This window comes from Panthera tigris, chromosome C1, assembly GCF_018350195.1.
Source record: "Panthera tigris isolate Pti1 chromosome C1, P.tigris_Pti1_mat1.1, whole genome shotgun sequence".
NCBI classification, from domain to species: domain Eukaryota; kingdom Metazoa; phylum Chordata; class Mammalia; order Carnivora; family Felidae; genus Panthera; species Panthera tigris.
In genome coordinates, this window is record NC_056667.1 from 84,337,558 (window position 1) to 84,403,881 (window position 66,324).

Genomic DNA, 66,324 nt, shown 5'->3' on the forward strand with positions numbered 1-66,324 from the left:
CATCTAGTAAAAGAACACGGGTAATAAACAAACAAAAAGAGTGCAATATACAGTATTATAGAAGATGAAAAGAGCTATGGCAACAAATAGAACAAGGTGAGAGGAATTGGTAGAACCAGAGAGAGGTTTTGGCAATTATCTGTAGCATGGTCAAGGGAAGCCTCACCACTGGGAAGGTGCTATCTTGGCAAAGGCCAGAAAAAGGTGAGGCAGTGAGCCATATAGCTATCTGAGGGAAGTGAGTTTCAGGTGGAGGTAACAGCCTTAGACAGAAAAGAAGTCTACCCTGGAGATACAAACAAATTCAGAGTTTGGGCATATCAAAGGCATTACCATGAGACTAAATGAGATTCCTGGGGAGTGAGTAGAGATGAATGGAGAAAAAAAGGCACCAACAACTGAGCCCTGGTGCACTCCAATTTCAAGAGGTTGTGTAAAAGAGAAGGAACGAGCAAAGAAAGCTAAGAAAGAGATGCCAGGGAGGTAAGAGTAAATCAAGAGAGTCAGGGGTCCCAGAGGCCAAGGGAAGAAGGAAAGGAGGAGGGAACAAGTCTGTCCAATGCCATGGATGGTTCGAGTAAGAAAAGCACCTGCACTGTAGACTGTCTTGAAGCCTATTGCATTTTCCCCACTTACCCTCTAAACCAGAAAGTTCAAATTACCTAACAAAGACATGAGTATATTGCCAACCCAATGATATAGAGTACTCTACGATGAAAATAAATTATTGTCAGGAATCTCTTGTGATTTATGTAGTTCCCCTATTCACATACCTGTTTGTTACTTGTGTATAGCAATTAAATCCCACCCTGGGGTCTACTAGAGAAGGAAAGGATGCAAAAAAGCCCATATTTCCCAGTGATGTGAGAGAGTAAGAGTCTAAAGGTAAGAAGAATTGAGATGGCCTGGTTCATATGTAATAAATCTGAGGGTCAGGATTTTTTAACGATTCTTCCAGAGATACATTGTGAAAAAGGAAATTCCCCGTCCTTAGGCTGACACCATTTCTGGCCTTCAGAAGTCTGAGAAGTCATAAAGAAAGAAGGACATAGAATGAGAGAGAAAAGAGTCAAAAGGAGAGGGAACATTCACTTTTTTTTAACAGGATCTGCATTCAAAAGAGCTCTAGAAAACTCTTCTCGCATATATATCCAAGAAATATTTACTTCCTGCCTTTGGTTTCCTTTGATTTTCTTCCTGCCACTATTTTATTTGAAAGTAATTCTCTATGGTTTTCAATGCAAAATCTCTAATCTAAGCTTGGAACCTACAAATTCTCATTCTTCTCTCCAAGTTAACACTCACTGAAATGTTTTTTGGCTTCCTCCTTTATAAACCATTCCTATTGCCATCACTTTGGGGTTACAAAATATTTAAATTAGCACCGTAAGTACTATTCCACTTACTTTGTCCTATTTCTTGACCTCTGGATTCAGACCTTCCAAAAGACAGGAAGAAGCCTAAAGACTTTCCCTCTTCAGAACACTGGCAAATGTTTAAACTTTTTTTTTTTTTTGTAGTTTATTTATTTGTTTTGAGAAACAGAGAGAAATAGAGAGACAGAGCAAGCCGGTAGGGCAGGGGCATAGAGAGAGGGAGAGAAAGAATCCCAAGCAGGCTCCATGTCGTCAACACAGAGCCCGAGGTAGGGCTTGATCCCACAAATCTCGAGATCATGACCTGAGCCAAAATGGAGAGCCAGACACTCAACCGAGTGAACCACCCAGGCGCCCATAAACTCTTTTCACAGGCACTCACATTTCATATCTCCTACCTTCCTACCTAATCTTTTCCTATTCCTGTCTGTTCTGAAGCCAACAGTATTATTCTTTTAAAATATGAATTTGATCTTTCATCTCCCACTCCCCTAGTCCATTTTCCCTAAACATCAAATTCGATGCATAGATGTATACTTCTATCAGTCTTTCTGCTTAATTTCTCCTCTCTGCCCCAGGTAGGACCATCCCCTTTCTGATCCTTTATAACATTATGTTTCCCTCCCTCTCACACTTAGAAATGACTTCTCGGCTTTCAAGTTCTGCTTTCTCTCTGCAGTGGCTTTTCTGCAGCTTACACTAATCTTTATCTTCTTCAACTCATTCCATACTTACTGCTTGTGCTACACAATACCATATTCCCTGTGCTATACCCTCCTGGTCCCAAATAGTGCAATCATTAGTACTTTGTTTTATCACAATACAATGACAGCTGTTTACTATTTTTGTCCCCTAATTGTTTCTAGCATATGTCTTACCTCTTCAACCAGATAGTGAATTCATTTTAAGAAAGGACACTGTCACAGAATCGCTTATATCCCTTAAGCTCAGGTAATTAATTTGTAACTCCTAACTCTTGCCATACTCATTTATATTGGTTGGCAAACAACAAAGTCTTCACTAAAATTGCTTTAACAAGATATCAGGAAGCAGATGAGTTCTATTGTATATCTATTTTATAAAGACTGACTTTGGTTATGAATATACGGTTAACATTTAATTAATGCTAGTTCACTAGATTATACTGCTTTGTGGACTACAATTCTAAATATTTTCTGATCCTGCTTACTTTCTGAGATATAATATATTTTATAAAGCCAGCTGAGGCTTCTTTCCTGAACGCCAAACTCATGTATCCAATTTCTCCTCAACATCTCCATGAGATAACTCATTGACCTGTCCAAAACTAAGCACTTGGTATCTACCCTCTCTGTAAAAACAGAACTATTCACCAACTTCCCTATCTCAACTGATGGTAAATTCCATTTGTTCAGTCCAAAAGTCATAGAGTTATCATGAATCTTCTTCTCTTTCTCTCACACTCCATATTCAATATTGAGAAATCCTGTCAGTTCTACAGTTCAACCAATTCCCAAAATGCTCATTGCTATCACCTTGGCTCAAGCAACCACCATTTCTCAACTGGATTACAGCAATAGCATCCTACCTAGTATCACTGCTTCCATCCTTACAAAATATGCTAGGTCACGTCACTTCTCAGTTCAAAATATCTCCTGGCTTCTCACCTCACACAGGATAAAAGCAGAGTCCTTACAGTGTTTTATGGGACCCTGTGTGGATTGAACCTGTTACATTTCCAACCACAAACCACAGTGGCCCTGGGGCCTCCTAAAAGGTATAGTTCTGCTAGGTATAGTTCACCTTAGGGCTTTTTCACAGACTTCCCTGGATATGTTCTTCCCACTGGCATCCTCATGGATGACTCCCACCCCTCCTTGGAGGTCTTGTTCAAATGCTCCCTACTCATTCTAAATTCCAAATTGCAACCTTCCACTCATTAGCAAACTTTATTCTTCTCCCTTGCTCTATTTTCTTTCCATTGCACTTATCACCATGGCTGTCATAAAAATGTACCTCCCAGACATCCAACTACAGGAGCATAACTGACAAAGGGTCCCAGCTGTTGCACCCTGAAATCCAGCCTTACGTTTGCGTCAAGACCATGCCTCTCAGGAGCTACTCCCAGCTAATGGCTGAGTACGGCAGGAATGCTAAAACAGTCTCGTTTCTGGGAGACACAGGCCCTCTCTGGTAGCTGACTTTGGCTCCAGGACTTTCTGATGGCCTTTCCAGTCTGACTTAGGCTGCACTGCAGATCAGGCTGTTTCCACTCAACTTTCTTTTTGTCTGTCCCTCACTGGAGTCAGACTTGCACCCCAGTCTAACCAGTCTCCCAGGCTTTGCCAGCTCCAGCCCTCTCTGCCTACCTCCCCCATCTTCTCTCATACAGCCATTCTCCTAATAAAATCAATCCATTACTTTTAACCCATCTTGCCAATTGTTTCTCAAGGAATCCAACTAACGTAATCACCTTCTCACCTATTCTATTTTGTTTGCTTATTATCTTTCATTGCCTACCAGAATAGAAGTTCCAGAGAGCTGAAATTTTGCTCATCCTTGTATCCCAAACACCTAGCACAGTGCCTGACACATCATAGGTGCTCAATAAATATGTGCAGAATTAATGAATAGCAAATGCTCTAAAAATATTAGCAATTATCAGCTAAATAAATGCATAAACACATCACGATAGAAATCAATTGTCACAACTCTGCTCCCTCCTAAATTCCTTGGTCTTATTTTATCAAATCCTCCCCTACACTAGAAAACCTTTGGGCTCTCCCAGAGCAGAAATGAGATTTGAGCAGTAAATTGTTTTTAGGAAAAGATCCAGACTAATAATTGGATGACCGCCCATCCGTTCTGGGCAGCAAACATGCAATTTTGACTGAGATATTTATCACTACTGTTCTCTTGGATTTAATTTCAGCAAGGACCGACATATAAACAAAAACAAAAGGTTTGAAGGTTTGACTTTTTTTAACTTGAATATCCATCAAATAGTAACCAAAGTTGGCCCATGCCTAATCAATTTTCCAATTCTCTAGCTTTCCAAAATGTCTCACTTGAGTATGTATAAACAAGGACAAACTATTCTCAAGTATGATTTCAGACTCTTGAAATTGGTGGGTTTCACCTAGGGCTCTGTGGCTGGGTAGCTCCAAATGACAATATGGAAAAGTATTTTCTCTCTAGGGCCACTAAGTTACTCCAGAGCTTCCCACGGAGATCTGCCGAAGGGGTCTGTATCCAGCTGTAAGTGCTCTGGGAGCCAGAGGGAGGAGGAGGATGGATGGAGCTCCAAGTCTTTCTCATAAAGACTGATATAACCTTCAGCCTGTGTCTCACTTTGCGCTGCTTCCTTGGGTAGGCTCTGGTGAACGGGTATTATAAAGTCAGCCAGCCCATTCTGGTTTTTCCATTCATAGCTATGACAAATTACATCTCTGAGCCTCAGTTTCCTCATTTTTAAAATGGAGATAATAGCACCTATCTTCCAGCACCTTGTAAGACATACAGTATGTGAAGCATTTGTCTATAGACAGTACTCAATAAATATTAGCTATTAATTATTACAATCAACAACACAAAGGACACTAAACCATATGTTCACTATTTGGCTAGTCTTTTTAACCTGTTCAGCTGAATGTTGATATGAAGGTACTTGATAGCATCCAAACACGTAACAATGAGGTAGATGATAATTAGGGTTTACTACATCAAAATTTAATCACAGGAATCACAGGGGAAAGAGAACAAAGTCAATTGTAAAGCTTCCAGCCTCTGCTAAGAGTTTCGCTGGACTTGACGTTCTTTTTCTAAAGGGCAAGGGAACACCCACACGATTTTTTCGGACTGCATGAGTTACAGAATGTCTGGTCACACTTTCAAGGGCTCCCTCCTTTCTCTTGCACAACTGGTGAGGTCAAAATGGGCACCTTCCTGAAAGCCGAGAGTGTCATTTCTGAATAAGGTCCAAGAAAGAACAGCATCCCATGGAAATCCATGACAAGAAATAACCAAGGGCGGTACTTGACGTTCAAATCTCACTGAACACTGCTGGTGGGCCAAGAGTCCCGTTAACACCTTTGATTTCTCCATGACCTAAAGATTCCAAAGTTTGCTAAAGCAGGAGAAGGAGGGAGAAGGAAGGATGATGTGATGTCAGTTTACCAGTATATTAAGTTCTAAAATGACTGCAGAATTTATTATTATTATCTGAAGCCGATCAGAGGAAGAAAGGCAAGCAAGTGGCCTAGGCAAGTAAGGTGAGGCTCTGTCTTTGTAAACTCTGGAGGAGGGTGCAGGTAAACTCTGTACAAACACACACAGACCCACACAGAGATGGCTGTGTGTTGCTAGAGCAGAGGCTGATTAAACACTCAGCTCATGGGCCTTCCTGTGCCACTCCTGGAAAATAACGAGTTGGGTAAGGAACAGTTAATAAGAAAATGTGACTTGCTAACTGTGCACATTACAACAAAGAGCTGGCAGCTCCTGAAGGAAAAGGGCTGGTGCGGCTGCCGTTCAAACTTGTCAGTCAGCTCTCGCCAGCAGCCTCAGGGTCTGCCTTCCCGGCACACTCTCATTACATGTGTCTGTCTGGCCTGATCTGTACATCTGCTCAGAGACGCTCCTGCCGAGCCGGGGATTTCTGCCTTCCTCCACTGGTGCAAAGAGCTTCTCCTCTGTCACCCCTCTCCTCTCCCCAAGGAGGCTCCTGCTTTATGGTAGCTTTGGACTTCCTGCGCCGTCTGCCTGCCCTTGACTTCTAGAATGGAAGAAGCTGAGCTGGTGAAGGAAAGACTTCAGGCCATCACAGTAAGTCTGCGTACAGTTATAACTCATGGAGGTGGTTGCTTAGGGGAACAGCAGACACATTGCTAGTGCCCCTGCCGCTGAGCCCCTGTAAGTGGAAAAACAGAACTGTCATCCTTCATGGACATGCCTCTGTCGCTCTCTTAACCCTTGTGACCCTCTATAATTCTTGGGCTTCGGAACCTGAGTGCAGGGCAATGTTCTTTATCGTCGCAAAAACTGTGCCTATGTGGTTAGCAGCAGTCAGAAGCTATGAAGGCAGCTCAGTTCACGGACATTCACCTTCTATGTGCCTTAAAAATACAGGTTTTCTCTCAGTTGGTGTTTGCCAGACATTAGATCAAAAAGCAGATCCCCAACTTAGAAACTTTTTTAAATGGTTAATACACCAAAAAAATTAAACTCTTTTGAAAGGGAAGAGAGAAAGAAATAAAACAAACAACTTAAAACTTTTTATTTGTAGTGTGGTAGTATGTTCCAGAAAAGTCTTACAGGATGAAAACGAATGTCGCTGTACTTAAACTAAGCATTAAACAAGAGAAAAGTAGGTAAAAGCACGTATCAGGTTAATTCTTTGATATCAGTTTTCAGCAGAGTCACAAACTGAACAAGCTCCTGAAGGAATGCAGTTGTATGCAAGGCAATGGATTTGGAAAATATCTTGTTAATACCGGGAAGGAAAATAGTGCATTTCTTATGTCTGTTCTGGGAAAGAATCAAAGCAAGAAATAAACTACTTTCCTTAAATGACCCAGCTTTTTTTTTTTTAATTTTATAAGATCCTGTATTTGGCAGTAACCTGTAAATCTGTGGCACAGTCATTTATGATTAGCTATAATTTGTGACAGAATTTTTTAACAACTTGGAAATCCACATTCCAATTTCTCAGCATTTTCTGCCACTGAAGTTAGCTGTCAGGAAGAAATGAGTACTTTTAAAAAATCGATGCAAAATCAAGGTAGGTAGGAGGATATTATTCTTTGCTCTTCCAATTCCCATAGCATAAATAATAATGTTACCCCAAATTTAGAATTTTTATTAAATGGATACAATGTCTCAGTTCCACCCAGAAAGGATTCAATACGTTGAAACATTTTCTCAGCCAATAGTAAGGAACCAGAAGTCCAGAAGTCCACCAATAAGGCTGGCACTCTTCCATAAGACGATGCTTTTGAAATGTCTAACTTCTAATTAGTACACTTTCCTTTCGTCGGAAAACTTTGGTTTGGATCTTTGTTTTGTTCTTTTTTTTTTTTTTTTTTTTTTTTTTTTTTTGTCGTTAAGCTCAGCCACTATTTCAGCTGTCAGGCTTTAAGGGACAGGAACTGGGCCCTGTTCTGTTGTTTTTGGCATGGGCTTTGTGCATTACAGCTGTTGTCTAAAGGTTACTTTATTACACTGTGTGAGTTGTGTGGGCACAGGCTCAGCCTTTGCTTCTACCTCCTAATTTACTAAACTATATCATGTAGCCAATGAAATACACAAGTAGCCCCTTGTGTATTTTCCTTTTTTGAATTGTAGCACACCCTTCTTTCAGCCCTTATTACCTCCAGTGCCCCTTATAATGCCCACTGAAGCAGTACATGTTCTAAAGATACGACTGCACACAATTATTCAGGAAGACTAGGAATTTTCACTGAGGGCTCCGAATGCAAATAGAGGCATAATGCCTTACAAGCAGACAAGAGAGTAAGTAGCTCCTGAATGTATTGGTGTTTCCTTTTTCTGATGATTAAAACACACACACACACACACACACACACACACACACACACTCCTACTTTTTAATTACTCCATTTGGCCTGAACATATCCCATTATAAGGAATTAAGCAAATCTCCAAAGTAAGATTACAAAGTAATTCTTTCTTCTTATTTCTTTATTTTGAGAGACAGAGACAGAGTACAAGAGCTGGGGAGGGGCAGAAAGAGGGGGATAGAGAGAATCCCCTGCACTATCAGTGCAGAGCACAATGCAGGGCTCAAACCTACAAACTGAGAGATCATGACCTCAGCCAAAAACAAGAGTCAGATGCTTAACTGACGGAGCCACCCAGGTGCCCCAAAATCACAAAGTAATTCTACCTTGGAAGTAATTTGTTTACATGAAGTTGTAGGGGGGAGAACCGGAAAAAACAGTTCACGGGAATAAATTCACACTAGCCTCCACCTTACCAGGCTAAACCCAGTCACATTTGTCACAACCTAGAGGGGAAAATGGAGCAGTGGTGTGTCCATGGAAACAACACATCCACTCATCTGCCTCCTAGAAGCCCTGGAAGATGCCAGCTTTATCCACCCTTGCCTTACCAGGAAGCCACCTCAGAGCTTCCCCATCCTCCAGGAAAACGAAAACATACAGCATCCAGAGAATTTGCTGGGGCTGTTTCACTTTTGGAAGTACTTAAAATCTTCCAAATCTCTGACCTAAACTGGAGCTCAAACACAGTCTTCTCATTTTAACTGTTTTCCTCCTATTTCCTTACACTGAAACAATGTTTGTATACTTCAGAAACAAAATCATAAGACTATTCCAGGGTATGCAAACACAGCAACTCACAGACTTTGTTAGAAAAGAAAAAAAACTTTTTATTACATTTTTTTAACGTTTGTTTATTTTTGAGAGAGAGAGAGAGAGAGAGAGAGCAGGGGAGGGGCAGAGAGGGAGGGAGACACAGAATCTGAAGCAGGTTCCAAGGTCCCAACTGTTAGCACAGAGCCTGAAGCAGGGCTTGAACCCATGAACCACGAGATCATGACCTGAGCCCATGTAGGATGTTTAACCAACAGAGCCACCCAGGCACCCCGCAAAAAACTTTTTTACACTCTCTGATCTATTTGATTTTTATATTAAAATTTGTTCCTCCATTTCCTGGCTGTGAAATGAGATGATCTTCACTGTTTTATTCATTCCACCTGGTTTGGGGTGTCTAAGAAGTCATTATTTCTACTATAGGGAGTTGAAAAAACAAATTTATATGCCTATAACTTGACAGAACCAAGGGCCAGTCTTCTAGTTTCTCTAAAAAAAAAAAAAAAAAAAAAACCAGATTAAACACAGTAGATAGATGGAATGTGGCATGTAGGCTCTCAGACTGAAAACTCATTTACTGTAATAGTGCCATTCATTTCTCACATCAGTATACTGAATTTAGATTGTCAGAAGTCTTCTCAAAGACTTAGAGAATAAAGAAAAAATGATGAAAGTACACAGAAACGATTGTTAAAGGACAGTATATCAGTTCAGGTATACCAAATATGGATTCTATTTTGCACACTGTCACATTTTTCCTTCATTACTTTCTCCATGTACCAACTCTTCCTTTACTGAATTAATGGTAGAAGTATCTCTTAGCCAAAGAGTTCAGTTTTCAGCTACAACTCAAAAATAGGACTACTTCAAATTGATTAGGTATTACTTTGATTGATAAGTCTCTTGAGGCTCTTTTCAAGTTAGTACATATTTTAACAACTAGCTGATTTTTATACATAGAGCTATTGAAATAGACTAGTAATTTGAAATTCACTTTTAATATTGCTGGGATGGGGGCACCTGGGTGGCTTAGTCGGTTGAGCATCTGACTCTTGATTTCCACTTAGGTCATGATCCCAGATCTGAGGGTCGTAGAATTGAACCCCACTCAGGCTCCTCTTGGGAGTCCTCTCTCTCTCTCTCTCTCTCTCTCTCTCTCTCTCTCTCTCTCTCTTTCTCTCCCTCAAAAATAAAAAAAGTAAAAATAAAAAAAAAATATGCTGGAATGGATGACACCAATATCTCCAGCATTCTCAGGAAGAGTGGGATGAAGGACTGACTGTTATCCCCCACACAGCTCCTCTCTGGAAGGAAACTTGGCCCACAGTGAAACCAGTGAAAAGACCCAGGTGAACTCCCCACAGAAACAGAAAGATCCCCTTACAATTAGTAATATGCTCTTGACATCCTCCTCTGCGAGGAACGCATTATCTTATCTCCATTCCTACTATGACCTTAGAAAATTCTGTTCCTAAATAACATGGGGACACTCAGACTGGAAAACTCCTAGATGTTAAACTGGCTAGAGATCATAAAAATAGCACTGTTTGGGGGCTGACCCCTGAAGAATTCGGAGAACTAGAATCAATCAATCTTTTGGAGAACAGACCTCAATGGGAGAAAGGGAATAAGAATAAAGCTCACATTTTTATCCTCATCAAGGCTTATCTTTAACTGCTAGGAATGTGGGCAATCAGCTCATTCTCTCATTCCTTGATTCAATTAATGGTTATTGAGCACCTACTGTGTGCCACGCCTTATGCATTTAAATGAAAGGAAGTGAAATAAGGGCACTAGGAGTGAGTTGCAGATCGCAGGGGCACTAGCACATGGGCCTCACGGAGAGGGTGACATTTAAGCACAGGTGTGAAGGAGGTGAGCTCTGTCAAAATTTAGACAACAGGAATAATCACAACAAGCACCTGCCTAGGATTGACTCCATTTGGAAGGGAGCCATGAAAAGTCCTGACACTGGAATTTGAGCAACAGTGCCAGATTTGCCGGCCAAAGCTGCTCGTGACGCAAAATAATAAGGAGCTCTCACATTTCCCCAGGTCCACTCCCTATTTCTTTCCACTCCCAAAGCATTTTTCTGGACTTGTAAACATAGGAATTCGGGAGGCAGAAAATTTTTTGCATAAAACAGAAATCTACCCAATACAAAGACCAATATTAAAACAATAACAAACACAGGTCCTGGCAGGTTCTAGTTGTTTCTCTAGTGTGTGTGGTCCGCCAGTGGACACTGCCCCCCATCTTGTTTCCTTTTTGTCAATATCTGGGACCTTCTAGCAGTTAATAAGACAGTTAATGGCCTCAAAGCGGGACCTGCTACATAATTTGTGGGGCCAGTACACAGTGAAAATCTGGGGACCCTTGTTCAAAAAGCATTCAAAATATCCAGATGGTGTCAGCACAGTGTTAAATGAAGTGCTGGGCCCTTCCCAGCATGGTGCCAAGTATGTCTGGACAGGTCACTTGCCCAAGAAACCAGCCTCCTGGGCCAGCCATACACATTTTTTTCCCTCTTCATTCTGTCAGGGAGAGTGAAAATGAGAGCAAGCAGCCTGGATCTTTGCTGAAGGTATACCTTCATGTGTACTGGGATCACTGAACTATTTAGAGTTCTAAGGACTTTCTAAAATAATAATGGCTAAAATACATTGTGCCAAAGTATCTCATGGTTAAAACAAAGTTACAGGAAGAACTTCTAATTTGTCATGAACATCTAAAGACATTCACCTAACAATGGTACGTGGAAATGGAAGAATCTCCTATATAAAGAAGTCCTGTGCTAGAATATTCAAACAACAACAACAACAACAACAACAACAACAACAACAACAAAACCCTGCACAATTTTCCACGGTGCCATACTGAAATTGCATGTTTCTTCCAGAGAGGGAAAGGTTTCTTCAAACAAAATGTGCTGTGCCATATTTCTTTGCCAAACATAATAGCCCACCCACAAAGGAGAGCATGTGATGAGGTATAATAACTTTGATAGTTATTAAGGAAACTGCTTTTTGATAACAGGGTGAGGTTTTTCCAGTGTGCTACAGAATGATAATGCTACCTTGCAAAGACCTCTACTGACAAGGATCCCCGAGAACTTTCTTAATATTACTGGATGGTAAAAAACAAAAGCTGCTTCTTTAGAAAACTGTGATCAATAAAAAACAGAGGCTAAGTAAGCACTGAAGTCTAACTAGACCGTAAACAAGTGCAGCATAGTTCTGGCTGAAAGTCAAACAGGGTTTCTACTTCCTCATCTCCAGTCTCAAACTACCTAGTTTCTCTTAAAATAAAGTCCAAATATTTTCACTTATTTCGATGACACTGGTGCCTTTTGGGAAGAGGGTCCCTGAAAAGTTACTGCCTCAATGAGTTCCCTCATCAGGAACCCTGTAGGATGTCTACTTTCCTAAGACACCATAGGAGCAGGTTAAGTAAGATCTGTACTTCACAGGTTGTTTGGGGTTTTTTTGGGTTTTTTGTTTGTTTGTTTTTGTCTTTGTTTGTTTGTTTGTTTGTTTTTTCATAAAACTCCAGTGACAGAGTGGACTCAGTCAAGCCATTAGAGACATAGAACCAGGTTATTCTCTGAAGCTCTGAATGGAAATCGAAACTGGTTCCTGTCCTAAGCACCAAGTTTTCAAAGTATAATTGCATCTATGATTGATAGAGGGGATGCAACATATGAAAATGAGCTACAACTGCTGCTCAGAATCAACCTATACTCACAGATCTACAACATAGAGGACATCTCATAAGTGAAAGAATTCCAAGATTAGTAACAATAATAACAGCACCTATTCTTACATGGTGCTTAGGCTTTACAAGAAATAAAAATAAAGCTTTCATATCTATATCTCATTTGTCCAAACATCCTAGGAGTATTTGCAAAAGCAGGTGTCATCATCCCCATTTTGTAGGCGGAAAACCTAAGACCATGAAAAGTTAAGGGATTAGTGAAATAGCACAACTTGAGTCCATTCTTCTGCTTGTCAGAGTCTTTGACCACAGCATCACAATTAATTCTAAGAAACATCAAAACCACAAACCTCACCCCATTTAGAACTTCCTCTGTGGTTCCCTCTCAATAGAGCTTGAAGGGGAGCAAAGAGAAGAGTCTATGGAGGTTCTGCTTCACTTAACCACATTTTTCACTTAACCACATTTCTAACCCTAAGCAGTCCTGCAGCCCTGACAGTCTCCTCTGCTTTCCTCAGTTCGCCGGGAGTACAAGCAGAAAAAATGTGATGCAGTTTCAGATGCATTTGTAATTGATCAACAGGGCTGGGACAGCATCATTTCCCAGAGCATCCTGTACTCTAAGCCTTTGTTACCTTCTCCCCATCCCACTTCCATTACGCCAGTCTCTTCCCTCCAGCCAGGAATTATTTTTTATTTGTTTTTAAATTTTTTTAACATTTATTTATTATTGAGAGACAGAGCATGAGCATGCGAGGGGCAGAGAGAGGGGGAGACACAGAATCCAAAGCAGGTTTCAGGCTCTGAGCTGTCAGCACAGAGCCCCACCTGGGGCTCGAACTCACAAACCACAAAATCATGACCTGAGCCAAAGTCAGATACTTAACCTAAGCCACCCAGGCGCCCCTTTTTAATTTTTTAACGTTTATTCATTTTTGAGAGACAGAGAGAGACAGAGCATGAGCAGGGGAGGGGCAGAGAGAGAGGGAGACACAGAATCAGGCTCCAGGCTCTGAGCTGTCAGCAAAGAGCCCAATGTGGGGCTCGAACCCCGAACTGTGAGATCATGACCTGAGCTGAAATCAAGAGTCAGCCGCTTAACCTACCGAGCCACCCAGGCCCCCCTCTAGCCAGGATTTCTTAAGGCAGAGACACCACTGCATCTCACACAGCTCCCCAGCACTGCGCTCAGCACTAACTGGAGCAAAACAAGCAACCATCGTGAATGAGTAAATGAATGAATGAACGCCATCAAGCTGAAAAAATGTTTTTTCACTGAAGACAACAACCAAGTTTACCATTGCCCTTTGATTATTGGGGGGGGGGGGAAGGGGAAGGGGGCTTGATTTGTGTTTTTTGTTTATCCTTGTTTTGTCACTATTCATTAGAACAAACAAGAAAGGACAAAGGAATAAATGAGTAGACCACACACTGAGTTCTATTTAGAGATCTGTCAGAATTTGTTGCCAGGCTAGGAAAGAAGACTAAAGTTACTAAATAAAATGAGGTTTAGAAAATGTGTGCTTTTAATTCACCCCATAAGGAGTAGTGATAACCACATCCAATTCCCATGGATAACTTAAAAGTTAGGGTATTTCAGAACTGGATGCAGAGAGAAGCATAGAACCAGGAGAAAACCTAGAGATTTCTCATTCTAACAGAAGAAAACTCAGAGAATGTCCACATTCTCATCCTCGCTATGACATGCTCCAAAGATGCTCACCCAGCTTCTCCTCAAACACCTCCAATATCAGGTGTATCAATACCTCCCCCAATACACTCTACCATTTGAGAAGAGCCCTCTGTGTTAAGAGTTGTGACATACTGTGCTAGAATCTAGTTTCCTTAAACTCTCATCCAATCCTCATGACTCCAGTCACTGAAGCCATATGGCTTCATTTTCTTGATTTCAATCATTGTTCATATCACGAGCTCATTCTAGACACTCTTTGAAATGTCAGTGTCACTCTTAAATTTGGTGTTCAGAGCTGAACAGAACACTCTGACCTGTGCAGAGTGCTTAGTGCTATGACATCACTTGTTTGGGGAATTGTATTTCTACTGACAAATTTTGGAAGTGATAAGGAGTGGTATAAAAAGCATCATTTTTGGAGTTCTAGAAAATTAGGTTCAATGCCAGTTCCAACACTAGACCAACCATGTGACTTGGGAAAATTAATAAACCCTCTAGTCCTCAGCTTCAGTGTCTGCAAAGTTAAGAATAAGTACTAACTTAAAAGTTCAGTAGTCAGATATACAATGAATATACAAAAATCAATAGCTTTCTAAAAAACAAGAATTACTCAGAAATGTAATACAAGAAATACCCCATTCCTAATAGCTACAAAAACAAAAAACTGTTAAAAGCTGAAAATAGAGGTGCCTGGGTGGCTCAGTCAGTTAAGCATCTGAATTTGGCTCAGGTCATGATCTCGTGGTTCATTGGCTCAAGCTCCACGTCGGGCTTCGAATTCTGTGTCTCCCTCTCTCTCTGCCCTTCCCCCACTCATACCCTCTGTCTCTCACAAATAAATGGACATTAGAAAAAAAAATTTTTTTAAGGAATTAGCTGAGTAAATATAGTACATAAATGTATATGTATGTATATACATATAAAAATAATATATATGTATATATTATATATAATGGAATAATATGCAACCATTATAAACAATTTAGAAGACTTTAATGATATGGCACATCATTATGTTCATGATATATTGAAAAATAAGTCAGATTACTAAATATGTACAAAAACTCCAGTTTTATATGAGCTATAATATATTTTGCAGATATAAATCATATATAACAATACTGATCTCTAATTATCTCTGGATAATGATAATTACTATTAGAAGCAACGTTTAAAGTTCTATCAGAGTATATGGTTTTTTATTTGTTTGGCTGGTTGGTTGGATGGGAAGTAAAGAGGGATAAGGAATTAGTTGGGTTTTCAATTTTGTTCCTGTTGGAAATTAACAAAACAACTCCAAAGTCCAACTGGAATAAAAAACTACTGCTACTAATTAAGACATCTTAGACAAGAGCAATAAAAAAACTTACCCAATAAAATGGTAATTTACCTCATCAGCACATTATCTAAACTACGTAATATTAATACCAAAACCAATAATTAAAGAAACTATGCAAATAACCTAGAATCACACTCTAATGTACATGAAAAAATTAGTAAATGATGAAAGTCAGTAAATGATAAAATTAATAAATTTTTAAAAAGCAAATCAATAGAAAAGAAATTCTTTGATAAAGCTTCAGGTTAGCCAAAAATTTGGAGAAAAAATTAGGTTCTTCCTAATTTATTTTAACCAAATCAATTCAGCTATTTTAAAGAGGCTTTTTAAAAAATCTTTAGGAAACTGGAAGAAAATATGGACAAATAATTACTGCACCTCAGATGATAAAGTTATCAAATACATCAAGGCAATAGAGAACAAAAACTTTTAGTACTTCTAAAAACACCATAAATAAAATTTAAAGACAAACAAGAAAATTATTTACAACTAACATGACAAACAAAAGTTGCTATCCCTAAGTCAAAGAGCTTTTACACATTGGTAAGTAAATAAATAATAGGTTTCACAGAAAAATGGGTAGACATCATAAACAGGCAATTTAAAAAGTAATTAATACAAATGGCCAAGAAAATTATGAATAATATTTGACCACACTAATCTTGGAAATCTCATTAAGACATCAAAGTGAGATGCTATTTGCTCTATTCAAATTGCTAAAGGATCTTTTACTTGCAATATTCATAAAAGTAGTAAGGGTGAGGTGATGGATACTGTTAGTAGAAATATAAGTTAAAACAACTTTTCATTGAAGTCTTTTTAGCTATTTGTATGAAGAATTTTTTCAATGTTTGTCTATTTTTGAGAGAGAGAGAGAGAGAGAGAGAGGGAGAGAGAGCATGCACACAAGTGCGAGGTGGAGAGGGGCAGAGAGAGAGGGGGACAGAGCATCGGAAGCAGGCTCTGTGCTGACAGCAGACAGCCTATGTGGGGCTTGAACTCAATAAGCCACCCAGGCACCTCTATATCAAGAATTTTTATAACATCCATACCCCTAGGTAACTAATTTTTAGGAACCTATCTTGAGGAAATAATCAGAGAAAAGTGGTCCAAATTTTACGTACAAGGAACTACATCACACAACTACTTATAATACCAAAAGATTCAAAACAGCCTAAGGGGCAGAAAAAAAGGAGGATGATTAAGCAACTTGTGATATTCTGAATAAAATTTAATATTTTTATTAATAAAATTTAATTTCATGAGAAATGATCATGACCCAATATTAGGTGCAAAAGGTGGAACACAAATCTGTGTGTGTGGGCCCCCTCATGTGGTTTGCACATGCGTGTTTGTGTAAGGGTGTGCATCTGTGGTTTGAGTATACTGAGGAAAGAATGGAATAAAATGCACCAAAATGTCAATGGTAGTTCATTCTAAAGCAGTGGGAGTTACGGGGGGTTTTTATATTTTTCTTTAAAGTTGTCTGGATTTTTTTAAATCTTCTACAATTAACATATTCTATAAAGTTCCATAGTTTACATTTATTAACAATAAAATTAATCATTAATTTGGGTCCAACATTCCTAACAGACAAGATCTTTTGAAATCTTGATTTGGTCATCTTTTATTTTATTGGCTCCTAAAACTAGCTGTTCACTAAAGCCAGCCAGAACAGTTTCTACCAATAAATCTTCCAGCCCACCCCTACCTCACCCTCAAAATTCTGATTTGGAAAGTTATCTCAATATGTTTATGTTCATTGGGTGTCATTTTAGTTTTCTCTCTTCTTATAAGGCATTGTTTAAGAAAAAATGTTAAGACAATTACTTTCAATGGTATATTTTTTTCTGTTTGCATTTACAAAACTTTCCAAAAGAATAAAATAAGAAAAGGAGGCCTGGGTGACTCAGTCAGTTAAGCTTCTGACTCTTGATTTCGACTCAGGTCATAATCTCACTCATAGGATCAAGTACCCAGTTGGGTTCTGTGCTGATAGTGCAGAGTCTGCTTGGGATTCTCTCTCTCCCTCTCTCTCTACCCCTCCCCTGCTTGCTTTCCCTACTCTCTCAAAATAAATAACATTAAAAAAAAAAAAGAAGAAGAAGAAAGTAAGAAACTTGTCCAAAGCTACACTAAAACACATATATACTGAATTCCCATGATCAAGATGTCTTCATTCCTCAATTTCTTCACCTACCTAATGCAGATAAATGTGGTCCCTACTTCAAAGAAATTTGGAAGAACATTAAATAAATTGATACATTTACGAGCTTTAAGTAGTTCCTGACACATATAAAGTTATCAGTAAATGTTAGCTATTTTTGCAACCACCACAATCTTCATCATCTGCAGATCTTGAAAAATGAAGCAAAAGAAATAAAGTTAGTTTTAAATGCTTTGTTTTTAGTAATCGAATGTCATCTCTTAGGCATTGCTTGTCTAAATACAACACTGTTTAATAATTCATTCTACAGCTTTGCCAGGGATTAACCAGTAAGTTCACCAGTCTTTAAATATTCATAATTGCCTTTTGTCCCTCTTCAAAAACTTGGGGCACTTGCCATTTTCAGTCTTCAGGTACCTCTTCACTCGAGATTCCAGGATTACTTGACAATATTTTTCTGTCGTGCCTATAAATTTTTCTCCTCCCTGAGGTGAAACCCATCAGAGTCTGAGCAGCTCTGTCTTGGTGCTCTATTTCCTCTTGTGCTTCAATTTTCCTTCAAACTTATTTGTTCTATCCTTTCCAGGGTTAATATTATTCTCCTTAATCAAAAATATGGAAGCAAAATAGAAACAGAATGGTTCTATTTTCATCATGTTGCTATTACACTATGTATCTCAGCAGTTGTCCAATGACTGACTTTAGCTTTTTGCTCTGAACATAACTTAAATGTATATAATTATTTATACACCCATGCTTTTTGTGCCCTCAATGTTTTTCACATGCTTCTCATCTTCACATCACCTCAGATTTTTTTCCACCTTATTTACACTATTACAAATAGGTGCTACCTGCTTATCTTCATTCTCGGTTTCATGAGCCCATGGAGAGTTCACAGTGATATCAAACTATTTGGTTTAGGTTTGCCTATAGTAACGCTCTTTTCTTCTTACCTGAGATCATTTGTAATTGTGTAGCCATGTTTCTACTTGTAAATTTCCCATGCTTCGTGGTCTATCTTCCCTCTTGAAATGTGTGCACCTTTTTCAAGAAATTTTTTTAAGAATTTTTAAAGAATTTTAAAAATATAGTTTCACTCAAATCTAGGAAACCTCTCGCTATGCTAAGGATTCTTCTCTAGGAATATTGCTCTAGCAACATCCCTTTCTTTCAAGATTACCATTATTTGCACCTCACCAAGAAGTTCTGCATTGTTGGAAGTAGTTAAATCCAAATAAGCAGCTTCTATTATGATTCTGTTGAAAGCTTAAGCAATTAAAATGTCAATAAAGCTAGTCATGAAATTATAAGATACTCAGCTTCTAGCAGAATGTATCTCAAACCATCTGACTAATTGAATTGGCCCAATTCACCAACTTCTATTACAAATAATATGATTGACCCCGAAATAAAATTCCACCTGGATTTCTTTCCTTAAATGTAGGTGCTTCATGAAGTATCTGGCCTTAGCTCTCCTTCTCTTTTCATAAATATGTTTCCCGTCATGCTCTGACAGTCTTCTGACTTCAGCTATTCCTTCCAAAACTCCCGCATCTTTAGCTCTGACCCCTCATCTCTCTCCAACCAATGTTTCAACTGCCCACCAGACAACTCCACCTGGTTGACCCAAAGACACCCCAAACTTTTTAAAAGTTTTTTTATTTATTTTGAGACAGAGAGAGAGATTGACAGAGCACACACATGCATGAGTAGGGTGGGGAAAGGGAGTGGCAGAGACAGAGAATCCCAAGCAGGCTCCGTTCTGTAAGCACGGAGCCCAACATGGGGCTCAATCTCATGAACTGGGAGATCATGACGTGAGCCAAAATCAAGAATCAGACACTTAACCGAAGGGGCCACCCAGGCACCCCAAGACACCTCAAACTTGGTGTGAATCTACCATCTTCCCTACCCAACTCTTTCTTCCTTCTTCTGAGTTTCTTGTGTCTATTGGCAATCCTGCTCTACCTCGGCATAAAAGCCTCATAGGTAACGTCTGCTACCTCTTGCTCAAGCTTTCCTGGTCTTATGTATGAGTCATAGCCTAAATGACCATCCCCATTCAAGTGCTCCTCCTTCAACATCTACTACACAATTAGGCTATATTAAATTTCTTAAAACATGGGTTTTAACTCTATTAATCCTCTCCCTCTGAACACTTCCATTGCTTTTTATCTCAATACATAAGTAAATGCCAAACCCCTTGTCCTGCCATTCAAGTTTCTTCTGAGGACTTACCCTCACCCTGCTATCCCTATTTTATTTCCCACTAACTCATATGGCAACATAGATTCCAGAATTGCTGTTCTATATAATGTTCCAATTTTCTACTTCTAGGCCTTTGCTCATATTAAGCCCTTAACCTGAATGCCCTTCCTCCCCACTCCCCTGGACCCCACCAACTATCCAACATACTCTACTCAAATGCTACATCAAAGCCTCTCCCAACCATACCATCTAGAAGCAACTGCTCCCTGTCTCCCCTCAACTCCCACAGAACCTCCCTTATGCCTCAGGAATGACATCTGTCACTTTATTTCTTAGACTATATAGTTACTTGAATTAATGATTTTCTTTATTTATGAGAATTTAAGTTTCTTGACAAAAGCATCTGCTTCTGAATAATTTTTAAATATTGCACAACTTCTAATGTCACCTTAAACACAGCATTTGTACATCAGTACTGCAGTATTAGATAAATTAACCATTAAATAACTCAGGATCGGGGCGCCTGGGTGGCTCAGTCGGTTGAGCGTCCGACTTCGGCTCAGGTCACGATCTCACTGTCTGGGAGTTCGAGCCCCGTGTCGGGCTCTGTGCTGACAGCTCAGAGCCTAGAGCCTGCTTCAGATTCTGTGTCTCCCTCTCTCTGACCCTCCCCCGTTCATGTTCTGTCTCTCTCGGTCTCAAAAATATAAATAAATAAATAAATAAATAAATAAATAAATAAATAAATAAATAAATAAATAAAAATAACTCAGGATCAATCATGCCTTCTTTACAGATTCAGGCATTTTTAGAATATTAGCTCCTTGTTAATCAATAATATCTCTAAAATACCCTCCTAAGTATCGTGCTTACTGTGAATACGGTAATATCATTGAATCATAGATGGTCACAGTAGCTTTCTATCTGCACAAGATAAATAAATTTTCAAAATAATCAAGAGGTAGCTTTATACAGAATTAGAATTTGTGGGTGTCAACTGCTAAAATATTCTAAGTCAGACAGCTAAGAATCTACACAACTGTTCACTAAACAGAAGTCCTCCTTAGTTGAACATTAAAGAAGTAAACATCAATATAAGTTACTCATAAGAGTTAACATTAATAAGTATCTGATGTGCCAGGTAACAAAAGGTGTCTATAGAGACGTTCAAGCTACCGGGAAAATTTTTGGGAGCAGATGGCATTTCACACCTATTTGTTCCATGATAATATGGGAAGGAATTAGCAGGCTCTGGTAACTTTCAGTACACTAGCAATAGAGGTAGGTATACAACTTAGTGTTGACTTATAGTTTATTTTGCCTTTATAAAATTAACTTATTGCCATCTTATTTTTCAGTAATTCCTATAGGTCCCTGTGAAATTTTGCAAAAGGATAACTTGCTGTTGAATATCTTATGAGGAAAAAGTGCTTCTATCTTAAAAGAGAACCATGCCTATAACATTATAAACTTATCTTCTTAATTACCTAGACTGGCATAAGGGAGGCATCACATTACCTCTGAGAGACAAAACATTGGTATTCCTTAGCAACCCTGTGTAAGCCTTGTGTTGCCAAAACACTTCAGACACCCTGCCTCCCTCTGCCCACAGCTTTCCCTTATTACTAACCCCAAGATGAAACCAGCCCAAACTGGCTATCAACAGGGGTGGGGAAGACTTGCTGGCTTCAGCAGTCACTGTTTCTTATACATTCTTCTCTATGGGCCACCAGTGGTGAGAGGTGGATGATTACACACCCACACTAAAAAGGGTACCAAAAATGGGCTCCCTCCTTTCCCTCCCTCACTCCTGTTGCTGGCTATGCTGGCACTGCCTCTAGGCCACAGTTCTTCATGATAGAGGGGACAATGAAGGAAGTTGTGAGAAGCTGGACTAATTTCTCATTCAGGAAAATGGTGTCATGAATTGGCTAAGAGTGTGGAGGCTGAACTAACTCAAACTGCGTGGGTTCAAATCCTGGCTCCACCACTTATGAGTTCTGAGAGCTTGGATAAGTTAATTAATTAGTAAAACTTACATTTCCTCTTCTAAAATAAAAATCGTCACGATATCTTTGTTATTATGATGATTTGATGAAATAGTTCCTGTAAAATACTTACCAAAATGTTTGGCATAATACATTTAAAACATTACTAATCTTTGCTCAACTACAGCCTCTAGATACAGTGGAGAATTGACTCACAGGTTATCAGAGTTTTTGTTCCTAAAGGACCAGATTTGATCCAAAGCAGTGATACCGGAGACCGACACTTGTTGCCTAGCTAATTTTTTTTTTTTCACAAGAGCTGCTCATGAAATTTACAAAGTGAAACTGATGAAGTCATATATTCTTCTAACACACAAAGAAAAACATGACATAAAGTTGGAGAGCAACATGTTGTTTTTCTTCAACAAATGTACCTGAACTTATACATCAAAAAAAAAAGAGTTTTTATCTTCAAAGGAGTCACATCAGGAAGCCATGCACTTATTTCAACAACGCTGCCAAGTGTTTTTGGAACACTTCCTTCTAAATTACCTTCTGAGCCCGCTTCAAATTCTTTTAGTTGTCTTCATTGGCAACAAGTTTTTATCCTTTGGGAGTTTTCAATTTTGAAAGCAGATTTAAAACCCACTCTTATAAAATAGACAGAGGATAATGTCACTTCTGGTCAAAAAAAAAAAAAAATAAGGAAATAACTGCCTTTTTGCATAGCTTGTAAAATGCCTAAAACAATTCCAGAGAGGGAATCTCGAAAACATTTCAGGCTAATGGAAGCATTATCAGAATTAATGTGCTACTTTCTGTGATTAACAGGTTAAGTGGTATTTACTTAATTTTTTAAGACAAATACTTACAGAGCACTACGTGTGAAGCACTGTCCTAGGAACGTTTACATACATTTAATGCTCATATCTTATGAGGGAGATTCTCTTATCCCCATTTTTCAGATGAGGTAATTGAGGCACAGAGGAGTTAAGGACTTTGTCCAAGGACACAGAGCTAGTAAATGGCAGAGCAAGAAATCAAACTCAGGCTAGTTAGTATATACGCTATATTTTCTAAAAAGTACCTCTGGGCATTAACAGTTATGCTTTCTGGGTTTTTTGAGGTAATGCAATTTAAACTTGGTGAAAGATACAGTATCTCCCCATGAATTTTGTGTAACCCTGACTTAAAGCCCTCTTACTGTTTATAAGCATTATCTGAACCCTTTTTTCTCTATCTTCACATAGCAAATTATACAGGGAGGAAACACTCCACTCTCTAGCTTCCTGGTTTTCTAATGCTCTGTAGGCCAGCTATCCTGTTTTCCCACAGAAGCAAACCTTTTACCCAGCAGTTTCTTCAGCCCTGTGCCAGGAACAGTCTCTCTCCTCACAGAGTTTCCTCATGTCTATTTCAAAACTCCCTCCTTAAAATTCACTTTTCCCGTTGCATCACTCAGTAGCTCAATCTTGCTACGTTAATGGGGAATATGTTTTTTAAGGGGATGGGAGGGTAGTGGGGAAGGAAAGACATTAAAACATTTTCAAGTTCTCTTTTTTTTCATAAGCAGCTTATATCGTTTTCCATCAGCAAAATGCTTTGAATGTCTCACTTTGCCCTCCTTCACTTTGAAATCTGAGTTTCCAAAGCGGCTTCCTACTAATGCCAAGAGCATACGCCTGACCAGCCATTCAGTAATGACGACAACCCCAAGGAAACATATTTAAGCAAACTGAAAAAATAGATTATGCTGGAACTTCTTTTATTTCAGGATAAAAGAAAAATACAGGAAGAAATCTCACAGAAGCGTCTGAAAATAGAGGAAGAAAAACTAAAGCACCAGCATTTGAAGGTAATTTGTTATTTTAATTTCATTTCAATGATTTTGTATTCAAATATTCTAATGGCATTCAAATTTCTGTAGTAAAGATGCTTTAGGAAGGAAAAGAGAATCAGCATAGTTCTACTAACACCCTAATAACCATAGGGCAGGACAAGGATCTAGAAAATCTGCATATGAGATTAATACCTTCTGGTAAACTTGCGGAAAGTTGAAAGCATGCTTTTATTACTTTATCCCTTATTACTGAATTTCCTCATTTTCTTGGCTAACCTTGAGAATCCAGCCTTGATAATTTGGCCCTGAACACAGTCTTGCTTAACATCCCTAGGGATAGAACCAGCTAGGAAGTCCCTTTTGGAATCAATGAAAGGCCAGCCTTTCCCCAGGGGGTACACAGCAGACACTGTCTGGCAGGGTCAAGGATGCTTGGATTTAAAAGCTCAGTGCAATGAATCCAATTTTGTTTGAGTATGGCTTCGGGGTTTTGTTTTATTTTGTTTTGTTCTGTTTTGACAAAACATGAGATCATCACCAGAAATAAATCTCCATTTTTAAAATCAGACTTTACATCTTCCACGGGTGTGGTCATGTTGTAATTAAAGCACATTGAGTTTCAACATTTTATTACGTAGCTTAGTCACAGGATGCAACCAAATGACAAACAGGAGCTCCTTGTGAACAGGTCCAAGCAGGAAGCTACTTAGCTGGCAGGGCTGCTATCAATAGATTTAATGAATCCCTCAATGAAACAATGCCGCACACTTGTGGAATCTACACACTTAAGGTAAACTTGCCGAATTCAGCTAACTCCATCTTTCTGATGGGTCAGGTAACCACCTCTGAAAAGAAACATAATTTAAGATTCCAATTAGCCTCAGTTCTCTGGATTCTGTTTGCTCCTTTGTTTCTATATAAATGGACATTTCCAAAGTTTGATGGATAATTTCAAAGTATAGTCAGCCTGCTATCCTTGCAGTATTCACTTGCAGTGAATTTACATAAGTAGTAGACATAGCCAAGAAATGCAGTGTATATAATCAGAAAAATCAATGAAACAAAAACAAATTTTACCAAGTTACTTTGGTGAAGCTCAAATCAAAAATCAAATCCACAATAATTTTTGAGCTAAACCATTTCTAACTGTTAATCAGTGCTCTCTCTCTCTCATTCTCTCCCTCTCTTTCCCTCCCTCTCTCTCTCTCTCCCTCCCTCTCTCTCTCTCTCTCTCTCTCTCTCTCACACACACACACACACACACACACACAGTTTACACACAATTTGAGTCTCACAATAAAATAATGATTGCTTCTGAGTAAACAGAAAGCTGTCTAGCATTCAACAATTGCTATTCTTGTAGAATGTGTAGCCAAACAACAGTAGAGCTCACAGTAAGAGAAAGGGTTAAATATTCCCTCAGTTCACTCTAGGAAGCAAGTTTCACAAAGAAAACTCTGGCTCCAGGGCACCTGGGTGGCTCAGTCAGTTGAGCTTGAGTGTCCAAGCTCAGGTCATGATACCAGGGCCATGGGATCGAGCCCCATGCTGGGTTCCATGCTGAGCGTGGAGCATGCCCAGGGTTCTCTCTCTCTCTCTCTCTCTCTCTCTCTCTCTCTTTCTCTCTCTCTCTCTCTACCTCTGCCCCTCTCCCCTGCTCTTGCTCTCTCTCTAAAATAAAAACAGAAGAGGAAAGGGAAGGGAAGGGAAGGGAAGGGAAGGGAAGGGAAGGGAAGGGAAGGAAAGGAAAGGAAAGGAAAGGAAAGGAAAGGAAAGGAAAGGAAAGGAAAGGAAAGGAAAGGAATGGAAACTCTGACTCACTGAAAGTTCTGTTTCTGAAGTGGCGCTTCTTTTCAGTATTACCAAAACCAGTCCAAAAAAATAATACATGATCTTCCATATAGGTTTGCTTTCTGGAACCCAGGATACCTCTTCTAATCCAATCCAATCAACACATTATCATGCTTTGGATTGCTGTACACAGTTGTGCAGATTGTGTACTGCACAAAGGTACCTGAGAAAGGAGTGCTAAAACCCTGCCCATGCTCCCTTGGAACTGTGCACTCTGTCATCAGTCTGCTTCTGTCTGAAGGATGAAGTTTCTTTTTCTCTGCACAAAGGAGCTATCCACCTTCCCAGGCTGTGCACTGACCCAAAAGGGTGGAGATGAGAAACAGCAATTTTTCCTGATTTTTTTATTAATGCCATAGAAACTAGCAGTGGCCCTGGAGGGCTGTAGCCCTTCTGCCTGCAACCTAGTGGGAACCCCAATATTAAATAAATAACTAGGACAGGTTAAAAGATAATTTCTTAAATTTAAATAATAGTATAAGCAGTAATCTGGGGTGGTCAAAGGAGGTCTATTAAAGGTGTGGGATTTAAGCTGAGTCTTAACTGATAAGTAAGATTTATATAGGTGTATATAGGACCTTTTAGTCAATAAACATTTATTAAGGACCTATTATGTGTAAAGTACTAAGCAGGGCACTAAGAATACAAAATAAAGTTTGACCTGTATCCTTAAAATGGTAACTGACACAGGAACTTATAAAGACATACATTATGTGATGAGTGCTGTGCGCAAGACTAAAACTGCAAAAGAAACACAGAGCAAAGACTGGCAGTTTGAATAGAGTCACATTCGTCTAAGTTTTGCAGAAAATGGTTGGCCACAGCAAACAGCAACTAGGCACCGTTCCAAAATGGGGTTCAGAAATGTGCAGAAGTATTTTTAAAATCAATTCTAAAATATGTTCACCAAGTCAAGAAAGCTCTATTGGCCTCTACAGTTGCCAGTCTCCTTTAATTTTCTTCTTCATCCACCTGTTCTCAGCACTTTCCTGATTGCAAACTATTTCATTACACTTCACAAACATAAACATTTACAAAGTGCTCCTTCTGTGTCATTAGTACATACATTTCCAAATAATTGTAGGAACTCACTCTGATATTCTTTCGCTCTGGAACCTGGCAATCATACCAGTGACATGCTAGAAAGGGAGTTTCTGGGGATATTAGTAGCATTCTAACTTTCAAACATTTTTGAGATTTGTACACTATGGGTCTCCTTGCCTAGTAACATGATCACAATCTGTCACCAAGACACACAAAATGCACTCAACTTAGAAAACTTTTCTTTTCTGGAAGTCCATTTGATCCATGGTATAAAGAACTAATTTATTCCTAAAGTCTACTCTAACTGCTGTATAGAACGGAACGTGCTTCAGGAAAACCTTTCCCTAAAAAAAAAATTAACTGCCCAAATATCCATTACCCACATGTCACTTATATTTTCATACAGTTAATACGGCTTTTGATTCTGAATGTCATTGTTGTGAAACAGATTTTACATCGACCTCATAGATGAAAGCACAAGTCTAAACTGTGACATAAAAGCAAAATAACTATCTTTAGGTTGTCACAATACGTAATTGTACCATATCATTTTAATTGCACATCCAAATTATGTATTTTATATTCAGAGGCAAAGGGTTCTTTGCCAGAGGTAAATGACAATTTGTGAATTATGAACAAAGTTTTACAAAGATAAAATTTAAATTATTCTTGTTCCTAACCAGACTAAGAACCAAGAATGTAGCCCCAAGTTCACATAATCACATCACATGAATTATTCTCTGTTCTCTGTAACTCAGCATCATAAGACCATCCCATCTGAGTGCTTCTTGTAGTGATATGGATGTAAATGACTGAAACTGTCCTGGTAGGTGGTTTGTAAGGACTGTAATTTACTTTTGATAGGTGTCATCTGTCTTCTTTACTATGCATTAACTATCATCACATTCCATCAAATAAAAATAAATTAAAATCAAAGTAAATTCCTCAAATGAGTGTACTAAGATTTTCTTGGCATCTTTGACCTCAAGAGATAGATCTTGACCTTTATTAAGAACATTTTAACTGTGTCTGTGGGAGAACATTTCCGCAAACAGCTCAACAGCCATAATTAAGGGTTAAGGTAACACTGGGGCAAAGAATCTCTGGCTACAAACTGGAATAATACAAACTACTCTTATGGGGGGTGTTGTCCACATGCAATCACTTGAAACTCTGAAAAGGACAAAATGAACGTGATCATGTGGGATAAGGCTGTTACTCAATCTAGTGGTTTTCAAACTGTGTGTTCTGGGCATCCACAGGCTTCTGGGCCCCCTCCCTGCTTCAACTAGAGCAGGCCAGGTTTTATCAGCTCTATAAAGTATAATTCCATACAATATATATTTGTAAGCAGTATAACATTTCTTATTGGTTTGGAGACCATTGCCTTACTTAAAATAACCATCATGTGATACTTACCTAGCACAATCAACCTTATTTAAATTTTGTTTAAAATTCGAAGATATTTAGATTCCAGTAGTATTAGTTCTAGCATCCTTTTAAAAAAGGCAAAAGTTCTTTTTACTTGCTGTCATTTTAATTGTGATGTAAGAGAAAGAAGTCTCAGACAATACAGAGTTCCCATTCTTCTCACCATTTTAGGCACAAATCCCCAATAAGTAATTATTAAACAAATAGTTTACACAAGTAGATTAGATATATAGGGAGAACAGTTTTCTTCAGGAAGAAAAGGAGAAACTCAAACTCTTTGGAATTAATACCTAACACTTCCTACATAAGACATGGACGGGGTGCTAGCTAAGTCCTCTCCAAAATTTACGCATCTCTCATTTGCTTTTTCTCAGGCTCAGGATCCAGGATTATAATTCTTTCATGCAAATTCAAAGGGTTTTTTCCCATATGATAAAACATAAATATTTATCATCTTGTTAAAGTTGACAAAATTTCAAGTTAGATCAGTGAATTTTGTGCATCGTATTATTGGAACAAGTAGTTTTGTACTAAACTTAGGTATCTGGAACCGGGGAGGTTCTCAGAAGACAGAAGAGGTACTGGGTGGGCAAAGCAATAAGTGCTGACCACACCACTTAAGACTAACACCGAATTAGTTTAAGACACAATAGCAATCTCTTGTTTTGCCCCTCATTTCAATTAATCCCACACAAAAAAATTTTGGAGCATTTTCTGTACACTGTCATTGGGATGAATAAAAAAATGGCTTCAAGGAAGGAGCCTTTTACTTCAAAGACAAAAGATGTACACCCATTAATCAAATAAGTAATAGTTAGACATCACGTGATAAGATCTCTGTACAACTGCTAGACATACAGTGTAGGTAAGCAGAGTGCTGCATGATTCTGAAGAAAGAGAGCTCTCTGAGGGTGAGGATGGGGGGAAGGACAGAGATTTTCACAGAGAAGGAAGAACCTACTCTAGAACGTGCAGGATAAACAGGATTTAGATACATAAAACTGGCTTTGGAAGGGGGTTACAAAGGGTGCAATGAAGGGAAACACCAGATTTATTCAGGTAACGCAGTGAGAAAAAAAATCATTTCTCTTTACTATGTTCACTATTAACATTCATAAGATTTCAAAGTAGTTAGAGATTTAGGAAATTATTGATTAAGAACATCTTTATGTTTCCTGATATCAGAAAAAGGCCTTAAGGGAGAAATGGCTTCTAGATGGAGTCAGCAGCGGAAAAGAACAGGAAGAGATGAAGAAGCAGAATCAACAAGACCAGCACCAGATCCAGGTTCTAGAACAAAGCATCCTCAGGTACAGCCCTCACTGACCTACTCCATAACTCCCTTTATTTTGACTTTGCCCATGTTGCATGTATAAGATCCATTCTTATTTTTAAGGGCATAATCACATCTTCATTTGGATTTCTAATAAAGACTAAGGCAACACCAGAAGATGACAGAAATTTCACTGTTAATGCCACCTACACATAGCAACACATGATTTATTTTTTAAATACATACTGGTGACTTACCCAAAGCTCTCCAAGCCTATTTCCTCATCTAAAAAATGGTAGTAACAATATCTATCTTTTACAGTTGTTGAGCAAATTAAAAATATATGTGCTAAGCTACTAGCACCAACTGGCACATAAGGGGTAGTCAAAAAACAGTCCTTATTCACAGCCCCAGCCCTTACTCTCACCTTAGGACAGGTGACAGTTCTCTGGATGTGTTTACACTGTGTGTCCATCACCCTTCTCCCGGGCTCTCCCCAGTCACAACCATGTTTTGGAAGAGAAGACATTGTAGGAATACTTCACTAGCATTTTCTCTCTTCTACCTTCCCAATTATTTGGTCCCAGGTGTTGACCTCACTTCTCAATGTCCTTCCCTGCCCATCACCCACAATCAGTACCAAGTCAGCAACTTGTGATATAACAAGTAAAGCTTTTAAATTGCCTTGGCTTAAAAAGTGATGAACATGAAAAAAATATATATATTGAAAAGCTCGAATGGAAGATTGGGTTATTAGTATTACCACAAAATATAGATAGCATGAAAGAAAGAGACGTGGGAAATGTCAGAATCATTTTCTAACCCACACACAGAAAAAAGATGGAATTTCTTGTGGTATAATAATGACAATAATTTAAAGCCTATGGATCTTTGAAATAAATATAGGTAGCTTTCAAAATCTCACTCACTGTGAATTTGTCCTCTTTAGTGAGAACTATAGGAAAGACCTGAAAGGTAAAAATATCCACTAGCTGTACAACTACATTTTGCCCATCCTCACCACACTATACAGACAGATTGCATTAGGCCTTCAAATTGACAGCATGGAAAAAAGCTTCCTTTTTTTAACTGTTTCTCACGTTACTTGCCTAATTTCACACGCTTGTACATTTAATAGCTAAAATCACTGACTACTCATCCTTATTCAGATGTTTTTTTAAATTAACAATTCTTTAAAAGTTATATTGTAATCATTGAAGTGTTTATATTTATAAACCCCTCGGTTGTTTGCTCAAAGATGTGAAGTGTTTCTGAATGGTAGATAACAATTCCTTAAAAATAACTCAATAAATCAACTCTACAGTTGGGAAAACTTGATCCTTTGTCAGGCGTCCCTTAGCAAGAGCTTCTTAGCAAAGTCTGGCTTAGCTGATGATTACTTTCTCGTCCTTAGCACAGAACCCTTATCTCTGAAGGAGTTCTGAATTTAATCCCTGCATACCCTACGCTCTGCAGACATATGCCTGCTTCTCTTCAGAGCCCCCTCTTATTTAAGAGTCTTTGCCCATACTGAATACCTACAACTTTTTCTGCACTTGATGATAACTGAAGTGGCTAACAGACTCAGACGCATTAACAAGTTTGGGCAGCACTGTAAGTAATCCCAGAGAATTTACTAGGGTTCTACTGATTGCTTTCAGACCTTGCCTGAATGCTCTGAGAAGCACATAAACTTCTAGTGGTACCGACCATGGCTTCCCTAGTTAGAGTTCCTATCTGACCAAAAAAAAAAAAAAAAAAAGGAGGAGGAAGAGGAGCAGGAAGAAGACAAACCATATTTACCAGCCATATTACCTGCCAGGTACTTTACAGATTATCATCCCATCTAATCTTCATAACCCTGTGATGCATTGTCATTATCTTCACTTTTGGCACATAAGGGGTAAAGAATTCACATAATTACAAAGTGGTGGATCAGAAACTCATGACTACCCTATGCTACCTATAAAGTGATGCCACACAGCATTTTAGACCACACACCATGGTCCGAAAACCTGTTATCTCTTACAGGAAGTCTTTAAAGCATGTTCTGACCCTTGGTTCTCCTTTCTCCAAAGAGCTCCTAGCACTCTCCGGATCTTCTTTCATGTTGCTCTCACATTACACAATTCTGGCATCTTCTGATGAGTTTATTTATTTTTTTTATTTTCTGTTTTAATTGAAGTACTGTTGACGTATAATGTTACATTAGTTTCAGGTATACCAAATAGTGATTCGACAGTTCTATACATTACACAATGCTCACCACAACATGTACAGTCACCACCTGTCACCGTACAATGTCACTGCAATATTATTGACTGGATTCCCTAGGCTGTGCTTTCATCCCCGTGACTTCACTACAACTTTGTTTTAGATCTTCAGGATTAGGTTCTTCAGTCATTAGGTTAATGACTAACCATAAGTGCTCCTTTATTAGCACCAAATGATTTTAACCCCCAAATATAAAATAACAGGAATGATTTATTTTTAAATGGCCTTGTGCCATTGACAAAGCACTTGCACTTCCATTAAGTCATTTCATTCTCACAGCAATCCTAGAATGAAAGCATTAACACCTCCATTGCATAGAGGAGGAAATAGGCTCAGAGAGGATAAGGGACTTAATTAAGGTCACAGAGCCATTAAAGGTAAACTTGGGCCTCAAAGCAAGTCCCATTCAGTGCTCTCCTGCTATAAAACTAAAAGAGAGCTGTGGGTGTACATGTTCTGGAAATAGTAAAACATCTAATACCTCGTAGCAAGTTGCTTTGTTTAAGGAATGGTCCTAAAAAAAATGTATTTGCAAAGAGTTCGTATCAAGAATTTGCATTGTTGTGATGCACGAAGGCTGTTTATCTCGTTTAAATTGTGCAGGGAACAGAATGTTCTGAAGCAACATACAGAGACAAAATAATATCTGTGCCTTGTCTGTATTAAACAGCCTCCACTACTGCCCAGCATTAAAGAAATCATGTCGCCAAAGCAGCTTTACCTGATAACTGAACATTTTCTTCTCAGATATTTCTACAACTGCTAAATAATCAGGTGCATGTTTTTAAATTCAGTGTTTCTCCAAAACAGCTACCCGCAGTGCTTAAGAAGCTTTTATTACCAGCTAAAGAAAGTACATTTTCCCGTTAGCTCCAAGAGGCAACCAAGTCAAAGGATGGAATTGAACTAGACAGAGCCACCCTTCTTCCCTAAGCAGGGAAAGCATCCCAAACCCTGAATGACTGTTTATCACTTGACTTAGGTGCCTGCTCAAGGGTGACATTTGCCACCTGCCAGGCCTCTCAGCTAGAGGATAAGATTTTAACGGGAACATCAAAATAGAAATGCTGCTATTACCTCAGAGTCTGCAGCAGGGCCAGACTGCTCCTGAAGTTTTCATTCCTACTACTACTCCCAGTCTTGTGAGAGGAACTGAAAGAGCATGGCCTTTGGCATTCAAATCCCTGCTCTGTCAACCACGGTACCTATAAGCCTGACATGTTCTCTCATCTCTTTGGGCCTCAGTTTCCTTGTCTGTAATAGTGGGACAATTATAGTGACTTCACAGGACTTCATGAGTGATCAGCTTGGAGAGTACCTGACACATGGTAGGTGTTCAAAAAATATTAGACCCTAGTCCTTATTAGGAGTCAAAAATAATTAGAAGAAGGACACTGCCTGGAATTTTATCTGGGGATTTTTATCTCTTGGCCAAGATGTCTCATTTCTTTATGCCAGTACAAAGAATCTTTTCCTTTGAGTGAACTGAGATTACCATGCAATTAGAATTCTTTCCATTTGGAAATAATGGATGGGTTTTCTTTATGACTTGAAGACTAAAACGCTCACAATACTGGTTAATTTTTACAGAGCATGTGTTATAGACCAGGCACTGTGTTCAACATTTCATATAGATTATCTCACTGAATTCTCACAACCACGCTATGAGGTAGATTAACACTTAATAGGTGAGAAAAATGACATTTGTAGATGCTAACTTGCCCCATCGCATACAGCTAAAAAATTAGGACTCAGGATTTAAAATCTAATTAAATGTCTTAATCATAAAAATAAATTATGCCTCAGATCCTGTAGAAAATTTTTATAAAAGTTAAATCCTGTAAATGCTACCCTTTTACAGCACTTTTAATTTCCAACCCATGTAACGATTTCACTCTCTTATATGCATAGATACTCATATGACTCTCTGCCATATTAAAAACTCAAAGCTTCCCTGACTCACACATAACCTTTAAGTAAAACATGTCTGCTTATTCATCCTCTCATTTTCTTTCAGAACAGCAACGTTTCAGAAAATAAGTAGGTTTCCATGGTTTTTGTCTCTGAGTCACATTCTTAGCTTTGGAACAATATTAGTGGGTATTTTGCCTGTGCCTTAGGAGGAAATGTTCCCAGGAGTAAAATGATACTGAACATCTCCTTCTGAATCGCTTTGCTTAAATAGAGTTTCAATTTGCCTCCCAAATGAGCCCTGTTCTTACTGTGACCACTGAACCATTTACTACCTGATTGTAGGCACAGGTGCAAATCCAGCACCGACCTCTCAGTCCAGACACCCATGTGTACAAATTTATAGGCTGGCTTAGAATTCCTGTTTTGTCACGTCTGTTGCTTTCCTCCATCCAATAGCCAACACCCATAATGAGCACCCCCTCCAAACACCCTCAGAAGCATCCAAAGGAGCTGTGTCGTTCACATTCTAGATTCCTCTTTCCTATGTGGCTGCCCAGCTGTCCTCCCTCTGCCAAAATGCCTTGCATCAAGTTGCCCTCCAGAGGCTTGCTACTTTTTGAACTATGTCCAAAGACCTCTGACTTTAATTGGAGCACACAGAGTGCCTGACAGAAATGTCATAAGCATAAAATGCAAAAGGTTAACTGCCAGGGAGAATGATGTAAATGCACTGCCTTCCCTTTGAGAAGGATTATCTACTTATGATTAAATGTTCTCTAGTAAGGATTTTTTTTTAATATTCCAAAGTACCCTTCTGACCCTCTGCCTTTCTTTAATGAGCTTTAATTTGTCTCCAAATGGTAGACACTGCCTGCCCCATAAGGTACTAATATGAAGATGCAGGAAAGATTGGATTTCTGTGTGATTGTATGTCATGAGAAAATCTGAGGAGCGGGTCATTACTGCAGCTGCCACCATCCCACATAAGGGAAGTGCCACTACAAATGGAGATGCAATATTAGGAAATGCACTCTGCTCAAGATCATATAAAGCAGTAATCTACTCTGTTAACTCAAAAAATAGCAGGCAAGATTCAGTTTCAAAAACAGAACCCAAAGGATCGATGGAGAAATATAAAGGCTAAATGATTTTGATGCTGGTTATAGTTTATCAAAGTTCAGCTCGCTGTGATTTCTATCCAAATTCAACCCCCTACCTAATGCTCTCATCTACCTGTGCAGGCCAACTGTACCTTAATGAAACTGATGTCTCATCCAACACAGTGAGGAATGCTGCATGAAAAATGTCACATTCTGACCCAACTAGCCATATCTAACATCATATTGTGGGAGAGGCACAAGCTGCTCTTGTGACAATGTGAGAGAGAGAAGAGAAAGGGGGAAAAGGCACACAAAAAAAGAGAGAGAGGGAGAGAGAGAGAAACCCACCATTTGTTTCTTCTTCTTAAATCTGCTGTTGCCTAGAAACACTTAAGAAATTATTCTGAAGCAATTATATGAGTCAAAAGCATTCCAAGCATGTTTTTCACTTTCCATATTTGACTAATTGGTTTATCAGATTTGCAATAGTTCATCTGTTGTTGTTTTTAATTTCCCAGATATTGTGATTATTTTTAACTCAGGAGATTTTTTTAATGTAACAAAAACAGCAAAATAAATCAAATTTCCAGCATAAAAAGAGGAAGAAATCTAACCCCCAAACCCCATCAAAAAAAAAAAAAAAAGCCTAGTACAATGCCTAGCACATAATAGGAATACCTGTGATTATGTAGCTTAAAAAATGAATGAATGGGAAAATATGGATGATGGATGATGGATGGATGGTCAGACTTGAAAATACCATCTATTAAAGGGTCCAGCTAAAGACTAGACAATGACTTGAACATTAATGAAGTAAAAATGAAAGCCTTGAAATTCTTTAAAAAATAAAAAAGGATAACCACCCAACTATCTTGAGTCAAGGGCAAAGTCCCATGACAGTGGTTTTTGAGGCCATTGTTGATGACGTGTTGTAACACCTCACCCTCACTTCACTTTCTCATCTTTCCCCTCTTTCCTATGCTCTTTTATTTCCTTATCCCCCACTTCCCAGCATCCTCTGTGATTCACACCTGCCAATCTCATCCATAGCTTAGTAAAAATAGGGTTAAATGATTACTCAGCATAAACACCCCCACCCCCACCAGGGCTGTGATAGTCTAAAAAGTAGATTAGAATAACACCACTCCACTGCAATTCAATAATAACAGCTACCCTTTATGCAGCATATATTATATACTCTGAGCATTACTCTGAGAAAAACAATTCTCTGAGGAAAGTCTAATTAGCATTATTTTACATATAAGGACACTAAAGCACAGAAAGCTATAAATCTAGTAGCAGACAAGCCATGAGTCACACATAGATCTTTCTGACCCCAGACCCATTCTACCAGGACTCACTCGGTTCATTCTTGATTCATTTCAATGAAGATTTATAGAGAACCTGCCACATCGAACCCATCTTTGTCTTAAGTAAAGGAGATTGAGATCATAAGTGCCTCAAAGCAAATTTTTAGTTATGTTTATTTCTCTTTAGATCCTTTAACTTTTCAAAGTGATTTTACATTATTTCATTTAAAACAATATTCAGTAACTTGAAATACAAATTTAAAACCACTAGCATGGACATCATAAATCTTTGGCTGTGTTGACATGAGTAATGAAGGAACAAAGGAGCAAATGAACAAAGGAGAAAGTGGGAGAGGAGTAATTGTCACAAAGAATGTTCAAAGGCAGAAATTCTTTGTACAATATGCTACCAAAGGGCCTAGGTTTCCCCATTCTCCAAGACTGTCCCCCACCCCAGATCTATGACTAAATTTATCAGCTCAGGAAGCTTCCACATACACCCCTTGGAATGCATCTTTTATCTGCCACAAGCTAAGTGTCACTTAGCCCGTTTAGACCACCCCAGGCTAACTGGTCCTTGTTGGTTATTCTATGTTATATTAAGATTGGAATTCACATTTATTGGTCTTCAAATAATAGAGTCCTGTTCTTGGTATCAAATATGAACAATTAATACTAGAAGCAAAGCAAAAATGAAGTGGATAGAAAGTTGAAAATATAGTGGCTGCTCTATAATACTGTTGGAAATAAATGTTAAGGGTTACAAGGCATACAGCCAGTAATTATTTCTGAACAGAGAGAGTCAATGGCTGCATACATCATTGAATATGTTTTGCCATTTCATAATATGGTAACAAGTAATTTATTCACTAAAAATATTTTCCCCTACAACTTTTTTTTTAAAGAAAAAAAAGCTTTCCAAAATCATGGATAAGCACATCTGCAGCTAACTTGCCATGTCCTGGCTAAGGCACCTCATGGCACCTATGTATGTAGAGGTCAATTTGAATTATTATTAAAACTATTTAGCTCAGGGTGCCTGGGTGGCTCAGTCAGTTAAACATCTGACTTCAGCTCAGGTCATGATCTCATGGTTCATGAGTTCGAGCCCCACGTCAGGCTCTGCACTGACAGCTCAGAGCCTGGAGCCTGCCTCGGATTCTGTATCTCCCTCTCTCTCTGCCCCCCCCCCTTTCTCTCTCAAAAAATAAATAAGCATTAAAATTTTTAAGTTTAAAAAAAAATATTTAGCTCTATTAAGTATTTATCATGTACGGCAAGGCTCTCTACAGGCTCTAATTAAAAACCACACACCCAGCTTCTGTCCTACCAGAGCACTCAAGAAGCCCATAACTAACCAGTCTACCATACCACACCAACCTCCAGACTGTGCATTTATTTGCATTCATTTGAAAACCTTGTTTGTAACCTGCCCATGAAAGTGACTGATTCTCTGAAAACCAGTTTGGCCTCTTATTTTTCATGGAAAATTAAAGCCTTAATTTACAAAATATTGTTCTGATGAAGAGCATTTGCTTTTCTACTAAATGATTATCTTCTAACATTATCTGCCTACATGGCAGTTTCAACTCATGATAGTATCATCTGCCCATAATATAATTATTAATATTTACAGAGTTATATTAGGAGATGAGATTCACCCATGCAAAAGCTGCTCGCATGTAACTATAAATTATTCAGCTTTTCTAAACATCTGCTCTGTTCCCAATTATCAGAGCCAAGTGACACTTGTTTCAATGTCACTGCTGGGCTAGCTCTCTGCTTCTTGTTATCTTGAAGCTGCTGTGTCGCATTGTTCCTCCTGTTCTTAAATGCTCAGGATTAGAGGCAATAGATCTGGCTTAGGCCAAACTGAGTGTTTGTTGTATGCCAAATGCCCTTTAATTCTCTGGCATGCTTACCCACAGCATGTGATTGTTTGCACTAGTGGGTTAGATCTTCCTTATTACACACATGCCTGTTGGCAAGGCTGATTGTAAGGCAATTCATGTCCTATGTCTGTGCGTACAAGTATTCTTCATCTTTTTTTATTATATAGTTTTATTTCAGTTTGGTGAGTAAAATGTGCCTGACATGTGTTAAGTGCTTAAAAAAAGTGTGTTAAATGTTTGATGAAATTTATCAGACCCCTAGTTTTAAAAATAAAACACAAAAATCAACCCACCTTCTACTAGACTACATATTCTCAATTTTATGACAAAATAGAGTTTGATATTATCATAAAGCAAAGTACCTATAAAGATAAAATATCTTTAACCTCTGATCCATCAATAATAACTTATCTGCCCATTACATATGACCAACACACTGCAGTCAAGATTACCTAATTAAAGTCATCAACTACATATACTTAATAGTATCTGTTAGAGTTCCAAAGCTATTCATTTTAATCAGTCATAGTTAAAAAATAAAAGATCTTTCTTTTATCATTGTAAACCTTAGCCACTGAGCATTAACTAGCTAACATCAATATAAACCATGTCAGATTTGGTAGATGATTTAGAAACATGTAGCTTCTTCAATCACTAGATGCAAAGCTGATCTATTTTTCTATTTTTACTGGCTATCTGAAATGCAAGGTAACAATGAGTAATTTTGCAAATCAAAGAAAAAAATCTCATAAAGTTGGTTATGCAAAGGTTCATCCCCATAAGGTGATGCAATAATTAGCATACTGATTTTGATGCTTTAAAAGATTCTATAACCGCAGCGGCTTAAACAAGATTAGAACATTCATTTCTCTCACACCCATAACAATCCTAGCTGGGAGACATTCAAGGGAGAGAGAGAAGCAACATCCCATGAGATGATCTAGAGACCCTCCCTGTTTCTTTCTGTCTTGCTTTGCTGCTCCCTAAGTGATACTTCTGGTAGGATGGTCAAAGACAGCTCACTGCCACAACATCTGCATTCCAGTGTAGGAAAGAGAGGATAAGTGGAGGGCAAACAGTTCTATTTTAAAGTTATGACCTGAAAATTGCAGATGTCACTTCTGCTACTATCCTATTAGCCAGAATTTAGTCACATGACACCATTTAAATGCAAAGGAGACATGGAAATGTAGTCCGTAGCTGGCGAGACACATGAGACTCAAGGACTTCTATTACTAAAAAGAACAAGAGAAATAGATTGGGGTGAGGAGATTTCATTTACAAAATAGATAACATTTGTTAATTAGACACCATTCCCATAAATATTATGAAAATTCTAATAATCCTGGAGTACTATTTTGGTTTCTTGTCTAGACCTGTATTTTTAAAGGACAGGTGTGTCCCTAAAGCTATATTCACACCCACACTCGCTCCAAAATCATTGATATCAAAGTTGAAGAACAAATCTCCAAATAGACCTGGTAGGTTTTCTTTTTTATTGGAGTTGTCATAGATGGCCCTCCTTTTCCTACCAGAGTAGGAAGAGAAAGGGCTAACTAATCATTATTGAGTAATTCCTCTGTGTCACACCCTGTGGTAGAGGCTTACAAAAATAATTTTATTTACCTCCTTAAGACAACCTTTTGTGAATACTATTATTATCCACCAAAGAAGAAAACTGAAGCTTGGTTGGGCTAAATAAGTAAGCTAAGTACATTAGCTTTCATATGGGCTCACTGTCTTGTTTCCATGGGTAGAGCTGAAAACAAAAAAGTAGACCTTCACACAAAAACTCACAAAATGTAGGTAAACCACCAGCCACCTCCTGTTCTCCCAAGATTCAGTGGGGAAAAAAAAGGAAAGAGAATCTGCACTTAAGGGAAGAGTCAAAGATTACAACTGCTCACCACTCCAGACCAAATTCAACATCTGCTGGAGGTGAACACATTCTGAGAACCTGTGAGTCCCAAAAGAAACTGAATCCTTCTTTGTCTAGCTTGGATGGGGTCAGTGAGGTGGTCCTAGCAATTCCATCAACTAATTTCAGAGGTATATCAGTGGTGGCACAACCTGGACCAAGTCCTGCTGATTCAGACCATCCCAGAGAAATGATCACTGGGCCATCTCTGGGTGTAGTCCTGGCCTTTAATAGGCTCCCAGCCTATTACAGCAAACAGCTCATCAGTCCTTTGGGAGTGTATAGCCAAAGTCAGTCATAAACTTAATTTCAAACACAGCATCAGTGATTACCTTCAAACTACAGTATTATAATCAAATTACATCAGCCAGCTTTTATTTAAGACCTAAAACTTCTATTACTTTGAACAGTCTTGTGCCCAAACAAAGAAAGGCTGGCTATAAAGTGGCCACAGCTTATGGAAACCCCAGACTCTGAAACAGAGACTGTTGTAAGAACCTCTACCAAAATCCAAACTCAAACAACCAAAAAAAAAAAAAAAAGAAGAAGAAGAAGAAGTGACAAAGCCTTCACTTTAATCCTGGTCACACTGACTTGTCCACTAAGCAGAAAAATGCCTAGTATAACAAAATTACCCTAATGAATACCAGGACAGAAATATTACCTTTGTATATAATGGGTCAGCACTTTTACATGTGGCCAAACCCCAGCTACGATTTCAATCTTCTGTTTCTTTATTATGACAGGAAGTAAGAAATCCTTTTATACTGATGAGCAAAATGAGTGTTGTGTCTAGGTTCATAAGAACCCATTTTTTAAAGTTTTGTTCCCATAGTGGTTAATTAGAAAGTTGTTAACAGCTCAGGTTCTGTCAGCAGAGATTTGATTTCGAATTCTGTCCTGCCACAAGCTACCTGTAAGCCTCCAGGCCGGGGGCTATCAAGGTGCCCAGCTTGCTTATCTGTCAAATGGAACTAATAATGGTGCTCACGGGGGTTGTTGGAAGGACTAATTAGGCCAATGCCTCATACGGTATAGATACTCAATACATTTTAAATGTTGTTATAATTGCTAGCAAGTAAAATGATGGAAGGTAGAACATTAACTCTTCTGAGTCCTGGCCTTTTTGGCCCCAGTGGTAAACTCCATTAGATTGTTAGTCCTTGTTAACTCCACCAAAAACTGAAAGAGATAAATGGACACTTAGCAGCAGAAAAATTGCCTTCTGAAATAACCCCTTCTTGGTGCATCCAGCATTTATGTGCTGTCCTTTTCCTAAGACAAAAAATTGCATGTTGGAATTGGATTGGGGACATTATCTCGTGATGATTAAGGGAGGTTATTACTAGAACAGTGCATGAAATGAAAGCTACCTGCTTTCACATAGGGAGCTCTTGAAAATAACCCTATTTTTCCCCAGCAAATAGGCAGGGAGAAGAAAGATTCCAATAATGGATAGGATTACAAATCCTTTTTCATGTACTCTGCTTATCTAAATTGGCACATGATGCCTGCCCACCCTCTCTCAGAAATCATGAGAGGTGCTAACTCATCCATCAGGCCCCGCCTAACAGCCCAGGAGGCACCAAGAAGGATATTTCTCTTTCTCTGCTGCCTGTTTCTCGTCAAACTGAATCAGCATTTCTGGGAGCTCAGTTCCCATTCAGAAAGGTAATACCTTGTAAAAATGGGCATGGCAGCACTTATGGAAATTCTAACCCATCAGCTGAGAGATAAGCAGGTGAAGGTTAGAAAGTTATTCCCTAGTGACCTCGCCAAAAGCTTTCCATGTAAAAAAAATAGTTTTACATACATATTTTTATTTTTATATATACAAAACTAAAGTTTTATATAAATACACATAAGTATGTTTATGTGCAGGTGTATATGGATGAATATGCATACAAATATATATACATATACATGCACAAATATGTATACATATACATGTATATGTATATACATACATATACACACAGATACTACAGATATATGTGTATATATATATACACAATATACACACACACACATAAATATTCCCCAATATTTCACTTATACTTGCTAAATTTTTCTCTCTACTCAAAGCTTTTGGAAAAGGATTACATATGAGTCCCTAATTTAAGCCCTGAATTTTTCTGAGCTTTAAATAAGAGTTGAGTATCCTCCTAACTATGAAGAGTCACTGAGCCAGAAAAAGAAATTAATATAGATATACAGAGAAATTGGAAAAGGAAGTTAACCCAAATGGTAATATTAAATAAAAATACGGATGATCAAATTTATTCAACAAATAATAGTTTGGATTCCATATTATGTAAATGAGAAAAGAGAAACAAAGAGGAAAAAGTAAAACTATCAGAGAGACAGATATTTTAAAAATCCCTTATGAAGCATGTATCAAGTACCTACTATACCAGCTGGGCATTGTTTTAGGCTTCCCAACCTCAGCACCATTAACATTTTAGGCCAGGTAAGTCTTTGTTGGGCGACTGTTCTGTGCATGTAGGATGTTTAGCAGCATCTCTGGCCTCCACCCACTAGGTGTCAGTAGCAGTCCTCAAGTTGTGACAACCAAAATGTCTCCAGCATTGCCAGATGTCCTCACGGGGAAATCACTGTCAGTGAGACCCACCATGCTAGAGATACAAAAATAGTGCCTACGTACCAGTTGCAATTTTTGTTTTATGTTCCTTAAGAACAGGCAATCCTCAAAAACTTGGCACATTTTCCAGGGAGGAGGCACATTTCCTCCTCCTTGGTGTGGAGGTTGTTAGACCTCCTCTTCTTCCATTGCCGGACTGCCACCATGCTTTCCCCTCTCAGTTCCGACCCTGTGAGGGGGAGGCTGGCCAAAGCCAGTTCCATGCTCTGTTACTCTTTCCTGGGTTTCCCGTCACTTCCACTGGCATTCTGATCTGTCAGAATGCTTTTCTAGAACAACAAATGTGTAACATTTTTCTTTTGATCTTATTTATATTGTCCATAAATAATATATAGAAGTATCAAATCAACATATAAAAATAGGATATAGAGTTTTGCATTTGAGTGAGAATTTTAGGAAATGCTCTGTATCACTAAGCATCTCCTGTAGAGGTTTGTGATTCTAAGTAATTAGCACCAAAAGGATTCCTTCTTATCCTGTGTAACAGAGAGCGGGCTGTAACTAAATGATAAAGAAGAGAAAGGGGGTGTTCGTTTGTTTCTGTTTGGTTTTAATAAACATGCCTGATATGTCATTTGACTGCAACCTCATATTAATGCATCTTTCACCCAGTGACTTGAAAACCTTCAAAAACATTCATTAGCAGATACTTTGATGAGGTTAGCAGACTTTCAACCTTGTATTCTTACCATATTAGTCTAAAGACATCCATGAGAATTATATGGCATTACATTACCCATGGGCCTCTCTACAGAGGAAAACAACTATAAATGCCAGTGCATTTCTAATTCCCTGAGATGTAATTGGCCAAACAGATCAAGAATCTATCTCTGTGCCCCAGCTACAGAAAGGGACAGAAACTGGAGGAAACTAGCTTTTGCTGAGTGCATGCTATTTCTTTAATTCTTTATTAAACCCTATGAAGTAGGAACATTGCCCAGATCTCTAAATGTTTAATTGTTCCAAGATTCAGTCCTTGGAAGCCCTGACTTTCTAGGAAATCTTATCCACGCCTATGGCTATACATACCAACTCCCAAATTTACATTCAAACCCAGACTTCTCTGAGCTCCCAATGTTTGTGTCTGTTTTCTCCATGTCACCATTGACTATCTCGAAGTTACCACATCCAGCACCAGTCTCTTTCTTCTCCCTCCCAGATTTCTGTCCGAGCAATTAAATTCATATCTTTCCAATTATTCACAAACTTCAGACTCACCCTCGACATCTCTCTTTTTCTCACATCGCACATGTAATGTATCAACAAATCCTGGCAACTCTTCCTTCGAAATATTTCCAGATTCTAATCACCTCTCACCCTTCTACCAGCAACCCCCCTGAATTAAGCCATCTTCTGTGAAGTGTTACAACTACTGACCTCCGTGGTTTGCCCCTCCAGCCTATTCTCCACACACCAGCCAATGTGATTGTTTAAATTTCAGTTCATGACATGTTTTGTCTTCTGCTCAGTATTCCCTGTGGTTCCCCAAAGGCCTTACCATACATTAGGCCCCATATGATCTAGTCACCTGCCACCTCTCTGACTTCATTTCTTACCACTCTGCTTATTCCCCGTGCTCTTAGCCTGAGTTTTGTGGTTATTATTACCTCTCCAGAAAGCACTTCCCCTACCACCCTCATGTACCCTTCCCTCGCTTCCTTCATATCTCTGCTTAAATGACGCTTTGTCAAGTAGCCCCTCCCTGACCACACTGTGCAAACAGTGCCTTCTCCCCAGGCACTCTTCATCCCTTTACCCTTATGTTTATAGTCCTTATCCTACTTTATCCTACTTTTTAATGGAAGTATTTTTCTTCATAAATAAATGTGTGTATATGTATTTACATATACATATGTAAATATGTATGTATATACATTTGCAGGAGTTGGCAAACTATGACCCAGGACAAAATTTAGCCCTGGCCTGTTTCTATATAGCCACAAGCTAGGAATGTTTTTTATTACTATTATTATTATTATTATTATTATTTAAGGGATGTAAAAGGGGAAAAAAGGTAAATAAGCAAAAGAAATTGTATGTGTGGCCTGTAAAGCCTAAAATTAATTAATTTTTAATGAACGAATTAATTAATTAACTATCTGGCCCTTTATAGAAAAAGTTGCCAGTTCCTCTGTTAGTGTATTGTCGGTGTCCTCCCACTAGAATATAAACTTCTTGGGGCGAGGAATTTGTTTGGTTTACTGTCATATACCTAGCACATAGGATTGTGCCTGCTACAAAATAGATGCTAAACAAATATTTTTCATGAACAAATGAATAAATGAAATGAATGAAGATAATGAGCCTTAGCAAGGTCTGGTGACTTGTCTAGGGTCACACAAGAAGTTGGAAGATGAACCAGTATTCAAACCCAGATCCATCCGGTTCCACAGCTGAATCCTGCAGTCTAAAAGCTGCTTGCAGCAATGATATAATCATCCTTGTTTTCTATTCAAAAGATCCTCATTAGACTGTCTCTAACATGCTGTTGGGTAAAGGATCCCGTGAGACAGGGCATGGAAGGAGAAAGAGACACTGTGTGTTGTAGAAAACCTTTAATAATTATACCATAATAATACATATCTGATATCAACCGTATTCAATGTGCTCATATACATCATCTCTTCTTAACTTCACCAAATTTCTGTATAAAATTTAAGGCAGGTACCATATTCTCATTGTACATGTTATAAAACCGAGTTTCAGGGAGTTTAAAGGAATTGGTTGTCACAAGCAGTGAATAGCAGACACAGAATAATCCAGATCTATCACTTTTAGTATGGACCTTTCCATTCTACCAACCAACATATATCCCCACAACTCTACTGATGGACGGATGTGCTACCATGGATGGAGACTGATTTTAATAGAATGTCAGTCACACCTCAGTAACTTCTAAGAAACCCGAAGTACTATATTTTACTTGGAATTCTATAATAGGTGAGAAAACTTTTTTAGCTACAAATGGCCAACTACCAATGGCCAGCAGCAGCAGGAAAGTCAGAACTTTGAAACTGTAGCAATGAGTGGGAGAATAGTCAGGCAGACCACACCTTGGGCTTTTATTGGTGTGACAATAACACAATATTTTTTAAAAATTTCTTAATGTTTATTTTTTGAGAGACAGAGCATGTACATGAGTGGGGAAGGGGCAGAGAGAAAGGGAGGCACAGAATCCAAAGCAGGCTCCAGGCTCTGAGCTGTCAGCACAGAGCCTGTCGTGGGGCTCAAACTCATGAACCATGAGATCATGACCTGAGCCGAAGTCAGACACGTAACCATCTGAGCCACCCAGGCACCCCAATAGCACAATATTTTTGCACTGCCAAATCCATAACCATCTTAAAGAAGGAAGCCAAAAACTGACAATTATCATAGCAGATGCTAATACCCATGGCTGTCACCTCCTGGACTAGCTGCTCTATCTAATCAGCCATCCTCTGAGGCAGCTGACTTTACAACATAGAGTATTTGGCTGAGAAACTACATGTAATCCATGGCAGCCAAGGGTCAGCCTTACTAACTGCATGAATGCTGGTGGCTGTATGTTTTTATTAAGGAAGAGGTCACGACATCACACCCCGATGTTAACTTGAATCTGACAAGCAGCTGCACTCTGGTCAAGATTCCAGGTCAGAATGTTTGCAACAGTCCAATTTCAAATGGCTCTCTCTTGGCCCCAATAAGTTCCCTTACACTTCATTAGGCCATGTGTGGGTTTTTTTATTGTTGTTGTTTTGTTTTTTGTTTTTTGTTTTTCAGAAAATGTAGCCTCTATAAACAGCAGCATCTGAGGCCATCATACTAAGTTTTGTCCGTTTCTCATCTCTCCACCCTATTCACTACAGTATGTCACAATTCTTAGGAAACTGTGAAGTTAAAATGAAGTGTCATTTTCAATGTTAGGATATACAGGGTTTTGGAAGTGATAGTTTTGATTATTAAATTAAGTCTAATAATTATAATCTTATAAAGTGCTGATTAGCTACAAAAAAATTATTATAATGTTTTCTCCAAATAATATGGAGACTCGGGTAAGAAAAATCGGTAACCTAGGTAATAACTACAGATGAACCATACCTTGTGGCTCAACTTCAAACTTAAGTCTCTTTATAAAAGAAATTTCTCTATTTCATTTGGAAATAACATTTGTAATTACAAAGAAGAAAATGAGGCAAGGTTCAAATAGTTTACCTAAGAAAAAAAAGATGCCTGTTTTAACTTGAAGATTGTTATATCAAAGTCAGGTGTTATGTACCTTCTATGTACTAAATCTGATGGTTAGTGTAATGCTATGTTCTTAAAAGGTATCTGGATATTTACATGCAATATTCCAAGGAAAGTTTATATATGGAGAAGACATATTTGGGAACTCTACGTTTGTACTGTCTTAAGCAGTAAAAAGTGCATCTTTCTGTTGTCAGACTTGAGAAGGAGATCCAAGATCTTGAAAAGGCTGAGCTGCAAATCTCAATCAATGAAGAGGCAATTTTGAAGAAACTGAAATCAATTGAGAGGACAACAGAAGACATAATAAGGGTGAGCATTAACATTTAAAACTATGAGTCCCTCCCAGAATGAGTCTACAAACAGTATATAATTCTTCAAACTATATCCACATTTAGAATTTCTGTTTTAAACTGAACTGTTTTAATCATGGAGAACTCTTTTTCTTATAGTCTGTGAAGGTGGAAATGGAAGAAACATCAGAAGGTATGTTTTTGAGCAGTCTATTCTATGTCTAACTACATTTTTTAATAAACCCACAGAAACATTTCCCATTATTGTAAATATATTCTAAATGTATTTTGAATTAATATTAATTTTACAGAGTCAATTGAAGACATCTATGCTAATATCCCTGACCTTCCAAAATCCTATGTGCCTTCCAGATTAAGGAAGGAAAGAAATGAAGGAACAGAAGATGATGAACAGAATAGAAAAGGTACATGAAAAATCTGTATCCAAAGGCAGGTTCTCAAATTCATATTTTATAATGTCAGATATTAACAACCTGCTGTTACATCTGATGCTACAGGTTAAGCAACAGTCCATTTTATAAAGTTCCATGAGGTATCTGAGTCACTTGCATAGGTAGGGATAATGGAGTTATAGGGACAGAGAAGATAAAGGATTGAGAAAGACAAACTCTTAAAAGCAAAGCTCCCCTGCTCAAAAATATCTCCCCCCAAATATTCCATCTAGTAGGCAATCTCTTAGATCACTAAGATCCTTTATGAAAGTAAAAATATCCCCTTGGGAAAGTTAGGCATTATTTACCTCCATGTGGAATGGTTTTCATAAAACTAATACTTCCAAGCCTCCAGAAAAAATGAAGGCTTGTATGGGGCCAGAGAGGGAACCTTTGAATTTCAGACCAGAAAAGGAAGCTACACTCTATAAGCAGGTAGCAGTCATTCATTTAAATATTCAACAAATATTTAGTGACCACATACTATAGGGCAAGCTCAGTCCTTGCACTAGGAATACAGTAGTGAATAAAACAGCAAAAATCTCTGCCTTCTTGGAGCTGACATCCTAAAGGAGAAAACAGACCTAAAATTAAGTAAATAAATTAAAAATACCAAATTAGGCTGTGAAAATACTAAAGAATAAAACAGAGGTGGGGGACATGGAGAGTGGGAATGGGGAGGGTTGCAGTTTTAGTTGGGTAGCTGGGGGGAGCCAAGAACCACCGGGCTACCGAGGTGGTATGAAATCAAGATGGGTCCAAAAAGGAAAGTGGGAGGTCAGAGCAGAAGCCAAAGCACCGCCACATTGTAATTGGGCCCAGATTCCTAATAGTTCTTAAAACTCCAGTCATGAGGAATTTGCCTGCGCCTTGAAGCAGGGCTCATCCACACAGTGCTCTCCAGTTCACTTGTTTCAGTTCAGCTTATATTGCTCTATTTTTTTCCTCCTACTTGAAAATTGGAATGAAAGAAACACAAAAAGAAGGCAGAAGGAGAAGCATGTGATTCTTGCCTTCCTCCTCCCTCTTCAATACCAGTTCTACATTTAAACAGCTTCCCTGCTGTGAAAACTTTAGAACACTCCTCTATGATTTCAGCAGGCTGCTGGCCCACACAGCAAGGATGTGACTTAATAAAATATACCGTGCTAGACCTTTTACCTGCTGTAATGCCTGGTGCAACCCATTCTTCCTAGCTAACAAAGAGGTCTGACTCCTCCCATTGGATAATGTAAGAGTGCGATCTGTCTTGTTGGATTTATTAGTTACAAAGAGGATATTTTTTGGTTTCCCAATGGAATCATCAGCTTCTCTTCTCCAACCGGCTTTTCAGTCCCATTTTTTCAGTAATTCCATACATCCTTACATAAAAACCTAGGTCATTACGGTGCTGGCCTTTAAATTGATTGACCTTATACAATCAATGAATAAAATCAAAAATTTTAAAAACAGACAACAGCATCTCACATGAAAGAATATCAAAGGGTAGACTTAACATAAAAATACATTGTGAAAGCAGGCTACTGTATAAGAGAAAAAGTTAACTAAATTGAAGATCAAATTTCTCTCCTGACAGCTTTGTACGCCATGGAAATTAAAGTTGAAAAAGACTTGAAAACTGGAGAAAGTACAGTCCTGTCCTCTATACCTCTCCCATCAGATGACTTTAAAGGTACAGGAATAAAAGTTTACGACGACGGGCAGAAGTCAGTATATGCAGTAAGCTCTAATCATGGTGCAGCATACAATGGCACGGATGGCCTGGCACCAGTTGAGGTAGAGGAACTTTTAAGACAAGCCTCAGAGAGAAACTCTAAATCTCCAACAGAGTATCATGAGCCTGTATATGCCAATCCATTTTGCAGGCCTACAACTCCACAGAGGGAGAAGATAACTCCCGGACCAAATTTTCAAGAAAGGATAAAGATGAAAGCTAACGGACTAGGTAATGATATGAATGAATCTGTATACACTATGGACAATGGACTTTCAGAGGAGAGGGACAACAGCTTCAATCATATCAGCCCTGTTCGACCGATACCTCAACCCCGATCAATGACTCAACAAGCCAAGGAGATGTCCGACACCCTACAAAAGAGGCTGATGACTCCTTGGGAAGAATCAAATGTGATGCAGGACAAATATTCACCCTCTCCAAAGGCAAGAATGAGTCCCAGCGAAGCAATAGCTGGGAAGCCAAAATACCAGGATTCTTCTCCTGCTTGCCAGGAGGATGAGGAAGATATCAGATACAATATCGTTCATTCCTTGCCCTCTGACATGGCTGATACAGAACCCGTGACAATGATTTTCATGGGCTACCAGCAGGCAGAAGACAATGAAGACGAAAAGAAGCTTCTGACAGGGTATGACGGGATCATCCATGCTGAGCTGGTTGTGATTGATGATGAGGAGGAGGAGGGTGAAGGAGAAGCTGAGAAACCATCCTACCATCCTGTAGCTCCCTACAGTCAGGTTTACCAGCCTGCCAAACCAACACCACTTCCTAGAAAGAGATCAGAAATTAATCCCTATGAAAACACAAACCACAAATCTCCCCACAAAAATTCCATATCCTGGAAAGAGCAAGAAGAAAGCTTAGGCAACCCGGTTCAACATTCTCCACTTGATGTTCAGATAGCTGGAGATGGGACTGAGGACCCGTCCTTAACAGGTAATGAAAATAACAAGGCTTGCCACTGCTGTTTAATCGTGTGACAATCTTCCTTTTGTGTTGTTAACAAGCCCTCTTGCTTTCAGCTTTTTTTGACCACCTCATAGAATAATACACACTAAGGGTTTTTTTCTTTTCTTTAATAAATAATGATCTGATTAAGTCACTTCAAAAGATAAAATGAAAAAAAAAAAAAACAGTTGTTGCCTTATTTGGATATTGCATTGTTTGACCTTAGAAACTTGAAGTCTGTCTTCTGTCATAGTACGGTACTGCTTGTGAATGTATTTGGATTACTAATATACTGAATCATCTATATCGTATCTTTTCCCACCAGAATCTGATGCCAGCTACTTGTTTGTGCCTGTTATTTAAACTTCCTACTTAAGTTAACAAGTTGCCTTAATTTTGCAAGAAAAAACAAGAAACAAATTTTATTCAGTGTGATATTTTATTACTTTGCTATATCTCATTTCCCTATGCTTTTATAGTTTAACTTTACTTCCTTAATTTTTCTACATTTTAAAACAGAATGCCAATTTCTCTTGCATTATCTATAACATCTAACTTTCCATAGTCTTCCCTAACTTAGCAATTTTTTTTCTATTTTTTTCTATTTTCTATTTACACTTCTCGGTTTCTATAGTTTTATAGCTATCCAGCTTTTTTAGCATTAAATGGAAAATTACACTTTTTTCTACAAAAGTGACAGCTCATCAATTTTAAATTCCTTGTTATCGCTTGAATATCATATTCTACTTCTCATTTATAAAAAAAATAAATAAGATTCTGACAAAATTAATTATAATAGCTCTACTTAACCTTAGCTAAAGACCTAAGTCAAATTACTCAGACATATAGGTTCTGAATGTGTTGGTGGGATGATAATTTTAAATGTTTCTAGTGGAAAGATTCTCATTAAAAAGCAATAAATGTTAAGCTCCAGCTAATTCAGCAAACAGAACTTGATAATTCTATAGAAGTGTGGTAGTACTTGCACAAGTGAGGAAGTGTTCTTTTGCAACCCATAAGCTCAATTTTGGGTTGACAATAACACAAGCAAATGGGCCTCTTCCATTCTTTTAAGTAGTTAAATTAGGCATACCAACTGAAATTTTAATTATCTGAAGAATTTCTAACCTGTTGGTAAGTGTACACTTACCTTTCTAAATCAGAGCTGTGTGATACATCCCCACAATGAAAACCTGCTAAAACTAAAAGTTCCTTTCCATTTTGAGAATGAATTTTGCTTGCTAATGAAATTTTGTGAATTAAATTCATTTTTAAAAGAACAACACAGTAGGGGTGCCTGGGTGGCTCAGTGGTTAAGCGTCCGACTTCGACTCAGGTCATGATCTCTCAGTTCGTGAGTTTGAGCCCCATGTCGGGCTCTGTGCTGACAGCTCAGAGCCTGGAGCCTGCTTCTGACTCTGTGTCTCCCTCTCTCTCTGCCCCTCCACTGCTAACAGTTTGTCTCTATCTCTCAATAATAAAAAAATGTTAAAAAAAATTTTAATATAAAAAAAAAGAACAACACAGTAGACTTAGAAGAGAAGGAACACATTGATTATGGTCAAGAATAGTGACATTCCCTACTATAAAATCTTCCATTTTTGCACTTGGATGTTAGCCACCTCCTCCTGAATGCCCCTATTCCTTCTTCCCTACCCATGTCAACACATTTACCCCACAGAAAAAGACAGGAAGTGACTAATGTTTCCAGACAACACTAATCATGCCACTGAACTAAAATAATGAAAACAGGAAGACCTTTTCCAGACAAAGTAACAATACAAAGTTCTGTACTATCAATCAAAGCCTATTATAAACAGAATGCTCCAAATTCCTTGCCTTCCATCATGATATTGTTTTACATTCCTGTTTTCCAATTCAGTGCATGGATTATAGAGCTGCTATATTTTTAAATGGGTTTTTTAAATAAGCACATCATATTGACATATGCTCTCACCCCCAGAAGGCATTCCCATACATAGAATATATAGCCACCTATGCGATTCAATTTCACAAACACCACATAGGTTGAGCTTCTCCCCTAAAACTGCAAAAATGCATACTGAAATACTTGAAAATCCATCATTTCAGTCAATTCCTTTACTTATGGTATAGGTCACCTACTAAATATAAATATTCTTGGAAAGTCTAATAGTTAAGCATTATTAGTCTCTTTTTTCTTAGTGTAAATGTTATGAGAGCCTTATCTAAGAGCAATTTTGAATCAGGAAAAGAGCACAAAGGAGTAAGAAAGAGGGGAGAAAGTGAAGATCCAAATGTCTCAGTCAAAACTTTTGAACGGGTGAAGTCATGACAAGAAAATTCAGCAAAGTCCATTGGCTAATGTAAATATAAAATGGTCATGTTCTAAAGTATAGCTTAATGCCACACACATCCACCAGTGAGTGGCCCCAGTGCGCTTTTACTGGGACTCCTCTACTATTCCCACCAACGAGGCAGCTGGCTTTCTTTGATAGTCCTTGCCAACCTCTTCTTGTACTCCTGGATCTAGTCACCCCTCTTAGATATGTCAGCATCACTTCAGGATGATAGAGGTGGGGGACCTCAGCTCCAAGGGATTCACATGCTACTGGTGTCAAAATTGTCAACCTGTGGCAATCATTAGGAAGCAAGGAATGCTGAGAGTAAGGAGGCAAGCTCTCTTCCACCACGTTCAACCAGCCAAAACTATATGTCTGAATTGCTGTGGGGAGAGCAAGTAAAGATCAGAAAAGAGCAGAAAGGAGGAATAAAAAGGAGAGCTGAGGCCCCAGATTTTTTTTTACCTGCTACACCTTCCTATTGTCAACATGCTCCAGCCCTACACATCCACTTGAAACTCACACCATCTACTTGCCATAGGCCACAAGAAAAAATAGCAGACAGTTACAATCTAGAATTATTTTTTTTACCCCTAAAGAAATGGGACACTGAGCTACTGGATTACCTCACTCCTGAGGATGTGCACATCCAGGATATCTTTCAAGAACTTCACTGAATGTCCATAGCACCAAGGCTGTGCCTGATTTACTGAATCTCAAGTTGAGGAGTAATTGTAAAGAGGAAGACTTTGTCCCTGCCTTAAAAGATACCTTTAAAAAGTCCCTTAAAATGGACTTTTCCCCTGCTCTCTTTTTTTTGTATGGCCAAGGTAGAGGTCCATAAAATCCAAGAGTAGAAAATATAAAGCCTTGCTTTCTGCCTTCAGTTCACTTCCTGCTGTTGAAGTATAGGCATCTCCTTAAGGCTTGACCATCCAACATCTCCCAGCAATAGAGACCATCCTCTTGGCTACAGAGCAAAGGTAATTCTCTCAGCTAGCCCTAAGTTCAAGGAAATATTCTTGACCCTGACACTAGAAATTATCATTCTCCTTAAGGTTCTATGGGAAATAATGCTCCTTGACTTCATTTAAATGAAAACATTTCATATAAGTAGAGTAACAATAAAAATTATCATAGTCTTTTTACATTATTATATCCTCCATCACTTCTCATATTTGTAAAAAAAAGAGCTCCTTAGAGATGGGGTCATTTCATTGTTAATAGACAACTAATATATGACCGGAAAATGAGACACATGTCTTCCCTGTTATATTTTTTTCATTAAATAAAATCTTGCAATTAGTTAAAGAGCTGGCTCTTGGGCCATATTACACATGAATATAATGATCAGTGCCTTGAAAGCATCTTTCAATTTTTGGAATATGACTGAGGCAGTATACTCTAAAGTCCTAAATATTAAGGACATGATACCAGAACATCAGAGCAGTGTTGTGAATTCTAAATCTACATTTAAGAAAATGGTTTCTACTTCATATTTATTATTAGCAATGGAATATGCTCAAAAGGTATACTGTCATTTGAAAGTATATCTTTTTTTAAGTTTATTTTGAGAGAGAGAGTCCAAGTGGGAGAGGGGCAGAGAGAGAGGCAGAGAGAGAGAGAATCCCAAGTGGACTACGCATTGTCAGTGCAGAACCCAATGCAGGGCTCCAACTCTTGAACCATGAGATCATGACCCAAGCCAAAGTCAGACACTTAATGAACTGATCCATACAGGTGCCCCGAAAGTATACTTATAACATATCTCGACAAAGATATAATTTTATAATTATTCCAACTCTTAATTAGTGGTTCACATTTTTTCACTCACAAGAAATTTGTTTTTGTCATTCTATATCCAAGAATGGAGCCCCTTGGGATAACCAACTTTGATGACCTAAAAGATAACTCAATCATGAATGAAAGTCATGCTTTTTTTTAGTTTTAGTAGTGCATAGCTCAGAAATATGACAAAACATAGTCACTGACATATAAGAATTTATCTAAGGCTAATAGTGAAATTGTGCACTAATCCTATATTTACTCAACTTATGCTGTGTTTGCCTTACTAATTTTTCTAATCTTTATAGAAATAGGTTCCTTCTAGTTCTGAACCTGTTTCAGTCCTAAGTTAACCACAGCTTATTATTTCTACTATCTTTTTGTGCTACTAAAACAATGCTCACATTATTGGATAAAATCATCTGAGGTATGTTTCAAACTTTCCTGCATTCTATGAAATGGTCATTTAGAGTGAAAACTAAAGCTTTTTGTGTAACTTTTTTTTTTTTCAATTTTCAGCTTTAAGGATGAGAATGGCAAAACTGGGGAAAAAAGTTATCTGAGAGGTGTATCATCTACCCAAACATCCTTTGGAGAAGAACCTAAGAAACATTTGCCAACTTCCCTTCTGGATATTTTGTTTATTTTTCCTGAGACTCAAAAAAAGTATAATTATAGCCATAGTAAGCCATGTGGATAAGCAGTAATCATTATTTGTGAAAAATTCCAAAACAGCTAGGGAGAACAAATGCTTAACTTTTCCAGTTACTTGACACAATTTGTTGGGGGTGGGGGGAGAAACCAGTATATTTTTATTGTATTGATACCAAAGCATTTCTAATAAGAGTGTGTTAAATTTAAGAATAAAGTTATTTAAAATAGCCTATGTTCTTTTAACTGACATGGTAATTTTGCTAATACAAAAATTGAAAGATCATAGGAAGCCACTACACCTCATCACAGAATTATTCATCTACAGCTCTAACAAATAAGCATGATATCCCAAGTCAACAAGGCATTAAGACATTCTTCTCCTAAGGACCAGTTGATTTGGTAGAGACTTCAAATTCTTCGCATCCATCCCAAAGGTGCATACAATAATCATCCTCATATTTTGGGACTAGATTTGTAGTATCTTGATAGTCCTCATCACTTTGCATATGATAACTGACATGTTCATTCTTCTTGAAATATTACCTTTTCTTTCATTCAGTTCAGTGTGAACTGCATGGTGCAATGACTGATTATGACCTAAGACTACTGGATGGAGGACTTCACATGTTCTCAAAGAATATAAATCTAGTCTAATGTTTGACCAATTTTTGTATACATGTTAGAATCCTAATATTAAAACTTGATAAGAATGTGTACCATATGTCATTTCTAAGTATTCTTGCCAAGATGTTAAATCCTAATTTGAAGAAGAATATTCCTATGCCAATTCTCTCCTACTCTGCCTTATTGTACTGCCCTCCACCTAACGCTCTCAAAAATCCATCCTCACACATCTTCCCTGGATCATACCAGTGCATTTTACTCAGGTCCTGCAAGTCCTTCAGTGACTAGTCTGTTTCCTCTCAGAGCAGAAACTGAATTTCTCTTTTGAGGCTATGATGAGACCTTATCTTGGTTACTGGTGTGGAAGTAATGAGAGGTAAAAGAAGCAGATCCTAATGAGGACAAGCTTAAACCTGCCAAACATCAACCTCAGATGGATTGTTTGCAAGGGCAGTTGTTCTATAGCAGGAGACAGCTCCTCTCCTGGAGGAGACTGGGATCTGGGAAATCTGGAGGTTCAAATTTCAGAGACACTTCAACACAAACACCCTATCCAATGGTCCCATTCCTTCCCTCCCATGGCTCTGAGTTTAGCATAAGTGACTTGTCACATCTGCACATTCTTTTGTAGGTCTGCCATCCTTGTGACTAAAGCATTGATTTTTTTTTTGTTTGATTGTTTGCACACAAGTGTTTATTAGAACACTGCCTGGCACCTAGTAAGTGATCAATAAAGAATGAATTAACTAATGGTTCAGAAAGGAAGAGATGTAGTCTGCAAGGAGGGACTGCGTAATACCAGCTGGCCTCAGGCAACATGAGACAGAATCTGGCCGGCAGATCTCTGGCCCCTTCCCAAAGGGCATGGACCAGTGTTGGTGCATAGAAGTGGCCCAGCATGGCCAGAGGATACAGAAGGCTGGAGCTGGTCTTTTACCTATGGGTGAAGCTGGAGCTGCTGTGGAATTAGCTGCCAGGAGGACAGAGGGGGCCTGAGTACAAAGCTGAAGCTGGTCAGTCCAGGCAGCTGAAGTGAGGCTGTACTATCCCACACATCAATCCACTGACTCCTGTGTTCAGTGAAAAGGAAGGAAAACTGAAAAATGGGAGTGAGGTGCCTTGCACTATTGCCTCGCAGCAGCCCTCCAGCACCCTCTATTGGCAAACCTAACACTGCGTCAACTGGCAAAGGAGAGATGTTTACAGGGTCAGGATCATAAGGCGGGGCATAAGATGGATTTGGAGATGAAGCATTAAATGGTGAAGATAAAGACGAAGCCTCGGGGCTCCTGGGTGGCTCAGTTGGTTGAACATCTGACCCTTGGTTTCAGTTCAGGTCATGATCTCCTGTTTGGTAGGATCAAGACCCATGTCGGGCTCTGTCCTGACAGTGCAGAGCCTGCTTGGGATTCTCTCCCTCTCCCTCTACCCCTCCCCTGTCCTCTTTCTTTCTCTCTCAACATAAACTCTAAAATAAAAGATGAAGCATTACACTAACACAGCCCATCCATTTTTCTTTTATCTTTTTCTTTTTTCCCCCCTTTTTTCTAAGTAGGCTTCATGGCCAGTGTGGGGCCCAAGCCCAATGTGGAGCTTAAACTCATGACCTGAGCTGAGATCAAGAGTCAGGTGTTTAACCAATGGAGCTACCCAAGGCACCCTATTCCACCCATTTTTCTACTCAGCTTCCAGATTTATCCTTACACATACATTTGAACATTTAAGAAACCAAAAACCAACTGTTTCCATCTAATAAGATGCAACAATCCTTTATACAAAGATTTCACCCTGTCCCTAAAAGGAGACACACACTCTCAGGAGTCACTGTTTCCACAGATAACTACATTAGACATTGTTTTTAAGAACAGTTTTAGATTAACAGAAAGATTGAGAAGATAATACAAAGTTTCCACATACTCCATACCCTCTAATTTCTTACATTAATATGGTAAACTTGTTATAATTAAATGAATCAATAATGATACATTATTAAATCTCATAGTTTATTCAGATTTCCTCAGTTCTTACCTAATGTCCATTTTTTGTTCCAGGATCCCACAGAGAAAACTACATTACTTTTAACTATCGTATCTACTTAGGCTCCTTTTAGATTTTTCTTGTTTTTGATAACCTTGACAATTTTGAAAATTACTGGTCAGGTATTTTGCAGGGTGTCCCTCCATTGCAAATTGTCTGATGTTTCTCTCATAATTAGAGTGGGGCTGTGAATTTTGGAGAAGAAAGATCACAGAGGTAAAGTGACATTTTCATCACATCATATCAAGGGTACATACTTTCAATGATTTATTACTGATGATGTTGCCCTTGATCTCCCAGCTAATGTGTTTGTCAGGTTGCTCCACTGTAAAATTGTTATTTTATTCCCCTTCGTATACTGTATGCTTTGGAAGGAAATCACCATGCACAGCCTACACACTTAAGGGAGTAGGGAGTTAGGCTCCTTCTCCTTGAAGGCAGAGTATCTATATAAATCACTTCCAAATCTTTTGCACAGATTTGTCTATTCTTCCCATTTATTCATTTATTTATTTATTTTCAATCATTAATTTAAACCAGTATGGACTCATGAATGTTTACTTTGCATTTGAGTTATAATCCAATTCAACACAATTTGCTGCTCAAATTGTTTCAATCTGGGCCATTTCGGTTGGCTCCTGTATGCCTTTGATGTACACCCATAAATGTTTTGAACATGAGATGTCTTTCCATTTCATTAGATCTTTAGTTTCTTGCAACAATATTTTGTAGATTTCAGTGTGCCAGTCTTCCATTTCCCCAAAATTTATTACTATTTTTTTTAAGTAGGCTTCCTGCCTAGTGTGGAGGGAGCCCAACATGGGGCTTGCGCTCACATTCCTGAGATCAAGACCCGAGCAGAGATCAAGAGTGCACACATAACTGACTGAGCCACCCAGGCACCCCATTCCTATTTTATTCTTTTTGATGCTATTGTAAATGGAATTGTTTCCTTAAATTCACTTTCAGATTGTTCATTGCTAGTGTTTGGAAATGCAATTGATTTTTGTATATTGATTTGGCATCCTGCAACTATAAACTTCTTTAACTCATTTATTCTAATAGTTACTGGATTCCTTAGAATTTTCTACATATATAAGGTTATGTCATCTGTAAAAAGTGACAGTTTTACTTCTTCCTTTACAGCCTAGGTCCCTTTTATTTCTTTTTCTTGCCTAGCTGCCTTGCTAAAACCTCCAATACAATGGGATGCAAAGTGGTGAAAACAGGCACTCTTGTCTCATTTCTGATCTTAGAGGGAAAATGTTCAGTCATTCAAGTATGATGTTAACTGTCAGTTTTTCTTAGATGATTTTATCCACATTTGTTGAGTGTTTTATATCATGAATTTGTGCTTCTCTTTAATTTTGGCAACTTTTTCTTCATGTGTTTTGAAGTCTGTTGGTAGGCACATACATATTCATGACTGTAGTGTTCTTGATGAATGAATGCTTTAGTCATTAAGAAAGGGCTCCTTTTATCTTTGATAATACTCTTGGGTGGAAATGAATTTATCTAGTACAAACACAAACATTTCAGCCTTCTCATGCTTACTATTTCATGGTAAGCGTCCACTGATTTGCTTCAACTTACCAACCTCTTTATATTTAAATCACATCATAGGTTTTACTTTTTTTACTTTTTTATCAGTCTGACATTCTCTGCTCTTTAATTGGAGTATTTAGTCCACTAATGCTTAATGTAGTTATTACTATGGTTGAGTTGGGCCTATTTTATTATTTGTTTTATTATTTTTTTATTTGTTTTATTTATTTGTTTTATTATTTGTTCCCTATCGCATTTTTTGCTCCTATTTTTCCTTTCTTACCTTTTTAAGTTATTTAAATAACTTTAGAATTCCATGTTAGTTCTTCTATTGACTTTTTATATATGTCCTATTTTTTTCTCTAGGAATTACAATATGCATTCTATTTGCATTAGAACTTAGAACTTACTAAGAACTAACACTGCATTATTTTATTTTATTTTATTTTATTTTATTTTATTTTATTTTATTTTATTTTATTTTATTTTAATTTTTTAATTTACATCCAAGTTAGCATATAGTGCAACAATGATTTCAGAAGTAGACTCCCTAATGCTCCTTACACATTTAGCCTATCCCCTTCCCACAATCCCTCTAGTAACCCTCTGTTTGTTCTCCATATTTAAGAGTCTCTTATGTTTTGTCCCCCTTCCTGTTTTATATTATTTTTGCTGCCCTTCCCTTATGTTCATCTGTTTTGTCTCTTAAAGTTCTCACATGAGTGAAATCATATTTGCCTTTCTCTGACTAATTTCACTTAGCACAATACTCTCTAGTTCCATCCACATGGTTGCAAATGGCAAGATTTCATACTTTTTGATTGCCAAGGAATACTCCATTGTATATATATACCACATCTTCTTTACCCATTCATCCATCAGTGGACATTTGGGCTCTTGCCATACTTTGGCTATGGTTGGTAGTGTTGCTATACACATTGGGGTGCATGTGCCCCTTCAAAACAGCATACCTGTATCCCTTGGATAAATACCTGGTAGTGCAATTGCTGGGTCACAGGGTACTTCTATTTCTAATTTTTTTTTTTTTTTTTTTTTTTTTTTTTTTTTTTTTTATTTCTAATTTTTTGAGGAAGCTCCATACTGCTTTCCAGAGTGGCTGCACCAGTGTGCATTCCCACCAGCAGTGCAAAAGAGATCCTCTTTCTCCGCATCCTCGCCAACATCTGTTTCTGTCTGAGTTGTTAACATTAGCCATTCTACCAGGTGTGAGGTGGTATCTCATTGTGGTTTTGATCTGTATTTCCCTGATGATGAGTGATGTTGAGCATTTTTTCATGTGTCGGTTGGCCATCTGGATGTCTTCTTTGGAGAAGTGTCTATTCATGTCTTTTGCCCATTTCTTCAATGGATTATTTGTTTTTTGGGTATCAAGTTTGTTAAGTTCTTTATAGATTTTGGATACTAACCCTTTATCTGATATGTCATTTGCAAATATCTTCTCCCATTCCATCAGTTGCCTTTTAGTTTTGCTGATTGTTTCCTTCACTGTGCAGAAGCTTTTTATTTTGATGAGGTCCCAATATTCCATTTTTGCTTCTCTCTTGCCTCTGGAGACGTAACACTGTATAATTTTAAATAAAATGCAGACATCTTACAACTATATAGGTCTATTATCCCCTCCCATTCTTTACACTAACTTGTTATTACATCCATATATATTACAAACCCCTTGAAGCAATGTATTTTTCAATTGTTTGCTTAAAACAGACATATTTATTATAAAGAATTTAAGTAGGAAACGTACAAAAAGAATTTTATATTTACCAATATTTGCCATTGGTAAATTCATTTGAGTGTTCTTCATTCCATTCTGAGGATCCATGCTCTCATTTAGTATCCCTTCTCTTCAGCCTGCAGAATTTCCTTTTGCATTTCTTATACTGCAAATGTGCTAGCAACAAATTCTCTTAGCTGTCTTTCACCCAAAAAATGTCTTCACTTTGTGCTAAATCTTGAAGGATTTTTTTTTTAGATAGAATCCTTGATGACTTTTTCTTTCAACTTTAAAAATGTTATTCCACTCTTTCTGGCCTCTATAGATTCCTATGAGATGTTAGATGTTAACCAAATCATTGCTACCCTATATATATAATCCTTCCTTTTTCTCTTTCTCACTTCAAGATTTGCTCTGTTTTTTGCTTTCAAAAGCTTGACCATGATATTAAAAAGAATAACTGCCTTCATATATATATATATGATTTTTTTGTTTTTCTGTATCATGAGTCAGTAAAGTTAAGGCTTTTAACAAATTTGGGAATTTTCTAGCCATTATCTCCTCAGATTCTCCTCTCCTTAGGTAATACCTAAAGATGCCATCATTTAACAGGTCCCTGAAACTGTTTAATTCTTTCCCAAAATTTTTTCTTTCTTCTCTTAAAACATGAGACAATCTCTATTCATCTATCTTCAAGTTCATGAGTTGTTTTCTGTGTCATCTCCATTCTGATATTAATTCCCTCCAGTGGATTTTTCAAATAGTTTTAGTTCTTCAGCTCCCCAATTTCTATATGGTCCTTTCATACTGTTTCTATTTCTGTGCATCTTTTTTTATTTACAGCAAGTATATTTTCTTTTATGTCATTGAGAACAGTTATAATAGATGCTTTAAAATCCTTATTGGGTGCCTAAGTGGCTCAGTCAGTTGAGCATCTGACTTTGGTTCAGGTCATGATTTCACAGTTCATGGGTTCGAGCCCCACGTCAGGCTCTGTGCTGACAGCTCAGAGCCTGAAGCCTGCTTCAGATTTTGTGTCTCCCTCTCTCTCTCTCTCTCTCTGTCCCTCCTCCACTGTGCTTTCTCTCTCAAAAATAAATAAATAAACATTTTTTAAAAATCCTATTTCTTGACTCTAATCATCTAAGAAGTCTTAGAGGTTGGTCTCCATTGATTATTCTTTCTTTAGAGCATGGGTTGAAAAACTATAGCCCACAGGCCAAATCTATCCCACGTCCTGTTTTTGTATACTTTTGTATTGCTCACATTAAAAATGGTTTCTCACATTTTTGAAGGATTTGTAAACAAACAAACTAACAACACAAACAAAACACCACATATTCTACAGAGACCATATGTGATCCACAAAGCCTAAAATATTTTCCAACAGGCCCTTTAGAGAAAAAGTCAACTAACCTCTGCTTTGGAGAATGGGTCAGAATTTCCTGGTTCTTCTTAAGTCAGGTAATGTTGGATTATCATCTGTACATCATAAAATATTAGGTTATAAAAATACTGGATTCTCTTATTTTTCTCCAATGGATGTTGCTTCTTTTGTTTTAGCAGGCAATTAACTGGGTTAGACTGCAAACTCTTTCTTGTGTTATAACTCCAATCTGAGGTCAACTACTCATTTTCTTTGCTCTAACTGCTTTGTGTTCACTTCATGTATGTGAACACATCCAGAGGTCAACCAGAGTTGTGGGCAAATAGGAACTGGAATCCCTTCTCTTGTGTTTTCTTTCCAAGATCATCCTGTCCCTCCCCCTGATGGTGGCAGTTGGCCCAACCGCAGTTCTCTGGTTTCCTATGCACTGCCACCTAGCACCACAGCCAGTTGACTACAACTGCCCCACAGCTAAAAACTTTGAAAACAGGGCACTCTAAACAATTTTCCTCCTCTGAGTGTGGACTCCTCACCAGCATCCTCCTACTTCAGTTCACTTTTCAGGACCTTCAAGTAACTACTTTTTGAAGTTTACACTAGTTTTCTGGAGGAGACTCAGTTTGGCAGGATCTCACTCAGCCATTATTGGCATTATCAGCATTATTGACAGTACATATTTAAAATGTATGGATTCAGGAAATTCTTATCCCAAGAATTTGATTACCATATACCAGTGTCTGATTACAAATCAAAAATGTGCTTAGTTCCTTATGGGAAACCCAGAATACAGTAACAATTTCTTTTACACATGAATAAGACATCATATGAAGATATACTTCTAAAGATATGTTCTAGGAAGTTACTCCACCCTAAACTAGAGGTATATGACCAAGCATAAAATAAAATTACATTAACTTCTTTGATAATGAAATGAAGCTGATACCAACTCTACAGCCAGCAAAAACCCTAAATCTTTCCACCAAAAGGTATAATCCAAAAGCAATAATAAGACAAATATTTGTTTTACTGAGGTAAAAGTCACACAACATAAAATAACCACTTTACAGTGGACAATTTAGTGACATTTCTCACATTCACAACGTTGTACAACTATCAACTCTATCTCCAAAACATTTTCATCACTCCAAAATAAAATCTTATTCCCAGTACGCAATTACTCCCCATTCCCTCCTCCCCCAACCCCAAGACCCTGGCAACCACCACTCTGCTGTCTCTATGGATTTACTCATTCTGGATATTTCACATAAGTGGAATCATAATATGTGACCTTTTACATGTGACTTCTTTTACTTAGTATAACATTTTGGAGGTTCATTCACATTATAGCATGTATCAGTACCTCATTCCTTTCTATGGCTGATAATATTTTCTTGTATGTATGTCCCACAATTTGTTTATCCATTCATCTGTTGATGGACATGTGGACTAGTTCTGCCATTTGGCTATTGTGAATAGTGCTGCTATGAATATCAAAAAAAAAAATTTATTGTGGTAAAAATATACATACCACAAAATATACCATTTTAACCACTTTTAGATGAATTCAGTGTTATGCAAGCATCACTACTATCAATCTCTGGAACTACTTCATATCCCAAACAGAAAGTATTAAAACACTAACTAACCCCCCATTCCTTCCTCTCCCTCAGCCCCTGAAAATCACCATTCTACTTTCTTCTCCATGAATTTGACAAGTCCAGGTACTTCAAATACATAAAATTATATAATGGTTGTCCATTTACACCTGGTTATTTCACTGAGCATATTTTTCTCAAGGTGAACATCAAAACTTTTTATAAAACAAAAATACACATTTCATTTGTAAAAATGACTAAAGTTTAACACTGTAATCAAACAGCAACAACATCATCAATAACGTGTACAAAGCACCTTTTGCTGGAATCACTTCATTCATTCCTCACAATTGCCCTGTGAGGTGGGCTTTACAGATGAAGAAATGAGGTCCAAGGAGGATAAGTCATTTGCCCAAGGACAGGAAGCTTGTAATACAAACATGCATATGCAAGTCCCAACTCCATCCCCAAACTCCCAGTCCCTTTGAATTGACAGTATCGGCTGCCTCCTAGCCCACTACCATGCCACTTGTAACGGTGGTCAAGAGATACCCATGTGGAAGGAAGAGCCAGGGAAGGCTCCAAGAATGAGGAAGCTTCTGCTAGAAGGGGGGAAACAAATGGGCATTCCAGGCAGCACCACGACCATCAGCGACCTGGATGCAGATGAGCCTGGGTACTGGGCAAAGAGGAAAGAAGCCGCAAATGGATTGGAACAGTGTGTATCCTAATCAAATTTGAAAAGAGCTTAGAAGAATCCTATCTTTCATTCCCACCTATAATGACTTACCTTAAACAAGAACCTTTGTTCTTTTTTTTTTTTTTCTGCTTTACCAGAGTATAGAGATAAATAAAATTTCAGCCAAAAGCTACATGCAACCCTAGAGCTTCCTAGTTGGCATCAGCTGCCAGTCGGCATCTCTATTTTCACTGCATCCTGGACTGGAGGCAGGATGTGGAAGGGATGAATATCAGAAGTGATATTCAATTCACACATTACAAATCCTGATAGAAGCCAAGTAAGCACTAAAGTGAATTTAATTCATTTATTTGATTACTTATGCCATAGGCTACCTTTGCCTTTAAGATTGGCTTCCACAGAGCAAAAAATAATAAAAGCAAAAAACAGCCTCAGTTGTGAACGTTAACCAACCACAATTTTCTAGAATTTGTTTCATCTTTTCCAAAAAACATTACTTATTTTCATCTTATAATGGAAACCATATTTAGGAAGGTAACTTATAATTTTTTTTTTTTCCTGAGAGAGTGGGTGCATGTGCAGGGGAGGGGCAGAGGGAGAGAGAGAAAAAACATTTTTGGGGGGAGAGGGTACAAGTGGGCAAGCGGCAAAGGGGAGGGGAGGGGAGGAAAGGGAGAGGGGAGGGGGAGGGGGAGGGGGAGGGGGAGGGGAGGGGGAGGGGAAGGGGAAGGGGAAGGGGAAGGGGAAGGGGAAGGGGAAGGGAAGGGAAAAAGAAGCAGGGCTCACCAGAAGCAGGGCTCCAGCTCAACCAAAGCAGGACTCGTGCTCACCGGAAGCGGGGCTCGTGCTCACCCGCAGCAGGGCTCCCGCTCAACAGAAGCGGGCTCGTGCTCACTGGAAGCAGGGCTCGTGCTCACCCGCAGCAGGGCTTCCGCTCAACCGAAGCGGGCTCGTGCTCTCACTGGAAGCAGGACTCGAGCTCACCCGCAGCAGGGCTCCCGCTCAACCAAAGCGGTGGGGCTCATGCTCAGCCACAGCAGGGCTCCTGCTCAACCGAAGTGTGCTTGTGCTCTCACTGGAAGCAGGGCTCGTGCTCACTGGAAGTGGGGCACAAGCTCACCCAATGCAGGGCTTAAACTGACAGACCGGGGGATCATGACTTGAGACAAGAAGTCTGACGCTTAACCAACTGAGCCTCCCAGGTGCGCAAGAGAATCTTAAGCAGGCTCCACACCCAGCAGGAGCCCTTCGATCTCAAGACTGTGAGAGTTCATGACCTATGCCGAAATCAAGAGTTCAACACTTAAGCTCTTAACAACTGGGCCACTCAGACACCCTTAAAAGTTTTGATTTTGATCATAACTTCAGCGGCAACACTGATGAAGATCTAAAGGCATTTAGTTCTACAATCACTCCTAGCAAAGGAAGTTAAAAAAAACTGTTTATTACAAAAACAAGAAGAAATGATGACAGGAGTGAAGAATAGGCATTTTTCAATCTGTGGATATTAACAATTCATAAACAGAAAAATCATAATTTGGTATTAATAAAATGGCATCTATCAAGATTAAAGACTTTTTGGAGAATTCTGTATGTTGATGATATATCAAAATAGTGCCAAAAGATGAACCAGTTAAAAAGAAAAAGTTAAAATATCTTAACCTCAGTGATGGAAATTCAGTAAGTCCACATACTTGAAAACCAAACACAACAGGTTCATTTTCCCCTTAAAAGAATTTTTCTTTGTCATATACAAACTTGTATTAAAATTTATTAACCTTTAAGCCCCTTATAATTGAAAACTGGAAGAAAATATTTTAGTATACACTTTTCTATACTAAAAAAAATTAATGAAACTATTTAAGAAAAAAATTGAAACTGTAAGTAGCCTGGCACAGACCATGAACACAGAAGATTCACATCTCAACCCTAAGCTATTTATGATAAACACTTATATA

At 38.3% G+C, this 66,324-nt stretch overlaps 1 protein-coding gene across 1 annotated transcript; it reads left to right on the forward strand.

Moving 5' to 3' along the window:
* The first annotated feature begins 5,681 nt into the window (after positions 1-5,681).
* PALMD (palmdelphin) lies at positions 5,682-55,416 on the forward strand. The gene is made up of 8 exons (XM_007093643.3): positions 5,682-6,179; positions 23,591-23,671; positions 29,168-29,292; positions 46,750-46,864; positions 47,005-47,038; positions 47,157-47,270; positions 48,874-49,971; positions 54,609-55,416. Exons 1-8 carry the CDS (start codon positions 6,135-6,137, stop codon positions 54,650-54,652), a joined length of 1,656 nt encoding a protein of 551 aa, XP_007093705.1. The 5' UTR covers positions 5,682-6,134; the 3' UTR covers positions 54,653-55,416.
* The last annotated feature ends 10,908 nt before the right edge of the window (positions 55,417-66,324 follow it).

Excerpts from the sequence above, each read along its gene's own strand:
- PALMD (XM_007093643.3), top strand. The coding sequence starts at position 6,135 with ATGGAAGAAGCTGAGCTGGTGAAGGAAAGACTTCAGGCCATCACA. Across the intron at positions 23,672-29,167 it reads TAAAGCACCAGCATTTGAAG|AAAAAGGCCTTAAGGGAGAA; the intron begins GTAATTTGTTAT and ends TCCTGATATCAG. Across the intron at positions 29,293-46,749 it reads CTAGAACAAAGCATCCTCAG|ACTTGAGAAGGAGATCCAAG; the intron begins GTACAGCCCTCA and ends TTCTGTTGTCAG.